Source organism: Gymnodraco acuticeps, unplaced genomic scaffold (assembly GCF_902827175.1).
Source record: "Gymnodraco acuticeps unplaced genomic scaffold, fGymAcu1.1, whole genome shotgun sequence".
NCBI classification, from domain to species: Eukaryota; Metazoa; Chordata; class Actinopteri; order Perciformes; family Bathydraconidae; genus Gymnodraco; species Gymnodraco acuticeps.
Window position 1 is genome coordinate 34465 of NW_022990650.1, and position 72089 is coordinate 106553.

General features: G+C 41.2%; 4 protein-coding genes across 4 annotated transcripts in view; 3 read left to right on the top strand and 1 right to left on the bottom strand.

Annotated features, from left to right (window-relative positions):
• smug1 (single-strand-selective monofunctional uracil-DNA glycosylase 1) overlaps nucleotides 1-1490 on the top strand; it is a 5853-nt gene extending 4363 nt beyond the window's left edge. Inside the window, exon 2 of the mRNA XM_034229449.1 lies at nucleotides 1-1490. This exon is cut by the window's left edge and continues 250 nt beyond it. Coding sequence (XP_034085340.1) covers nucleotides 1-287 — 287 coding nt within the window. The 3' untranslated portion in view covers nucleotides 288-1490.
• A 743-nt stretch (nucleotides 1491-2233) lies between these two features.
• calcoco1b (calcium binding and coiled-coil domain 1b) lies at nucleotides 2234-17093 on the top strand. The gene is made up of 13 exons (XM_034229450.1): nucleotides 2234-2398; nucleotides 2967-3115; nucleotides 3238-3340; nucleotides 4108-4313; nucleotides 4523-4735; nucleotides 4843-4991; nucleotides 5078-5147; nucleotides 6286-6540; nucleotides 9475-9600; nucleotides 9879-9974; nucleotides 14176-14257; nucleotides 14344-14480; nucleotides 15454-17093. The coding sequence occupies exons 2-13, from the start codon at nucleotides 2984-2986 to the stop codon at nucleotides 15505-15507; spliced, it is 1623 nt and encodes a 540-aa protein (XP_034085341.1). The 5' UTR covers nucleotides 2234-2398; nucleotides 2967-2983; the 3' UTR covers nucleotides 15508-17093.
• Nucleotides 17094-17375: 282 nt separating this feature from the next.
• On the bottom strand, nucleotides 17376-54385 carry LOC117554881 (retinoic acid receptor gamma-like). Its single transcript, XM_034229451.1, is given in 11 exon segments — nucleotides 17376-18965; nucleotides 18967-19119; nucleotides 19121-19248; nucleotides 20086-20244; nucleotides 22167-22371; nucleotides 22539-22715; nucleotides 22849-23012; nucleotides 23114-23255; nucleotides 23952-24100; nucleotides 43338-43706; nucleotides 54202-54385. Coding segments are annotated over 10 exon segments (1485 nt in total). The 5' UTR covers nucleotides 43507-43706; nucleotides 54202-54385; the 3' UTR covers nucleotides 17376-18926.
• A 16839-nt stretch (nucleotides 54386-71224) lies between these two features.
• Nucleotides 71225-72089, top strand: part of nr1d4b (nuclear receptor subfamily 1, group D, member 4b) — a 9510-nt gene continuing 8645 nt past the window's right edge. Inside the window, exon 1 of the mRNA XM_034229452.1 lies at nucleotides 71225-71731. Within this exon, the coding sequence (XP_034085343.1) occupies nucleotides 71713-71731 (19 nt within the window). The 5' untranslated portion in view covers nucleotides 71225-71712. The remainder of the gene's footprint in view (nucleotides 71732-72089) is intronic.

Genomic DNA, 72089 nt, shown 5'->3' on the forward strand with positions numbered 1-72089 from the left:
CCCCTGAGCTGCCTGCAGGTGAGCGGGAGGCCCTCCTTGCCCTGTGTGACATTGCTCTGTGCCAGGCAGTGGAGGCTCTGGGTGTCTCCATGGTGATCGGGGTTGGGAGGGTGGCAGAGCAGCGAGCGAGGAAAGCCCTGTCCGCAGCAGGGGTTAGGGTCCGAGTCGAGGGCATTATGCACCCGTCACCCAGGAACCCTCGAGCCAATAAGGGCTGGGAGGAAGTAGCCAGAGCCAAGCTGGAAGAACTCGGTGTGTTGTCACTGCTGAACAAGGACAACCTGTGAGCTAACACACCTTCTCTGACACGGGCCTTATCAACAGCAGCCCACTACCTCTGAAAATCGACCAGGATGTGAGAAGTTTGAGTTAGAGACTTTAGTGTGTGTGATGTGATCAATGGGTTAGTGTTCTTCTTAAAAGGGCAGGATCACAATTCCCCTTACAGATCAGTCTGTATTTGAGCTGCTCCAAGGAGATCTCGTCATACTATCCCACGTCTGGCATCACAACTGTCAGCGTATGCAAACTTTATTTTTCTGTAAACATTGATTTGTCTGTTTATCTGAAGGTAGCATGCTGAGCACAGCACTATGGTATTAGGCATTTATTGTAAGAAAAAAACAACACTACTGTCTGTACTGTATATGCTTGTAAGTCTATAGTCAACGTGTAAGCTCAGTGTTCGGTGAGAATGCTGTGTTTAGGAGTTGTTGTCAGGTAATAGCATTAATTCAACTTCTTAGGAATATATTAATACAGGCATTACAAATTGTCCGGACATGTATCCTGTGTATTGGGACACACACTGACCACTAAACATGTCGAAAGAGAAAAATGTATTTCACAATGCGGTGCTTTCCATGCACATATTAGGTATTTGATTTACCTTTAAAAAGGTATTCAATCATTTACCAAGTTGAACATTTATCATTATTATCATATACATTATATAAACAAGGTCTTTCATGTCCTATGTTTCCGAAGAAAATTAAGCTGTATAGGTGCAGTCCTCAGGAAGAAAAACATACTCGGAGTAGTAGCCTGTTACAGCAGGCTCACCGCTGAGTAGTTTATTTTATATTCCCCTATTTAGCGTGCTTTTATATTATTTATTTTACGTGTGCTTGCCTTTTTACTTATTATGTTGATCTTCGACTCTACTTTTGTCTGCACGGTCCCTTTGCTGTATCACTGTACATTACCTCGCTGTGGGACAAATAAAGGCTTTCTTATTGTGATACTCACTGTAGCATTTACATGGTAACCTTACAAAGTTCAGAAACATATTTTGTAGATGTACAGTTGTAAATATTTGATACTGGACCACCGTACAATACTATTTGTTGTATTCTTTATTTAAATGTCTTATTCATTGTTTTTATTTCAATAATGTATTTTATATGTTCAAACAACGATTGTATCCACAATGTGAACATTCAATGTGAATGTGTCTCCCTCGAAGATTAAAGATAAAGGCTTACTGACAACTAAGGCTGATCGTTTGCATGGGGTTGTGGTGCTATGGGTGTTGACTTTTTAGTTATTGCCACACTCACTGTGAGCTAATGTTAAAGGTGCAGTGTGGGCTGCCCATTTATTCTGCCAGTTTAATACACTAATGTAAATGTTTAGATTTCAAACCATCTGTCACTTAATGTATAAGCGTTCTGTTTTTGACTTGGTTTTGTCTTTGTGATTCCCCTGAATTGCTTTTGAATGTGGGTTTGTGCTGAAACTACACTGCCATCTTGTGTTCGTAAGTGAGATCAAGATTCTTACGCAATCAGCGACAGTTCTGGTTCAAAAGACTGATTTACAGAGTATTATTAGCATAGGCTGTATCCAAATCACTGAAACATGAAAGTGCTGATGAGTTTTAAAACACTGTTAAAAACAATGAAGCTTATTATTGCTTCATTGAGAAGTTTGTAGGAAAACACACTTTAAGAGCATAATATTGTCTGTTGTTAGGCTAAGTATTCTGCTTTGTTTTCATTCCTTGTATGCCTGATTCCAGGACCGTGGGTTCACTGAAGTTGTTGTGAAGAGTGTTTTGCCTTCATCATCTTGCCCCCATTTCCCCACCTCCCCCATTTCCACTTATACGAATTGCAATAACTACAGCTGCAGATCCTATATCCAATAACAATATCTTATAATGGGAGTTGTAGTTCACAGCCCCGTTTCTCCTTATGATGAACTATAGACCCACAAACTGCATCTCCCATGAGACACCCAGCATCACTCATTTTAGTTGGGGGTCCACATGATTCAGGATTCGTTATGAAAGTCCTGCACCGGACCAGATAGCTCATCACTTTCCACAGATTGATCCAAAGCTCTATCCTTCAAGAGGCGACAGCAGGACATCACATTAACTTCTCAGCAGAATACGGTAAGGAAACATTAACAGCACTAATTAAATAGTTAGCAAATCAACACAATTGAAAGCATACATATATAAAATGTTCTTAGAAAGCTCTGTGTACTTAATTTTAGAATATATAACTAATTAAAATAACCTACAACAAAAGCCAGGGTTATCTTGTGAATAAGGGCAGCATTAAATAGATGAAATTGTATTGTATTTAATTTAATTTTTAATTAACCGCACATATTTAAGCAATGTATTACTTGATATACTACTTAATTTCAAATATATCTGACCATTTTTGATTTTGAGAATTAAATATAAGACATGGAAAATAATAAATGAAGTTGAGCTATTAGTTGGCTAATGACTGTCTTTTATGATTAATAACTTTAAGATGATGTGTTGTAACTTCGGTGCTCAGTATATGTAGCTTGTTGTTGTTATTGTGAAATCATTGTATGGTCATGAGTGCCGGGTGTTACGAGCATGCTGCATTCCTGATGTGACTCTGCTATCATGTTCATCAGCTGTCTTCTCCAGAATGAAACTGGATCAGATTTCCCTGCTCTCATGTTTTCTTCCTAAACAGCGCAGCTTCCTATTACCATGGAAAAACAGCCCACGGTGGTGTTTCATAATGTGGGGCAAGTTTACTTCCCCCAATCCAGAGTGGAGTGCCACTACAGTCTGACCTCTGACCACCGCTGGAGCAGCTCTGACTGGATAGGGATTTTTGAGGTGAACGACCCACTTTATCACCCTTCCCCCACTCTGACAGGGAAGATATTTTAGCAAATTAAATGAAATGCCAAGGGATGGTCATAGGAATGCATTCAAATGTTTTTGTCATCATGTCACAGGTGGGCTGTACTTCAAGGAAACAATATCACACATATACGTGGGCTCTTGTCCCTGAAGGCTACACTGAAGGTACCAGCGTAAACTGCTGTGCACTTTTCCACGGTAAGAATTCATCCAAACATTAAAGAGGCCCTATGATGCTTTTTGGGGTTTTCCCTTTCCTGTAGTATGTTATATTGTTTTGGCTAACGTAATGTAAAGGTTAACTTCCCAAAGTCTCCTCCAGAGGGAGTTTCTCTTCCACTGCCCTCTGCCTGAAACGCCTCGATTGGATTACTTTGTTTACTTCCATAAGATAGTGACATCACTACGTAACACTCAGGCTTCTATTGGCTAGAACACATTATACGTGATAGGCTAAGGGGCGGGACATCTCTAAGTGGTTGACCAATGACAACAGAGCCGGCCAGCTAACCAATCAGAGCAGACTGGGCTCTGGTTTCAGATAGAGGGTGAAAAGAGGTGCTGCGGCACAGGCAGTGAACTTTGAAGCATGTGAACGTTTCATGGTAGAGGCACAAAATACAACTATGAACCTGAAAATGAAATGTCCTCTCTTAAAACATATGACTATAGATGTTTAAATATTATTACTTTAAAAAATGTGCCTGAAATGCAGCGTTTCAGTTGCAATCTCCTCTGAGTTTCAAGTCTGTTGCAACTGCAGCTGGTTACACCACATACAAAGATTATATTAAATATTTTCAACTTCTGATACTGCTCTGCCATTTTAGGAACTAAAGTACTAATACCTCAAACAATGTTACTGAATGCTCCACTACTCAAATGTTTTATCTGTAAGACATGGTTAATATTTGGCAAAAAATGTATTTATTTTTTAAATAATAATATGTATCTCCTTGACACAGCTTCCTACCTGCCCCGGCCCAGTGCTGTGGAGTATCAGTTTATATACGTAGAAAAGATGGGAAAGTTGTGTGCCCGAAGTCGTCCCTTCACCTTCAGAGCTCCCAAACCGCTGGAGGAGCTGGAGACTCTGAAAGAGGAGCGAGGTGAGGAGGACGGAGAGGAAGAGGATCTGCTACTGGTCATCACCAAGGCTCAGCTGCTGCAGGTGGGAAAAATACAAAAAAGCTTCTGTGCTGCATTTAAATATTCCTGAAAAGCTACTATAAAAATATGAATAGGAAATACAAGAAGAAGGCCCTTTAGTGCCACTACTGTGTACTGTGATTCAATTGACTGGAACCACTAACATTGCAATTGTCCGTTTCATGTTAAATGTTTGAATATCCCCGTCCTCTCTCCACATGTTGTGAACAGAGTCAGCTGGATGAAAGCTTAAAAAAACAAGCAGATATACATCTGGCCCTGGACTGGGCGAAAGAGGAGGCAGAGAAGCAGAAAGAGGACAGCAGAAAAGCAAGGGTGGCCTGGGAGCTCGAAAGAGAAGCAATGAAGCAGGAGATCTCAGAGCTCAGAGCCAACATGAAACACAACTGTGAGATCTTGAAGAAGATAGAAGGAAATCACAAGGTACATACAGCTTATGCCATCAGATGTCTTGCCCATTTTTACCTTTTCTGAATGTTATCAATAACTGATGACACATCTTGTTTCTCTTCTCTCCACAACATTAAAAGAATGTAAAATATAGTCAGGAAAATCTGACATCAGAGCTGAGTAAACTGATGGTTGAAAAAGACGAAAGTGAGCAGCGGATCCAAGAGCTGGAGGAGGACATCAAGGTCTTGAATGACAGGGAGACAGAGGAGAACAGTGAACTGGAAAGGCAAGTGTTGGAGATACATGCTAGCATGAACATTTGTTTCTGTATTTCTTTTAATCTGGGCCTAAAAACAACTTGTTATCCAACAGGCTGAAGGAGAGAGTGAAGAAAATGTCCAGTCAAATGAAACATGATGAGGAAAAGAGAAAGTGTCTGCAGGTAATGGGTTGAGGCTTCTTCTGGGAACAGATGATAAGAATGTAATGTAATGATTTAAAGGTGACCTATCATGCAAAATGTAAGTAAGTAAAACTTTATTTATAGCACCCTTCTCAACACGGATGTACAAAGTGCTTTACAGTACTGTAGTACACAGGACACAATTCAAAGTACAACTATACAATGTAGAATAAAAGGCATAAAACAGCAGCAGGTAATACATAGGATAAAACATACGATAAAACACCAATAAAAGACAGCTACTAACTCACCTCCTCCGACGACCCAAAGGCCTGTCGGAACAGGTGGGTCTTTAACTGCCCCCTAAAAATCTCTATTGAGGCAGAGGTTTTTATTATCTGGGGGAGTTTGTTCCAAAACCTTGGGGCCACCACCTCAAAGGCACGGTCCCCCTTAGTCTTGCCCGTAATGCACTTTTTGATGTCTTTTATACATAAATATGTGTCCCCGGTGTGTCAGGGAACTCACAAAGTGTCAGAAAACAAAACCCTCTCTCGTTTCCTCCGTACCCAAATCTCTAAAAACGGGGGTACAACGGAACTGATCCAGATTTGCTACGATTTGACGTAATATCGAAATGTAGGCTGGCTTTACGCCCACGGCCCTATCAGAAACGTCGCTATCAGAAACAATGCGCAACGTGTTTTGGAAGTAATATGGTCTTTGTTTACATTAGCAAGCACCGCTAACACTCAGAGCTAACCTGTAGCCTACTGGAGAGTATGTGTAAAACACTTTATATATACAGTCTATGGTAAAAAAGCAGGAAATAAGAAAGGGAACTCACCTTGTGGTAAACCCGCAAAAGAAAAAGCATTTGATTGAGCTCCATACTGTAGTATCTGCTCCTGCATGAGCTCCCACCCCCTCTTTTTTTATTTTTGTTTAAAGCTACGACCCTTCTCTAACAGGGCTGAGTTAGGGATATGAGGCAGGGCTAGAATGGGTGATCTGTTTGGTATTTTGAGCAAAACACATCATAGACATGTTTTTTATATATTTGTATATATCTGAGACCAATAATATATGCTTACAAATAGTATAATAGGAGACCTTTAAATGGTTTGGTGTCATCTTGAGATGTTTTCACTTCCCTGTCCCCTTCTGCTCTCCACAGCGGGAGTACGAGGCGGCTCTGGTGGAGGTTCGAGGCCTGCAGGATCGTCTGGAGGCTAGTGAGCATGTAGCTGAGAGCCTCCGCAGGGAGCTGAGGGAGCTGGGCATCCGTCAGGGCCACACCAACACCGAGCTGCACCAGGCCCGGCTGCAGGTGGCCCAGCTCACCCTGCAGCTGTCCGAGGAGAACCTGGTGCTCAGGGAGGAGAGAGCCAACTGGACTCTAGAGAGAGAGGCGTACAAACATGCAGCAGAGGTGAGGCTACAGCAAAGCACATACAAACATTGATTGATTGATTGAAAAGTTTATTAACAGCTTGTATATTGGGTACAGTACAGCTCAAAACATACAATTGTTAAGGGGATGCAGACCAGAGAAAGACTTTCGTCTTGTTTACATCAGGGTCCCCCATTTCCAATTCATCATGTCATTTAAGACATATAAGACATATTTGACATACAGATGGCTTATTTACAATTTACATACAGGTGGTTTTTTACATACAGATTGCTTATTTACAATTTTCATTTTAGATTTCGTTCTAATACATCCTAACCGGACATTTAAGACATACCATGTCTACAGATATACAGTCTAAAATGCGAGTATATACATAGATGGGGGGGGGGGGGAAGCTGTCCATTGAACGACAGGTTGAGATTTGTACCATTACCGGGGCCAGTTTTGCAATGCTCTCCCCCGAAGGTGCTCTTTAAGAGAGGTTTTGAAGGTAAGTATAGTTTTACTTTCCTTTACAGTTGTGGGAAGAGCGTTCCACCTTGATGTGGCATAATTGCGAAACGTGTATTCCCCCTTTTTTGTGCCAAATCTGGGTTTCACATGATTTGTGGAGCTCCCTCTGGTGTTATGATCATGGTATTCCTTGACCTTTGGGAAGAATTTTGACATGTACATGGGTACCATAGAGGTGTAGTGGATCTTGTAGACCAGGCCCATTGCAAGTAGCTGTACTCTGTCGTGTACTCTAAGCCATCCTAGGTTGTCAAAGTGGGCAGAGGTGAGGTGGGTTCTAGATGAAAGGTCAAGCAGTAGTCTGACCAGTTTATTTTGCGATGTTTGAAGTTTTATTTTTAGCGCCTTGGAGGTGCTATGGTACCATGACGTGCAAGCATAGTCATAGTACCCTTGCATGAGTGCTCCTGCCAGAGTTTTCAGGGTGTTTTTGTTTACCAGAGAGGAGATCCGGTATAGGAATCTAGTTCTTTGATTGACTTTTTTTATTACATTGGATGCCATTTTGTCACAGGAGAGGTTTGCCTCAAGAATAGATCCTAGGTATGTAATTTCCTTCTTACTTGTGACAATAATGTCGCCCACTGCAACTGAGAAGTCGTCGGATTTGCTGAGATTATGTTTCGAACCGAAGAGAATGGACTCTGTTTTACCCAGGTGTAATGATAATTTATTATCGGCGAGCCAGGTGCAGATTCTGCCGAGCTCGGAGCTGAGGGTTTTTTCAACCTGCAACCTGTTCCTGCCAGAGACCAGCAAGGCTGAGTCATCCGCGAACAGGAACAAGTTGCAGTCACATGCTGATGACATGTCATTTACATAAATTAGGAACAGTAACGGACCTAATATGCTTCCTTGTGGAACACCACAGCTCACTGGGAGGGGGGGGGGACAGAGTACCGTTTACCTCCACCATCTGTTCTCTCCCCTCCAGGTAGGATTGCATCCAGCTCACCGATAGTTTATCAAAACCAATTGCTTTTAGCTTGTCAATCAGAATGGGGTGATTGACAGTGTCGAAAGCCTTTTGTAGGTCCAGCATCACCATGCCGCAGTACTTGCCCTCGTCCACCTCTTGTTTGATGTGGTCGCTCAAATAAAGAAGGCATGTGTCAGTGGAGTGGGATGTTCTAAAGCCAGATTGAAATTCATAGATTAGTTTATTTTCCGCGAGGTACTTTTCGACCTGTTCATATACTATTTTTTCCATGACTTTCGAGATGGAGGTAAGTATAGAAACAGGGCGGTAGTTGCCTGGGTCCAATTTGCTGCCCTTTTTGTGCAGGGGGGTTACTCTTGCAATTTTGAAGTCTTTGGGTACTTTTCCCTGTTTTATGGAGAGGTTAATTATGTGAGCTATGACTGGTGAGATGGCGGTTGCTGTGTCTCTGAGGAATTTGGAGGGGATATTGTCGGAGGTGGGAAGTAGTGGAGTACAAATACTTCGTTACTGTACTTAAAGGTAGGGTAGGTAAGAATGGAGAAAGAAACCAGCTCGAGTGCGCTAGAATTTGAAAGTACACAACCGAAAAATCTGCCCCTTCCTTCAGACTTCCTTACAGAGCCCCTCCTCCAACACACACGAACGCGCATATGACCAATGAGGGCACGAGATAAGTTTGTGCACAGATGAAAGGCTGACAGGCAGGTAGGCCATCCAGTTATCTGCCGCGGGTCGGGTCGGGGCAGATCATTGGTCGTGCTTTTTGCAGCGCCACGGCTTCCACAGATGAAATATTTGTATGTATTTATTGTCAAAGCATTTAATATATTCATTGCTATTGGGATGTTAAGAGCATTCCATGGAATATAACAAAAAGTGTTTCTGAAGTGAATTACCTACCCCACGTTTAAATACATTTTTCGGGTATCAGTAGCCTACTTTACTCCACTAGGCTACTTGTTTTTCTGACGACTTTTTACTTGTACTTCTTACATTTTTAATACAAATACATGTACTTTCTACTTATTACATTTTCAAAACAAGTTTGTTACTTTAGTTTTAATCTCTGTTTGGTGACGTGATCATTATTATTTACAGTCATTGCGTGCTATTGATTTTAACACGATCTGTGTATCCATCATTTCCTGGTCTTCTCTAAAGAAGAGCGCCAATGAGGTCTTTGTCATTTTGCATCGAAACATTCATTAGCTAACAATGACATTATTGTTCTATTAATATAAGGGAGGTCAGTTACTCTTTAAAACAGATGGTAGTTATGGGTACTTTTTACTTGAGTACATTTCGAAGTCCATACTTCTTTAGTTTTACTTGAGTAAAGAAGTTAGAACTTCTAGTTTTACCAGAGTATTTGTAAACACGAGTATCTGTACTTCTACTAAAGGATGTGTGTTCTTTTGCCATCTCTGCATACAAATGCCCAAATGTCAACCTGGCTGTATTGTTACGTTTTTTTTCTTTTTTTTTTCATGCAGACAGATGCAAAGAAATTACAAGACCTGAGCTGTGAGGTGCGGAGGAAGGAGGAGTGGCTGCAGGAGGAGAGGATGGAGAGGGAGAAAATAGAAGTGGAGCTTGGACGAGAGAGAGATTGCACTAGAGTGAGTTCATCGCATTATTCAACGCACAAACAAATTCAGCTCTAAATATAACTGATCGTGTGCCATCGTCATCTGCTCGGATTACATTTCTGGAAACTGGAGAACGAAGCCAGAGTTCAGTGTAGTTATTGTATGACTCACTGGCAGGCACAAATAGAAATCTTCCATGAACAGCGAGTAAACATTTCTCTTTACTGCCATGTGATGACAACAGCAGGTGAGAGGATGAGCCTGGTCAGAGTGTGTTGGGATGAGTAAAATACTGCTGCCCCCTGTAGGTGCTGCAGAGCGACTCCAAGAGAGAGCTGCAGGAGCTGAAGGTCGGTCTGAGGGTGGCCCAGAAAGAGAGGGAGGAGCAGCAGGCGGAGAAACAGGCAAGGCATCACACACACACACACACACACACACACACACACACACACACACACACACACACACACACACACACACACACACACACACACCACACACACACACACACACACACACACACACACACACACACACACACACACACACACACACCACACACACACACACACACCCACCCCACAGTTATTTTTGTTTTAATCAAATGTGTATACATATAACAGTTGTCATGCTTTTGTGCTATTGGGTGCCCTCGTCGAATGAATTAGGTTCCCAGTTCTCATTTTGGCAGTAAAACAAGTCACTAAATATACTTTTCCATTACTGTACTTATGTTCAATGTAAAGTATTTTAATTTATTATTACTACTCCCTTAAATGTCAGAGGAAAATATTGTTTTTTTAATTCATATGGTGTCATAAGTTAGTGGTTGCTTTGCAGATTCAAATTAATAACACAAATGTAATCAATAAATAGATTAGAATGTATTTTTTATAGTTAAGATAAGACCTTAAAGCTGCAACATTAAAGTGAAGTACACATTATTACATTACATTACATTACATTACATTGCATTTAGCTGACGCTTTTATCCAAAGCGACTTACAATAAGTACATTCGACCAGGAAGACACAACCTTGAAGAAAACAGAATCATATAAGTATATCAGGTTTCATAGAGCCAAACATTTCAAGTGCTACTCAACTGGCTTTAGGTAATCCAGTTCTTTATTAGTATAAAAGTGCTTCGTTAATCGTTCTAACGCTCGAGGTGGAGTCGAAAGAGATGAGTTTTCAGTTTGCGCCGGAAGATGTGCAAGCTATCTGCCGTCCTGATGTCAATGGGGAGCTCATTCCACCATCTTGGAGCCAGGATAGCAAACCCACGTGTTTTCGCCGATGGGAACTTGGGTCCCCCTCGCAGCGAGGGCGCAACGAGTCGTTTGGCTGATGCAGAGCGTAGTGCACGCGCTGGGGTGTACGGTTTAACCAACCATGTCCTGGATGTAGGAAGGGCCAGATCCATTCGCAGCACGGTAAGCAAGTACCAGTGTCTTGAAGTGGATTCTAGCAGTTACCGGAAGCCAGTGAAGGGAGCGGAGGAGCGGAGTGGTGTGGGAACATTTAGGAAGGTTGAAAACCAGACGAGCCGCTGCATTCTGGATGAGCTGCAGAGGTCGGATGGCACATGCAGGTAGACCAGCCAGGAGGGAGTTGCAGTAGTCTAGGCGTGAGATGACGAGAGCCTGGACCAGAACCTGCGTCGCTTTCTGTGTCAGCTGGGGACGTATCTTCCTGATGTTGTAAAGCGTGTATCTGCAGCAGCGGGTTGTAGCAGCGATGTTTGCAGTGAAGGACAGGTTGTTATCTAGGGTCACACCCAGATTCCTTGCAGTCTGAGTCGGGGGAAACAACTGAGGTGCCGATGTTGATTGTCAGGTCAAGAGTTGGACAATCTTTTCCCGGGAGGAAGAGCAGCTCAGTCTTGTCAAGGTTGAGCTTGAGGTGGTGAGCAGACATCCACTGAGAGATGTCAGCTAGACAAGCAGAGATGCGTGCGACGACCTGGGTCTCTGAGCGGGGGAAAGGACAGAATTAATTGGGTGTCGTCAGCGTAGCAGTGGTAAGAAAAACCATGCGGGCTAATGACTGATCCGAGCGAGTTTGTGTACAAGGAGAAGAGGAGGGGACCAAGAACAGAGCCCTGAAGGGACCCCCCGTAGTTAATTGACAAGGGTCGGACTCAGACCCTCTCCAAGTCACCCTGTAGGTACGGTCTTTCAGGTATGAGGTGAGGAGGGAAAGTGCAGAGCCAGAAACTCCAAGTTTTTGGAGAGTGCGAAGGAGGATCTGATGATTCCACCGTGTCGAATGCAGCAGACAGGTCCAACAGGATGATGACAGAGGAGAGGGATGCAGTTTTTGGCAGTGGTGCAGTTCCTCCGTGACAGCAATGAGAGCAGTTTCTGTGGAGTGACCTGCCTTGAAACCAGACTGGTGCGGATCCAGAAGGTTGTTCTGATTGAGATAACAGGAGAGTTGTTTAAAGACAGCGCGTTCAAGTGATTTAGACATTATAGGGTCAATAATAATAATCCAATTACATAATATTCATTTTTGTATACTGCGTCATTTTTCCATAATGGCTTCTTGATACTAAAAGTATTTTTTTATGAAAATACTTTTTACTTGTCTCTTCCACTGTTTACATTCAACGATTCAAAGATGTCTTTAATTCAGCTGTAAGACTCCCTTACCATTGAAGGAGTGTGTGGGTCAGGCAGCATCGCAGAACTGTGGCGACAACACTATTATGAGTTGTTCAACTGTGTTAAGAGTGATGCATTTGTGGTTGAAAAGGTTGACTCCACTGAAAATGTTACAGTTAGATCAGAGGAAGTCTACAACACTATAATGAATCTAGAAAAGAACAAAGCTTGTGGCCCGGATCTCATCTCAGCTGAACACTTAAAACATGCCAGTCTTAAGCTTGCTCCTCTTTTGCTCTGTGTCTTACTGGTTTCCTTAATCATGGTGTCTTACCAGATTCCATGTTATCTGTGCTACTTGTGCCAGTCATCAAGGATACAGCTGGGAAGATTAATGGCATTGATAATTACAGACCCATTGCTTTAGCTAGCATTCTCTCCAAAGTGCTGGAGAACATTCTGTTGGATAGGCTGGAAAGGTATATTACCACAGCTGACAACCAGTTCGGTTTTAAAAGAAAACATGGCACAGATATGTGTATTTTTGCTTTAAAAGACATTATAGCAAAATATAGAAGCCATAATTCCACCATGTTTCTGTGTTTTATTGATGCTTCCAAGGCATTTGATCGACTGAATCATTACAAATGATTTGACAAAATGTGCCAGAGAGGGATACCCAAGTACATAATAAGGATCTTAGCCTTTTGGTATGCACATCAGACTATGCAGGTGAAGTGGGGCAATACTGTGTCTGAACATTTTTATGTTGGTAATGGGGTCAAGCAAGGTGGGATTTGATCTCCTTTGTTGTTTAATCTGTACGTGGACGATCTGTCGAGGAAACTGAACTTGTGTAAAACTGGCTGTGTCATCGGAGCTACTGTTGTCAACCACCTTATGTACGCAGAGGATTTAATCATCTTCTCCCCATGCAGTGCTGGCTTACAACAGCTTCTGAGGACTTGTTCCCAGTATGGCATTGATTTTAATATTAAGTATAACGCCAAGAAGAGTCGCATCATGATTGTGCGAAGTAAAGAGGATAAAAAGGTTGTATTTCTTCATTTTATTCTCAGTAGCAACATTCTTCTTGTGTGCAGTGAGATGAAGTACCTTGGTCATTATATTTCTGATGATCTCACAGATGACAAAGACATCCATAGACAGCGCTGCAAACTGTATGCCCAGGCAAACATATTAATGCGTAAGTTTCACAAGTGCTCTGTAGATGTCAAGGTATCACTTTTGAAAGCTTTCTGTGCACCATTGTACACGGCTCACCTGTGGAGTAACTACACGGCTCACCTGTGGAGTAACTACACGGCTCACCTGTGGAGTAACTACACGGCTCACCTGTGGAGTAACTACACGGCTCACCTGTGGAGTAACTACACGGCTCACCTGTGGAGTAACTACAAGGCTAGAAGCATGCAAAAACTAAAAGTTGCATACAATGATGCTTTACGGTTGCTGCTGAGGGTACCAAGATGGCACAGTGCCAGCCAGCTGTTTGTTAACTTGGGGGAACCTACTTGTCCCGCCCTTTTAAGAAAGTTAATGTACAAATTCAAGTGTCGCCTAGAAGACTCGGACAATCACGTTATCTCGATTTTAATTAACCCTGTGAAGAGTTCTACCCGGTTCTCTTCCATGATGTGGAGACATTGGAGCAATAGCCTCCACAGACGGTGAGCATGTGTGGCTCGCTGTGATTGGACTGATTTGATGTTTTCATCTGTTTGTTTTTATCTGTTTTGTGTTTAGCTTTTTATCGTATTTATTGATGTGTGTTTTGTCTTTTTGTGTGATATGGACCTTGAGTCTGGAATAAAGATCGGAAATTACAAAACACAATACATAATTCCATACACTCAACAGGAAATAAGAGAAAATAAACATCATAGTTGTTAACATGAAATACTTTCTAAATGCATTTTAAATAATGTTTTTCTTACTCTTTTCCTTTAAATTGGATTGCCATTGGACACTGGTAGGAGCTGCTGATCTACATCCTTCAGTTGGAGCAGAGGTTGGAAGTTGAAACTGAATCAAAGGAGGAAGTCCCCACATCCCTCTGTGAGTAACGACCACACGTTGTACGCTGCTATCTCCCTGCACTGTAACGAGTACTGAAGTGAAGAGTCTAAACTGATTTCAAACAGCTCCTGGCTCTTCCTCCGAGGATGAAGAGAATGTGTCCTCAGCTTCCTCCCTCTCGCCTCTGTTCCTGTCCACTCCCCTGGAGCGGCCTCACAGAGCCGACACCCCCGCTGCTGAGACCCCAGTCTCTGACACCCAGGTGTGCCATCCCATTCACACATGAGCCAAACAAGGGTTAACTCCACCTGCATCAGAGCTATGAGCCCTGCCAGTTTCTGCTCCAGTTCCATTGTTGACCACTGAGGTTTAACGCTGACTGGTTGAAAGGAGTCAATGTATTTATTCTAACCGGGTCGAGTTTAAATCAGGGAAACATGAAAGCAAGACTTGCAAACCACAACATAAAGGTTTGAAATGTACAGGAATCACAGATGGTTTAAAATGTTGCCAAACTAAATGATTCCTTGATTTTTGTACAAGTATGTTTACACATATAAGGAATGTGCTTGGTGTATACTGTACGGCACAAACACAATAAAAAGGAATTAAGTTGTACAAAAAATTAACAAATCTAAAAAAAGAAGCCATTATTATATAATATGATATTTTCATAAAAACTGTTCTTGGACAATTTACTCTGAGAATAAAAGGGTGGAAGTGTACAATAACTTACACCGACTAACGTGCAATAACAGTATGTAATATAGGTAACATTCTGAAGCATCTTATGACAATCCCAATGTCTTATACATGTGTGAATACAAAATGTGATTATTATCTATTATTGACCTAGTTTGTTTCTCAATATCTAAAAACAACAAGGTGACAGATGTGGCTTTCCACCAGCCCAGTACACACCCTGTTTCCCTCCTCCACTGGAGTCACCTCTCATAGAATATTTTGGGATGACTGCATTCGCACTCTCCTCCCTGGTGGACTGGTTTTAGAAAGCTGTCCTTCCACTTACCAGGCACTTTCTTTTCTCGTGGGAAGAGTCATAGAGCACTAGAGAGTACAAATAGAAGTGTAAATAATATGCATCATAAGAAGAGTAAAAATAGCAGCAATAATAAAACATGTCCAGGATTAGCAAGCGGGAGATCAGAAGTCAAGCGAAGATTGTATTTAATAGCATTTTTACTGACAGTATTGTCTATTTTTTTTATCCTCAGCCCCTTCTGCCTCTTTCTCTCTGCAGTGAGGTGGTCGGATCCCCCATGTGGTAACAAAAAGATGGACGGCAACTGACTTGTATACCGATGAAGCAAGTTTGTGCCGGTCATCAAAAAAACGTTTGGATTGTTCTGATGATGTAGCTGTTTGTGTAGAAAATGGCCTTCACAAAGGACCTATTACAGAGTGTCTGTGTTGAAGACGACACCGTTTATAGTCTTAAGGGTGTAGAATGTTTTTTAATAGAATGGCTTATGGTTTCATTTCTACTTAATAATACAAATAATATATTATTATATTGCTATATATTATATTATGAATAATACTTTAGATCTTCCAATTTAGACCCGAATCGTCTCAAATAATGTCTAAGTTCTAGTTTTCCACTTGTTATCCGTAGGTTTTCTAGTTTTTTTTTTAGCTTATTCAAATATGTCTGAGCATGCTGCAACTGTTTGGAGAAAAGTGTATTTGATGCCATGGATTTATAACGTCTGCGTGTGAATCGTGAAACTGTGTCAACAGTGTGTGTGTGTGTGTTACAGACGAGTGAGAAATGTCCTGTTGCAGCTTGTTCAACTCAGCGTCAGTTTGGAAGAATATGAAAGTAAATGTTAGTTAATGATAGTTTTGCTTATTGATCTGAGCTTCTGAGAGAGATGGTGCTCTTAAAATCTGATGATGAATACGTGCTGGTCTGTAATTTGTAATCTTAAGTATTTCATTGCGGTCTGTAAAGGGATTATAAAGAAGACACTGAAGGTCTGAAACAAAAAGTGCCTTTATCAAAATACAAGAAAGACAACAACAAATAACAAATAAGCAAACAAGCAACAAATCAAAATGTAAAAACAAGAACAAATCAGCCCAGTCTTTGTGTGTGTGTGTGTGTGTGTGTGTGTGTGTGTGTGTGTGTGTGTGTGTGTGTGTGTGTGTGTGTGTGTGTGTGTGTGTGTGTGTGTGTGTGTGTGTGTGTGTGTGTGTGGATATCAGAGCTATTTTTGAGTAAATTGAAGTAAAACAGATGAGGTGTCTGAATCCCTGAACATAAGAATAAGGCTGTTATTTTCACACTACAAATATAGTTTATAAAAAAATACAACAGTTAAAAAACAACAAATGTAACAGATAAAATGGTTCCAGCTTCAACACTCATAAGAGATGACATTTTTTTCTATCAAATAAAACAACATGAATACATTTCCCATCATTGACCTTACTGGAATTTGTATGAAGTTGTTTTTGTCCAAACGTAATGAAATATCTTTGGTCTTTAGTTTTCCATTCACATGCTTACATATAGAGCTGAGGCCTTTGTGACCTCATCCATGGCTTATCTATTGCACCCGCTCAAATCCAAAATAACAAAAACAGAAAACATTATCATGAAATACGGCTGTAATGTGATATTTGAAAACCTCTGGTCTTGGCTGAAGATGTGCAAATGATTGAGTGTGAGTTAGAAAGACGGAGAGAAACAGAGTTAAGTCATAGATTGTGATGTTTCCGTTCTATATTATCACAAATCAGTAGACAGTGACACACAGTCTGTAAACGTCATTGTGGCATCAGTGCTGATCATTTAAAACCTCTGTGTATTTGATGATATCACGTCTGGTGCCAAATATCTATCTATCATGGTCTCTGCTGGACTGTTGCCACTAAGCCGATCTGTTTTCCTCCTATGTTCTCTACATGTTCTCTTTCTCCGCTTCATTCATCCTCATTTCTTTAGATATCTTACACTAGCTTCTTCTTTTATCCCTCATATCAACAAATCAAAAATATGTTGCAGCTTTACACCTGACACCGTACTGATGGAGACATGTGTCCCTTAGAAATATGAAGGAGTCCAGTGAGACTGCGTTGTCTTTCATTAGAGATAATGTACATTTATACATCTTGAGTAAAAAAAGCTAGATGAAAAACAAATGATTTATTTTACAAAATCTCATGTATCTCATGAGATACAGCACACATTTGAAACGGCTGCCCGTGCTTCAGCAGATAGGGAACCCAATGTAAAGCTTTTGTTTTCTTAATGTTGTTGGATGGATGCAACCTCGTGTTATTCAATCATGTGATCAAATATCAGCTTACATCGGTATCAATGTCCAACAGAAGTCTTTGGGTGAGAACATTTGAAAGTTCGCTACAAAACGTATTTGATATGCATTTTTAAGATACTTACAACTTCTGCTTAACTGCTGGCTGTGGATTATGGCACTAATGAGAGTAACATCTACAACATCACTCTGTGGGTTGGTAGACACACTAATGCACACACACCTGAGATTTTCTGTGAAGTACTGATTGTAAGTGTTGTGCCCATTTGGAAGATTGTATTCTCACTCTTACAAAATGAAAACAATATGGCTTATGTGTACCTGATGCACTGTACCAAGGGCATGATCAACAACTTCTATTTCTAATCATCTCTACTCTTTATTGTAAGAAGACTTTTTAATTGAACAGGGGTGCGTTCACAGCAGCAGTTTCTCAAAATTCAGGTGAGACTTGGCACTAAAAGAATCAACCTGAGATTTTGTGATGACATTAAATCTACCCTGCAGATTCTTTAGTATCTTCTGAAATTGTGTGTGTTTTTGTCAGAAGGTGGATATAGTGTGCTGCGTTTGTTTTGCATTATTTGTTCGAGTCCTATTTGCATCACAAGAACCAGAGCTGAATGACAGTCTTCCTCTTATTGTCTTTCCGATGTTTCACGAACTACATGCGAGTTTGAGTCCTGCTCACGACCTGCTCTCTCTTTGCTTTTGCTCCCTTTACTATCTACTATTGCTTTTCACTGTGTCCAATGTAGCAGAAATGCATACAAATAACAAGACAAGCTAAATAAACTATGTGTCAAGTCAAATTTGAGCAGGACTGAAAGTGAAGAATATACAAAAAAGCAACAAGAAGTCCCATAGACAGGAAAAAAGACAACAGAAACGTGTACATGCATAGAAAAACCACTATTAAAAAATAAGTCGCATATCTCTGAATAGCGATAATAGGAATTCTGAGAAGACATTTGCGGAAAATGGACACCACGTAGTGTTCAGTTGTTGCAAAGTATGTTTACCATCAATTGTATGCAAAGCATAGCCCTTATAGATAGCGGAGGAGTGCATTTTCTTCTGTCCACCACCTCTAGTTCCTCTTTGGGTGGACAAAACACTTCTGAAATATCTTTTGTACAGTCTCATTTTGGCACAGTGACGTTTTCCCGATGCTCTCCCCAGCCCACTGAAATGTAGTGCTTTTGCTTCTCCCACTCATTGCCTCCTCGACTGAATTCAACACACTTTCCTTTCAGCCACATGTACAGTATTCAGTCTATGTAAATATGTGCTGTATGAAACACTGCTGTTGTATAAGAGCCTAAATCTGTGAGGTTTCTCAGGAGAGATATTGCTGGGTGAGGGCTCAGTGATCCGAGGGAGGAAGCAGCATCATGGCGTCTGTCTCACTGCGTTTTCCCACTCACGCCCTTCTTTGGCCCCCCCCGCCGCCTCCCCCCCCGACGGCTCCCTGTCACTGTCCGCCCCTCTGTCTTTCTCCTCGTCCCAGTAGTCGTCCTCTTCCTCCTCCTCTTCTTCCTCGACTGCAGACTCATCCGTGGTTTTCTCTTCCTGTTTGATGGCTTGAATGGCGGGGGGGGGCGGCTGCAGCGCTGTCCCCCGAGTCGCTGCTGTCCTCGAAGGCCTCGGGGTTCTCCAACATCTCTCTGATCAGAGGAGGCATGGGGCCCGAGATCTCCGTCTTCAGGGTGACGACTCGCTCAGTACCTACAGGCACACACACACACATTTATTTAATGGATAGTGTATAAAAAGGACAGGCCTCTCCTACAATGAGCATATTTCACAGGTGACAGGTTTCTTTGCTTTTTAGAACAAAAATGCCTATGTCTAGTAATTAAGAAAAAATCTCTTAATTTGCTTCCTAGTTTAAAAGCTAAGAAAGATTGGGCATTGTTTTTTTAAAACCTGTGCCGATATGATATCCAGAGGTGGGGAAAGTACTCAGATCTGGTACTTGAGTAACAGTAGAAGTACCAAAGTGTAGGAATACTCTGTAACAAGTAAAAGTCCTGCATTCATGTTACTCAATCAAAATATACTTAAAGTACCAAAAGTAAAAGTACTCATTATTCAGATTGTGTTGTTTATATTTCACATCATTAAATCAAATCAAATCAAATCTGTAAAGCAACTAAATGTATTAAATAGATGTAGTGGAGTAATACACGATTTACCTCTGAATTGTAGTGGAGTAAAAGTACAGAGTAGCATAAAATGGAAATTCTCAAGTAAAGTACAAGATCTCAAAATGGTACTTAAGTACAGTACTTGAGTACATTTACTTATTTACTTCTCACTTCTGAAGATATCTTGTATTATGAGTTTGTGTACTGATAGAAAAACTTTCTGAAATAATAATAACACAAGAACTTTTTCCAAAAATGGAATTAAACATAAACAAAAATGCAAAATCTGCTATTCAATGCCAACAATAAGTACTATACAGTTGTTTATTCTCAGTACTGTTGGCACATTTAGTAGGAAGGTTTGTTACAGCCCTGCTTATTTGATGTGACACTGGTGTGTGAAACCTCAGCTGACCTTTGGTGCTGATTCCTCGGAGGTCTGTGACTTTCATCAGCATGCGGGGAAACATGTGAGGCTTGTTGGGGCGTCTGCGGCGGGTGTAGATCTTCAGAGCCTCCAGCAGTGGCTCCTGCAGCTTGTCGACCTTCTGGGGCTCCTCCAGATCCATGCGGTCTGAAACAATAGACATATTCAAAGAGGTGAAGACATTTTAAAGATCTGCTATCATATATTATGGGTCTCAGATATATACAATTATATAAAAAACATGTCTATGATATGTTTTGCTCAAAATACCAAACAGATCATGCATTTTAGACATCCCTCATATCCCTCTATTTCTGCCCTGTTAGAGAAGTGCTGATTCTGGGTCTAAAGCTTATACTCAGATACAGCTAAATGCTGCCGTGATTAAACGCCATATTATGTTTCAAACCACATCAAGGATTATTTCTGAAACAGTCTGGAGCTCAAATGCTTTTTCTCTTGCAGGTTTACCACAAGGTGAGTTCCTTTTTTTATTTCCTGCTTTTTTACACATACTCTCTCCAGTACAGGTTAGCTCTGAGTGTTAGCAACAGTGGCGGTTCTAGACCAATTTGACTGGGGGGCCAGGCTGGGGCCAGTTATTTTCTGAGGGGGGCACAATAAATGCGGGACGAAAAAGACAAAGACAGTATGAAGTAATTGCGCATAAGAAAACAATGCAATACAGTTATTGGTATTTGTTTCAGTACAAATATTTATTTCAGATACTTATAGGTACAGTTTTTACGCTCTATAGGTCCGACTAGAAAGACAAATAGCGTTAGTTATGCCTATTCCGTCAGCCAAGAAATCGTTTAATCATAAACTTTTTTTCATTTTCAGGGGGGCCACAGGGGGGTCCAAAGTCAGTGTTAGGGGGGCACTGGCACCCCCTTCCCCCCCTAGAACCGCCCTTGGGTACGGAGGAAAAGAGAGAGGGTTTTATTTTCTGACACTTTGTGAGTTCCCTGACACACCGGGGACTAGGGGTGTAACGGTTCACAGAAGTCACGGTTCGGTTCGTACCTCGGTTTGGAGGTCACGGTTCGGTACGGGTTCGGTACAACAAGAAAAAGCAAAAAAAAGTCCCAAATGCATAATTCCAGGTTTGTTGTTATTTATGTTTGAACAGTAGTGCAAGTTTCAGTTTAAAAATAAAGAACTCTGACATTTTGAATAATTAACTGTATTAAACAGTTAAAAACAAACCATACACAGTACACTCAGATGGCCAGATTATCTATAATGGCTGATGTCAAACAAAAAGGTTTCATCAAGCTGTAAAACTAAAAAGAATGTCTTGAAAATATTACATCATAAATAATAAGAAAGTGTTTCAAGAGCACATAGTCGTTGAAAAACATATGCCAAAAGCTTCCGTTATTTATTTTGGTCTCTCGGCTCTCATGTTTATTGGCTTCTTAAAAACAGCGGGGATCAGCTGTTGAACTGCTGTTGTCTTTTGCCGGCTCCGGTGATTGGCAACTCTGGCTGATGCCTTCTGATATGATTTAGCATGTTTGGCGTGTGTTACCATTAGCATACCGCACCACTGTAGAACAACGCCGACACACCGTCCTCGTCCGATCCACCACTCGCACACTCCATCGTTATTGTAGTCCACAGGGAACCCAAATGTTCCCACACAGCTGATTTAAAAGAAGCAGGTGGGTTCTAGCTCCTGTGTGTTATCTGAACTCGCCATACTAACTTTTCTTCTTCTTGTATTTTGTTCGTTTTGTTGTTGTGTTTCTTCTTGTTCTTCGTTTGTTGTTTAAGGGCGGCTGGCAAACAGCTTTTAGGCGCAATACCGCCCCCTGGATTATACATAGTGTAGTGGATACTGCCCTGAATGACAGACTTTTTTCCCCACTCGTAAAAAAAAGGCGTATTCGTCGTGTGACTGCATGTGCCGAACCGTGACGGTACGGGACGAATACGGATACCGTTACACCCCTACCGGGGACACATATTTATGTATAAAAGACATCGAAAAGTGCATTTTGCATGACAGGAGACCTTTAAGAGTCTGTAAGCTAAGGATATCACGCCGGTAAGAAAAGACCTACCTCCGCAGATGAGGCAGATGGCGCTGAGCAGGCCTGTTTCTGTGTCGTCCATCTCCAAAGGCAGCAGCTGACCGGCAAAGGCAAACACCAGCTCTGTGAGCGGGCCGAAGCCGGCGTTATGCATCTGGGTCCTGTTGAGGGTGAGGCCATCAGAGAAGGTCATTGTGTCCTGTTCTGGGGTGTAGCGAGTGCATATCCTCAGCATCTAAGGGAAGGAATTAAATAAAAAAACAGAGAGGAAAGAACGATGTGGGCAGTTAGTAAAAGGAGGATGAAATGGCAGCTATTCAGATGAATCATTTTAAAGTTAAGCAGCGGGACAAAATGAGAAAGCGTGAGGGAGGTGGAAGGGTAGGAGGAGGTGTTTGGTACCAGGATATCCAGGCATGCAGATTTGAGGAGGGTGATCTGGTCAGCGATGGTGAGTGTGGTGAAGCCTGGTAGCCGCTTGGCAAACTCCACAATCTTTATAATGCACTTAGTGGACAGCTCACTGAACTTATCCCACAGGCCCAAGTCCAGCTGCACTCTGTGGTCCGCACTCGAATTCTGGGAGAGAGAAAGAGGGACACTTTGGTCTGTGTGCTTGAGCAGAGTCCATACAGCGTTCTGGCAAAGCCGTGAGCTATTGCCTCAGTGGAGGGTTTAGGGGGTGGAGGTGATAAAGCATTACAAAACTTACTGTAGTGTATTTTCCCAGTTGGCCCAGAGATGGGAAGGTTTCCTGGTGAGCTTTGCTCACTTTTTTAACCAGCTCTTCCAGTTCCCCGCTCAGCTCGTAGTTCTCTGGCAGCACCACCTCCTCCTTCACGTCCTTCTTCTTTTTGTTCCTGTCATTACGCACCGCTAAAAGGAAATACAGGCACAAGGAGCCGTGGTTTGAAAGGCAATTCTTCCCACAGTATTCCTTTGTAACAATAATATTGATGACCATATTTTCTTCTCACCTTCTTTGGACATGCCAACCTCAAAGCACTTCTGCAGTCGACAGTACTGGCAGCGGTTGCGCGTCACTTTGTTGATCTGGCAGTTCTTGTCTCGGTGGCAGGTGTACACCATGTTCTTCTGGATACTGCGCCTAAAGAAACCCTGAAACCGAAATAAGACGATGTATTTTACACTGATCATGCCAGTAAAATGCTCTTAATAACATCTCTGAAAATAGAACCAACAACCTTAGGTGTGATGTTTTTTTTTAAACTGATATTTGTGATGCTTACATGCTTTACCAAGATCGGGAATATTGTCATCATTAAATCAGAATGTTAGCATTTTCATTGTGAGTGTGTGTTATCATGAAGCTTGAAGCACTTCTCTGCCTGTGTTCAGCCTAACAGAGTTGTTAAGATGGTTATAGACTTTTAGTTGATTGATTTCTAATGTAATGCTTATCAAATAAATTGTAATATGCTTGTGTTGCCTGACTTAGAACGGAAGTCTTTCACTGCTTCTTTCTAAATATATTGTTCTTTGTTTATAGACTTCAAGCAAACAAAAACTCCAAATGTGTTTTTTCATTTCATTTCCAGCTCTAACCCCCTACTTTAGCAAAGCTTTCATTGCATGTAGATTCAGTTGACATTTGCTGGTCACATGCAGCACAATGTTTGGCTGTTACATTAATAATGTGCATTGATAGTAAGGATACACTAGGGGGCAGGGCAGCTCAACAGAAGCCAACAGTACAGCTCTGCAGTGCTGACATCTGTCCGGCTGTGGCTGAAACATCAGCTGTCCCCTTCATACATGTCATGTGACTCCTCAGGTGTCTCTGGCTTCATTTACCTTGCAGCCCTCACAGGAGCTCACTCCATAGTGATAACCAGATGACTTGTCCTGGCACACGAAGCACGGTTTGTAGACGCGAGGAGGGGGAGGAGGGGAAGGAGAGCTGGGCACCATCTCCTCTGAGCTGGTGCTCTGGGTCTCCACCGCTGCAGGAAGAAGAAACAAAAAGCAACTCTTATTATATCAGAACATCTTGTTTACATAAGTGCTTAAAGTCTTTGAAACTATGATGAAAGCTAATACAGCAACTGATTAAGAGAGAATGGTCAACAAACAACCCTCAACCCCATGCAGGCCACCCCTCGGAGCCAGAAGGCAAGCTCAAAGGCAGACATTTTTAAGAGAAAGGGGAGGAGGGTGAGGGGGCACTGCTGATTGACAGGGACTTAAAAGAGACACAATTAGCTGATGGCCAGATGGCCCTGCTGATAAAATGCTGATTGGCAGCTGAGATTTGATTGGCTTCTCCATTTACTGGTGAGTGGGGGAGCAGCATACCTCTGTTGACTTTTTGACTGACATCTGAATCTTTGCGTGTGTGTGTGTGTGTGTGTGTGTGTGTGTGTGTGTGTGTGTGTGTGTGTGTGTGTGTGTGTGTGTGTGTGTGTGTGTGTGTGTGTGTGTGTGCACACGCTCACATTTTTATTTGAAAGGCTGTCCAACCAGACCTGCCTATATACCTCCTGCCCCATGTGAACAAACAGAGGCGGGATGTTTATGAGACTCTGCTGTCTCCCTCCCGCTGTCTCGCTAAAGAAAATGGCACACTGTATAACACCATTTGCTGGCCATAGGCACAAGTCCTTCAACTGCTGCTAATGAAAACGCTCAAAACAAACAATGTAAAGTAGACGCAGGTAAGCGTATCCAGGCGTTTAAAAAAAGACGTGGTTCCCTGAACTTACAGAGAGTGAAACGCGCCTGGTACACATTTGAAGGTGATAAACAAGAACAACCAGATTCCTTCGAACATGCCATTCAACTTTCACCTTCACTCACCCCAACTTCACCTCCCTCTGCCCATTCCCACCCCCACTCCCTTGTTTCCTGGCCCTAAATTCCTCACTGCAGGCTGGACAGGGTTTAATAGTTGCCCAGGCTCATAAGCGGCCCTATAAAGGTTGTGTCTGGGATGGGGAGGAGGCCCCCGGCCAGGCTGACGGCCTCTTTATTGGGATCCAGTCACCTTGGGCAGCTATTCACATCAACAGCTCCATCCTTGGATCCCTTCCTAGTAAAAATAAAGAATCTGGGGTCAAAAACCCCAAAGTCACAGCCCCTCCTGTCGCCTTCAATGGATAGCACAGGACTGTACCAAATGTGGCCCCCTCCCCACCGCAGCAACCCCAACCTGAACCTTCAGCCTGCCATTAACAAGAGTGGTAAGGTTTCAAAAAACCGAAAGCAAAGGCACAAAGGAATAATCTAATAAAAACAGAGAGGGGAAAATGAAAAGAAAAAGAAAGAGAAAGAAGGAGGTGAGTCCGAGGACAGAAACTTCCCAGTGGCCGAGAGGTTAAAAGAAATCCTGACCATTTAACTTTGACCTTGACTGAAGAAGGCCATTGCTAACTACATGACCATCAGCTTGCTTTAAGCTTTCAATTGAGACTTCTGAACTTTGTCATTTCACACAACATTCAGTGAATCATGACTTGGAGGAAAGCTGTTGCTACTTCTAGCCGTTGCAGAAATTCATCCTATAATTAATTATTATTATCCAAAGTAAAAATGTTTTGAGAAAAAAACAACCCTAGTTTTCCATTCAATAATTCATTGGTTACTTTGATCTGGTTTTGACACAGTGCTTTGTAAGTGTGTAATTCAATTAATTATGTAATTAATTAATTGATAAAAGTGTGCAAAATAATAACTGAGGATACTGTTTTTTTAAGTGAAAAGAGTCGGAAATGGAAATAAAAAACACACCAAACCATCGACCATTAACTTCCCGTGTAATGTGCTTACATTTGAATAATTCTGTTGTTTGAAGTCCCAAACTGTGAATAGCCAAATGTTATTGTAATAAGATATATATTAAATAGTTCCTATAACATTTACATTTTAGACAAAGAAATCCGTCTACCTGCACTGACCTTCTGTATGCTTCATCATACAATATAAACCAGATGTGTAGCTAAAGTGCTGATACTTTGAAAATGTGATTCATGTGGTATATGTTATTTGAAACATTTACCAAACCTTTTTTTTAAATCCGTTTTTTTTTTACAAAGATTATATATTACGTCTTTAGGTCAATTATATTTTCCAACAGAAACAAAACAACCCTGATAAACAACAACTTGCCTAAAAGCACATACACTCATTAATAATGCATTAGGAATAAAAAAACACCATTTATTTGATCTGCTATCTGAAATGCGCTTTTAGTTGTTTTGTTGCAATCGAGTGAATATGCTGATTTTCTTTGTCTTCTCTGTTATGGTTACTTTAATATACTTCAGTTTTTGGATTAAATTAACAATTTGAAGACAGCTTTTTGGACTTCAGGAATGTGTTAACAATCACTTTTCATTCCATACAAATATAATAATAGTATAATATTATAATAAAGAAAATGTATTAATTGAGAAAGTAACAGGCTTAATAAAAGATCAAGAAACGATTGCTAGTTGTGGCCCTGATGGTAATGTTCATAGCGTACCTCATGGTTTATCTTGTCAGAAAACCAGATTATAGAGATTATAGAGATTGTCTGCCTAATTCATACTTGCTCTAAATAATAGCACTGTTCTCCAACATTGAGTGAAATTATTCAGAGTTTGCAGGAGAGCGTATCACGTTTCACGTGAGTTTACGGGTAAACAAAGAGCAGCTTGTTGCAGGAGGTAAATACTATAATGTATTCAGTTTGGGGGGCATCGGAGCCCAGGTGTGGGGGGTGGGTCTGAATGAGTAGCGCTGTAACATGATCACTGTTTTCTGTTTATACAGTAACACTGACAATGTAAAAGTGGCCCTGAGAGAACAAGTGGAAAAATAGCTCCCATTGAAACGGAGAAGCTGCATCTGGCGCCAGGAGAGAGGTAGTGAGTGACACCGTCTGAGGGTAGTGAGAGTGGGTGAGGAGCGACGTGACTCCCACAAGCATGACGCAGGGAGACAGGGCGAGAGACACTGGGCTGAAGGCGGCGAGAGAGGGGGGGGGAGGGGGATTTTACCTGCCGTGGAGAAAAGAAGGAGAGGAGCCAAAAACTGTCAAGCGCTGTCATCACCCTGAACTGAGCTCAGCCTCAGAGCCGCGGATGGAAAAAATGCCTCTCTCCCTCTCACCTACAACTCACCCCTCAGCGTGTCACAACATCAATCAGCACACCTCTATTGGATGCAGATCAGAAAGAATGACTCTTGTGAATCAGACTCATCAGCGAGCCGGATTTGCACCCTCTGCAAAGTTTCACATGCAATCAGAACTATACATATCACCTGTCAGTGGATGGTTATTGTGAAAAGCGGTGTTTTGTGAGGGGTTTTTCACCTAACAATAGCATTTGTTAACAATACTTCAGTTGATCTACTCTTGTTTCTGGGTCTGTTCCACCTTACTCCTCTCTGTTGTCAGATCAACACATCCCTGTTTAGACAACAAAAGCCTTTCTGAAAGCGGACACCTTCCTTTTCAGCTCTGATGAGTCTTGGTGGAGTGACAACTTCAAACCTGAGCAGTAGTGGACACAGTAAAAGCCACATACTGCAAGCCCCCCCCCCCCCCCCCATTTCAACTTTGAATTGTATACAGTACACATTTTACATCATAACATTTGTTTGCAGTTAGTACACTAGACTTTTACATAGATAACCGCTTTTATACTGAAAGGAAGACAAGGCTGGTGTCATCAGACGGTTTTCAGAACTAATCTGTCATTTATTAATAAGAGCATAAAACGCAGATTGATGCAATGTGTCATGGTGCTGCAGTCGTTTAAATTCTGCAGCACATACACATGGACAGAGTGAGCATGTGGTTTGTTTGACAAAGATATTGAAGGTGTGTTTCCTTGCCTTGGAGTGGCTTTGCAGTGGACACAGTGTGACATCTGGCCTGCAGCCTGCAGCCTGCCAACACCGTGCATCTCATTGAACTAGACTGTGGCCTGGGGGCTCCAGAGTGTCGTGGACCACTGTGGCATCATAACAACGCAATAACAAATGGTCAATTGTTTAGTTTGAGATAAGATATCATTTTTAACCTCAGATCTTTGTTAAAACAAAGTTAACTGAGCGAAGGAGCAGTTTTGACTGAAACCTCTTTCACTTTGAATCCTCCAAAGATTGATTTTGATAGGAAATTCAGTTTGTACATAACCTCTTGCCTCACAAAATGTTCAGCAGCACACTGTGGAATGTGCGTGCACGTGTGAATGTGTGTGCTGCTGCACGGGGCCACAGGTCAGCTGTGTGTGTGTGTGTGTGTGTGTGCGTGTGCGTGTGTGTGTGTGTGTGTGTGAGGGTTTTCAGCGTGAGTTTGAGTGCAAAAACATTCACAGAAACAGTGTGAGGAAACTAAACATCATTCATCATGAAATAGCCATAAGACATAAAACTGCTTTGTGTCATTTTCAAAGAAATGCATCTTGTAAATTAAATTCTGGTTACATGACAGGGTCTTTCATTATAAAAATGCATGTTTGTTGCTTGCAATGACTGTACTCTGTTGTAATTCATGAGAGCAGATTAACAGTGGGGGAGAGCCACAACCTCAAATATGCTGAGCGAGTAATTACCATGACAGCAGGGAGGAGATAGGGGAGATCTGAGTGACAATCCCTTTCATCAGCTGTTCTAAGTTCAATACCAGCGTCCCCTCCCCTGCGCTCCCCCCTCAGCACAACCCTCACTAATAACCCTCTTCCCCCCTCTGCCTTCCTGCCCTGGCAGGAGGAGGAGTCCTTCCTGTCATTGGCAGCGCCTTTTTAAAGGAAAGGCTGTGAAAACCAGGCTACTGTCCAGGAGATGGCTCAATAAAAACAGCAGCACCAAACACTTAAAAAGGAAGCAGACACAAACACACACACACACCAACACATAGACAAGGGTGTACAAAGGGACACACACACACATTTGCACAAGCTCACTTACAAAAACAGAAATCCTGGACACATACTCAAACCTTAAACACTTTCAGAGGAATAACTGTGAGCCAAAAGAGTATAAAATACATATTTCCTAACTCATGTTCTCTTGATCTTTAGAATGAGGAGAACATCTGGAAAACAACATTAATGTCATATGTTGTTTTTTTTCATGGTCACAAAGTTAGGCTTTGTCTGCAGAGCGGGGTGGGGGGTGCTTTTACGGGATAGGTTGTTAAACCTGGGTTAGTCCTTCCCATTCATGATCACGTATACAATACAGCCCTTCTTTTTTATAGCACCCAATAAACCCAGATCTCTATTTTTGCCTTTTTTAATATTATTAAGATTACCTCCACCCTGAAGAAACACCAACATGGCTCTCCAACACATCTTCTACAGAAACAAATCAGGCAAAGTCGATTATAAATAGCGATTGAACTCCCAGGTTCAATTCCAGCCTTTGGGCCTTTGTTGGATGCAGTCCCTCTCTCTCTCCCCCCTTTTCTAGTCGGCCTTTGCTTTTATACCTCACTTTATGCTTTTATGTTCAAAGTTACTCTTTTGAAAATGTCTTGTCAGCTATTTAAACCACATTCCTGCAACTAAAGCAGACGGTTAGCACACTGTGGGATATTTGACAAATAGTTTTGTAGACATAAAAGATTGTCTCATTATTCAGAGTCATCCCAGGACACAGTGAATGTGGTGGAGACATGGCTGGAAGCTGTGACGCCACAAACAGAGACAAGCTGGAACAGGACTCACTAAACCTCACAAGATGTTGGTTTCAAGCTGGCCTATCAGCAGCCTGGGATTCTCTCTGTTCCTGTAGCTTTAATAAGAGTAACGTATAATTAATAATGTTATTCTGCACTGAGTTAAATTGTTTCAATGGGTTTAAATCAGAGCTTTTCCTCAACCATTTTCCTAAGATACAGTATTTGTCATTCCCAACAGATGAGTGTGTAGGCGTTCAGAATCAAAGGTAAATAACGTCTGTTGCTAACTGTAACCTCATTACAGTGAATAACAAGATTAGAGTAATAATTTGATTACAGTCTTTGCACAATTCACAGTAACTAAATAATCTGACAAGACCTGAAGAAAAATCTTGTTTATGGTCAAAGAGGGATGTGTGGCTGTCGATAGGAAAGAAAGAAAGAAAGAGACTGTGGGTTTTTTCCTGTGTTAATTACCTGAATTTAGTACAAGGCATTTGAAGTGTAGGTTGTAACCTGAAACCTTCCTTTGTGAACACCTAGCCACTGCACTGTTTGTGTATTGAAAATGTGCTTTCATTTACTCATTGTTCACTCTGTGACTTCTCTAGCACACTCTCAGTGTCTAAACTCACACGCATGTGGAAACAGACACTTGCAGTTCCAAATGTATCATTTAAAATGTTGACAATTGACCAGCATCTGATCATTTGGTTATTTTAAGTGAGCTAAACAGTTTGTTCAGTTGCTACGGCAGCACTGAACTTGAATGTCTGGGTACACAGAGGTTGCTTAGGCTTCAGTGTGCTTTCCTTCTCACCATTGTAGAGAAAGTGACAGTGTTAAAAAAAGACAGGACAGAGGCATTAAGAGTACAGGCCTGTATTTCACGACCCACTGACACAGATAACCTTATTTTATCAGGGTGACACTCATACAGGCGGAGGCCAAAGTAATCATCTAAGCCCCTTTTATTCTAAAAACAATCATCTGTAAAATCTACTGTCTTATCTCATACATAGATCATGCTCATACAGTATATTCTGGCTCCATCACTGGCCGTAACAGCATACCATTGTATCACATTTAGCCCCTCTCCTCCTGTGGGATGATATGAGGGTCGAGGAGCATTGTTGAACTAACTTTGAAGAACCCATTTAAGAGAAGAGGGTGCCAGAGAAAAGGGAGATTATCACCGAGGAGTGGAGAGTGTTTTCCCTCAAGGCCTCAAAGCCCCAAGATACAAAGCATCGGGGGGGTATTTTGATCCCAAATCCAACGTCAACCCTCTACTCTTCTTTCAGCCCGCATCTCCTTTAACTGCCCATGCCCCTACACACCACCTAATCTCTTAAGTGACCCTTTGTAATTGTAATTGAATCATTAAAGGCTCTTGGTTACACAACACTAAGCGTGTAAACTGAGCCAAGTTTGAGCAAAGAACACACACATTGGTGCACATTGGAAGAGAAAGATCAAGTTTAGAAAGGGGGGGTAGGGGGGGTCTTCAAAAAGGAAAAAACATGTCACATAGACGACCCCCCCCCCACACACACACACACACAAGAGAGTGACACGGAGAGCGAACAGACTTTGGCATGTCCCGCTCCTTTAATGCCTCCTGACGTTGAAACAAAGGAAGGCAGAGAGGTGCTGAACTGCCTCACATAAAAAAAAAAAACACAGGAAAAGATGACCCCCCCCCTTAAAACCCACACACTCACACAGGGGAGAAAGCTGGTGTCAAAAAGACACAGAGGCCAAAATGCTCACAGGAATTTAGACTCGCAGTGTCCAACAGCGCATGTTCACGGAGAGCAACACTGAGAAGACTCACTTGTATTCACTTTCCAATAAAGGCGGCTGATATAATGTCGACCATTTTTAATAATGAATTGTCTACATGTCGACATTTGCAAATGTATTAACCACAAAGGGTTAGTGAACATCAAACGAAAGGTGGAGGAAGTTTAATTTTACTTTGAATGTTCACAGACCCAAATGGACTCGAAAGGTTAAAGAATATCTTTACAATGAATAAGTCTGAATGAAATCATTGAAATTGTTAAATCTTGGAAGACATGAGTTGCTCTTGCTCAAAGTGTTTGAGCCAAGTGTTTGGTGACTTGGACTTAATCCTAACATGAAGAATTATGCACACATGTAATTAGCATTATTGATAAAAAGGAAATTATTTGATTTAGTTATTCGTCAATTGATCTGTGTAAAATAAATAATGAGCTAACTATGTTGTCTTCAATCATCTGGTTTTGTTCGACCAACACTTTAAATAATATAAACTTTAAATGATTTAAAACAGAGAAGGGCTTTCATGTATCTATTATTGAAAGAGTTGCTATTTATTATTCTGTCAATTGACCAATCAATCAATTGAATTGTCTCAGCTCCAGTTATAAGCGGTGTGTTTTTAAGATCACCAGCCCAGCTTCCTGTTTGAGAGAGATCGGTGGAGGTCAAATCTATTCTGTTTAGTTAAATAAAGATATGAAGTTATGTCAGAGTTGAGTTGTGTTGCCATCCATTAATGTTACTCAGAAACAGAAATGGGCTAAATTCCCCCGAACCCCTGTGGTCGTTTTTTTAGTTCAAGCTGAGAACAGAAACGGCAACCCTTCAGAGCTCAGGAAAGTAAAGCCAACTGGAGCGATCTCATATGTAGAGGAGAAGATTAATGAACATTTGGGGACATTTGTCTGCAGGGCTGACATCTGGCGCAGCTCCTTAGCGAGTTGAAACAGGCCCTGCTGTGGTGTTTGTCATCCTGACTGCTCATCCGTCATCATTAGTGAGCACTGAGGACCTGACAGGGCCTGATGCACCGGTATCTAAATAATTACTGAAGATAAATAGACTCAAGGTGCGCAATGAGGACATCCCGCAGCGGAGAAGATGTTTTGAACATAAAACATGTTGTGTTCAGCTCAGTGACACACGTGAATAGACTTCAGCAAACCAGTTTCTAAAGATAGATTGAGTCAATGTTGGAGCCACAAAGCAAAGTGTAATCAAAGAGTCTGGACAGAGACAATAGCAAAAAGTGTGTTTATTCTTTTCGCTGGAGTGTATCTAATGTATCTTTGCATTGGCTGTGTGACTGAGTGTGTTTGTTTTTATCACACGTGTTAATACCTGATGCAATCTGTGCCTTCAGCTCTTTTGAGAATACGTCCAAATAATGTCTAGCCTTGTGTCAAGTGGTTCACATTTCATCTTTTAACAACCTCCGTTCTTACAGCCATCCCTTCTTCTGATATTGCTTCAAATAACTGTTGCATAGCGTAATAGATTGATCATATGTTGATCCGTCCTTCTTTATATTCATTAGTCTTGTATAATTGGTTTGTAACTAAATGTGATTCCATGAGTTAACGACCAAATCACATCCGTGTGATTTTAAGGCCCATTTGCTTTCAATCTGTCAGAGCTGTTCCTGGTTGGACGTTGCTGTTTTCTGCACACGTCGCAGGGTCAGCTCTCGAATTGTTTGAAAGAGCTGTCAATCATGCAGAGTCATTCATAATGAAAACAAACACGATGATGTATAAATATGCACTCCCCGACTCACTCACTCACTCTCACAAAGCACCCTGAGCGCATAAACAAACAAAAAGCAGGGTGAGAATGGGTACACAGAATCGAAAGGAATCTGACTCTTCCTGTGGAGAGAGCTCTATGATAACAAAACCAGGACCCTGATAAGAACACACACACACACACACACACACACACACACACACACACACACACACACACACACACACACACACACACACACACACACACACACACACACACACACACACACACACACACACACACACACACACACACACACACACACACACACACACACACACACAGCTGCTCTGTACCAGTGTGATGGCCAGCAGGATGGAGTACTCACACTGAATGCTGCCGGTCCCGGCCCAGGCGTAGGGGTCCAGGCCTGAGAAGTACGAGCTGGCCTTGCTGAGCATGCAGGACCCTTGTCCGGACACATCAAAGAGGGGCCGAGCGGCCAGCCCCAGAGCCTCCATGCAGTCAAACATGCTCCTCTCAAATCACAGCACACACAACTATAGCCTTCAGCAGCCGAGCTGAGACAAAGTGAGTGTAGAATCTGAGGCTTCCTGTGAGTGTAACTCTGCCTGCTCCAGGTGTTCCCTCTCTTTCTGTGAGTTGGTCTCTTGTTGCCCCCAGGCAGGACTGCGTGTCCTGTCCCAACCAAGTCCTCTGGAAGCACAGAATCCTCTCTTTCTCACCTCTTTTCTGCTCTACAACCCAAACTGATTCCACCCCCTCTCTTCCAGGATCACTTGCTTGCCTTCCTGCTTTCTCTTGACTGCTTTTAACTGATCTGAGCTCCCCTCTTGCCGGCTCTCTGGGCCTCTCTCACTCCACCACAGACTCAGCCAACTATCCACATGCTCTCTCAGCACAGAGAAAGGAGGTGGGGTCGGGGGAGAAGAAGGGGGAGGGACACAGTGCCTGGTGTGTGTGTACCTGCTTTCTGATTGGTCAGACACCAAGGTTTCTCTCCTTCCCCCTTTCCTCCTTCAAGTTTTCCAACTTGCTCCTCCATATTTCATATTCTGCAAATGAAAACAAACACTCCTCACTTCCCCTCCCTTGACTCGTTCTTCTTTATTTGTCTGCATTAATTCCTCTTTTTGTTTTACCACAGCCGGGAGAATTGCCTCTCTTATAAACAGTACAGCTCTACCACATTTCTGCAAAAACTCCCGCCACACAGGTTTGTTTTGAGCAAGTAGAGAAGGTGCTGAGAGAGAGGCAATTTAGTGAGTGTCATTTTCTAATTTCCTCGTAAATGGATTCTCTGGTGTGGTTTCTGTGCGTACAGAAGGATTACAGCGGTGACAGGGAAACACCTGTTGACACATACTCATTTTGGAAAGTTCCCCCAAATTAAAAGCATGGTATTGTGTTGCACTGCTCAGAGGTGGACAGAGTACTAGGGTAACACTATTTCATTGTTATACACTACTAAAACAAAAGTGGTGAAACACTCGGATACAAGTAAAAGCCCAGCCTTCCTAAATGTACTCAAGCTAAATTACAAAGTAAAAGCATCAGAATTTACTTGAAGTAATAAAAGCGAAAGTACTCATTCTGCACATTGGCCAATTTCCGAATAATATATGTTTACTGTTGGATAACAATCATTATAAATGTGTATATGAATTTAAAGTACCTGCTGCAAAGAAGGAGCTGATTATTTTTACTTTGTTTTTACAAAATCTTTCTTAACCTATAAAATAATAAATTAAACAATTATTGATGATTATATCTTTTACTTATCTGATTTTCTTTAAACTAACTTTAGAATAAAGTAACAGGAAATAGAAATCCTTGCAGTACTTGAGTAAATGTATACTGGACTTCTATTTATCATTCATTTAATGTAAATATAATAAAACAGGACAAAAAAAACCTTGAAAAGCAAACATGAAATCAAACAAAAGAAGAATAATAGAGAATAACTCCTTATTTAGATGTTGTTATTTCCTGTATCTGGTATCACTTTATCAGAATCAGACAATATTTACACAAAATATAAATGTGTATAGAAAACAGAGACAATGTTCAGAGTCAGTTATTCGATTTATGTTTCGTTGAATTTACATGCAGCTGTTTATTCACAAAAACGCCCACTTTAAACTCAAATGAATATTGATTCATATTTACATATATTAATTTTACCTTATGCTTCATATATATGTTGAATTGCATGCTTGTTTGTTGGCACATGTTTGGCAACTCCTGGCACCTACTTGGAATTTGTTCATGTTGTAAAGTCGAATTGATTTTCTGCAATATTAAAAACTTTTTTCCATGAAACATCCTCAAAACAATAATGGGAGGATTTACAGACCCTTAAAATACATTGTAGTTGAACATGGTGTTGAACATGGCTTTGTATTTCTTACAGGGAAAGGACTTTACTCTTACTTTTTAAAAATGTAGTATTTCTGCCAGTTGGGTCTGAGCTTTTAAAGTTTAATTTTAAACCTGAAGTCTGATCTGTTTCAGTCCCCACATCATTTCTACTTTTCCTTCTCAATGGTCATCCTTTACCGTCACTACTGCAATTTCATTTGCCTCGTAAAGCTTCTCTTTCTCTTTCCATTTGTTTTTGGCATATGGGAGTATCTAACTCAATTCCTTCAATTCAGTTCAAAATGGATTCAGTTATCTTCCCTCCCGGAGCTTATTGGATAGTTCAGTCACACAGAAGTGGGACTCTGCTGCAGGCGAACCACACTGACCCGGAGTCTGGATAGTTTGTATACGAGACAGCCTCACCCTCCTCCCTTTCCTTCCCTCGTTCAAGAGGGATGAACTCTAGAAGAAACCCCCACTGGGGCTCTAACACCCTCCTTCAGACACAGACACACACACACACACACACACACACACACACACACACACACACACACACACACACACACACACACACACACACACACACACACACACACACACACACACACACACACACACACACACACACACACACACACTTCCCATATTGTCCTGCCTGTGGCTTCGTGAGCTTCATACCCTTGTGTGTTACAATTCTCTATTCCTTTGTTTTTCTCCTCTTGTTTGTTTGCCTATATTTCTCCGAACCCCCTGAATCCATTTCTTTGTATTGTAATAACAGCCTGCACCCGTTCTGCTGTTTTCTTCCTTCACATTTTGTACTCATCTTGCAAGTTCTTTCTTTTCTTTAGTGGTCAGTAAGTTTGTACCTGTCTTTCAACATGATAACACACACAAACAGACGCTCACACACACTACAATGACACACTGCAGGGAGCAGAGCACAGTATCAGCCTGCAGAGCTCTCTCCACACCTTGAGACAATTACCCTCCCCGCCTCACAGCACCCTGCCCCCTGTTGCTGCTTTGAGGAAAAGTAACACACAAATGCAGTGCAAATGTGAAGAACAAAGAACAAGTTGCCTCACTTTCTTCCACTTAAACTTTCACCATTTCAGTTGGGTAGACTGCAGACTCCTGCGTTCTTCCACACACACTTTATAAGACGAGCGAGTCACATTACAACTATTTACAATCCGGTCTCTCGGCTATTCATCCTGTCGTCATGTCTGACACAAACACACAGAGCTGAACAATGCTCTCTCTCTCTCTCTCTCTCTCTCTCTCTCTCTCTCTCTCTCTCTCTCTCTCTCTCTCTCTATCTCTCTCTCTCTCTCTCTCTCTCTCTCTCTCTCTCTCTCTCTCTCTCTCTCTCTCTCTCTCTCTCTCTCTCCACCAGCTTCTCCGGCTGCAGATATTTGGATAAAGTCTCACTGCGGTCATCAGCAAGCGCACAAATATAGTCACAAATGTGAGGGAAGGAGTGCAAGACTGCTGGTTTGTGATATTCATGAGTGTTGGAATGTGCAGCCTACAGAGTGGCAGTGGAAATGTGTGTGTGTGCGTGCGTGCGTGCGTGTGAGTGTGTGAGTTCGGACGCACGGACAATTATGTGTGTATGTGCTTAAACAGAGTGCCTGTGATGAAAGACACAAAGAAAAACACACAAGCCTAGCTCTGTGCCTTTAGGTTCAAGTTACTAATATCGCACGCACACACACACACACACACACACACACACACACACACACACACACACACACACACACACACACACACACACACACACACACACACACACACACACGCGCGCGCACACACACACACACACACACACACACACACACACACACACACACCATTACAAAGAACAAGATGTGACTAGTACAGAAATTATGAAAGGACATTGTGTTCGTTGTGGAAAAATACACTTATTTTCCTCGTGTTCACTACAGTGAACTTTCTTCCTTTTCATGACCAAACAACTATTCCAATGTAAACTGCATTTTTATCCTAATGTCATGAAAAAAGGAATATATTGTTCAAAAAAACTGGTGGGGAAATATTTACTTGCACTTACATGTATTTATAGTATTACCAGGAAGCACTGTGCATAAGAGCTTTGACCATGAAGAGTTCGCTCTTATTCTAAAGTCCATCCTGACAAACCATTTCGGGCTGTTAGTTGGGATATGACGCATTGTTTTTGGGCTATAGTTGGACGCTGTCGGCTGCTTTTCAGTCTATAGGGTGGTGCAAGAATAAGTCATAAAACCCAGAAATGACTTATAATGTTACCACATCCGGTTGCCTTGTCTCAAAGTCAACGGTGATTTCCCTGTGCAGTTAGATGGTCTGTGGTTAACACAAGCTGTAGAGACTTAAATCAGAGCCCGTGAGTTTGTTGATAGCCTAACATTAGCTTTCTATTTCTGCTGCTTGTATTTATGCTACACAGTGGTGTTATTGTTTGGAGATTATCCTGCCGAACAAAATGAGGTAATTGTCATCAATGTGTGTTTGCCACAGAACTACTTATTTCTGCAATAGACGGAAATCCAATGGAAAAATCCCATTGGCTTTTAGTCAATTAACTCCCTTGTGATGCAAACTTCTGTTTCGACCTACATCACTCTGATTGGCTGTTCAGCTCAACTACATTTTCATGTTCCTGCATCATTCCATTACTCAGATACATTGACAGTGAGAGGACCGTCCTGAATGAATGATGCTAAATGGTGAGTGAGAGCAGTGTCAAAAATGATCAAGGGCTTGTTGATCTACAGCGCTACTTTTTTTCTGGTTTCCGTCTGTGTATGACAAAAACAAAGTCCAGCTGCCAGCTGGAGTTATTTACTCATTTCCATGCACCCAACGTGCGTAGTTGTTGGCTGTTGGCTATAATCTTTGCTTTGTGTCCAAGTCCAACTTTTTGGCCGGCATCGTGAGGCACAGCAACAGTCGGCCTACGTCATCACTAGTTCTTTGATGTCGGTTTTGTGCGTCTGGGCCTTAATTCCCAGTTCCCACTGCTATTAGGAAAAGAGGGCAGGACTTACTGTATGATTGAATACACAGCAGGGAGCTTTTGATGTGGATATCCACTCATTTCAAGTCCAGGGATGTGTGGAGTTTCATCTCATTAGAGAACAAAGTCCAGTCTTCCACTCACACTGATTAGGACCTGGTTTGTATTAATTGGAAAATCCCCTCTTAAACTTCTATAGTAATTTGGTATCATTTTGTTCACTTTGCACTAATGAGAGATACGTAATTTACTGCAGCTTCACTTGATAGTAAATAATGGATTCATTATTTTCATGGTTAGTCTTCCTCCTGTAAAAATAATCAGGACTGGAAACCATTGTTGGCTAAACACCACAACATACAGAGATGTCTACGGAGTTAATAAAGCTATTTCTTGAAATGTAGCTGATAGATAAATGTGTCAGCTCCTTACCCTCATTATGATCAAGGCTCAAGAGTGTTAGTCAATTCAGAGCAGAAACCACAAAGGATCTGAGAATTAGTTTGGTCTCATGCAGTTCCTGAATGCTAGGGTCGTCCTGTTTCCAGATGGTCTCCTTGGATATGTGCAGGTTTTAGTACATGTATCACTTGGCAGGCTGGACTGAAGCTCAGGTGAGGAACTAAAGGTTGGTGTTGTCAAAAGGAGCTTACACAGGGCTTTACTATATTTCCCTTTTTAATACTCAATGGTGAAGGTGAACTCATACAGCGGATCAGATTAGACAAGCATTGCGTTTATTAGTTTTGAAAAACCAGAGGAGACGGTTGTGTGACAACAGTGAAGGTCCTGCCCACCAGGTAGTAATACTACTGCCAAACATTGCTCTTCTTTGGTTGAATAATTCCTGCAATGCCGTGCTCACCTCCCTAACATGTTTGTTGGGCACCCAGGCTAAAATCGCTGGCATCTGCAACATATAGAGTCCATGAATGGTAAGTGAAATCCAGGTTGCCAAGTTTAGATGACTTGTGTCAGTGACTTAGTGTTCACTGTCAGTTAGCAAGCTTGTTTTCCCTCTTCAACAAATCCTATGAAAATGTACAATCCTAGAAACCATCAGGGCATTTGTTATTATTCAAATTATTTCAAGAATTATTATTTGACTTGCATTAACATTTTAGAGCAGGGGTGGGGAACCTTTTTCCTCTCAAGGGCCATTTCAATGTTTTCAACATCCTCCGAGGGCCGTACAAATGATTGACCTCTGCTTAAAAATACTAAAATCACAGCCCATTCATTTGTACGGAAGAGGATTAGGGCCACATAAAACATTTTTTTGTGAGGATTTGAAAAAAATATTATTATTTTTTGTTCTGAGAAAAAAGTCAGAATTCTGACTTTAATCTCAGAATTCTGACTTTTTTCTCAGAAATACCGGTAACTGTAGAACCAGCTTCACTGCGATTTACACATTGCAGTAGGCAACAATGGAGGACGTGAGTGAATTTCTGCGCGCCAGAGGGGTCCAAGAGGAAACCATAATAAGTCATTTTACAACCATCTGCAATGTGTAAATCGCAGTGAAGCTGGTTCTACAGTTACCGGTATTTCTGACTTTTTTCTCCCAAATAAAATGGGTTTTTTTTGTTCTGAGAAAAAAGTCAGAATTCTGAGATTAAAGTCAGAATTCTGACTTTTTTCTCAGAACAAAAAAAAAATGTTTTTTTTCAAATCTTCACAAAAAAATGTTTTATGTGGCCCTAATCCTCTTCCGTACATTTGGCCTTTCTTTCATGCTGTGCAAAGAAAAAGCAACCTCTGAATCCAGATATCTTACCATGACTCGCACATGCATTCACGTGCACGGTTGTGGCATGACCACCAAAACAGAAAGATATGGACACAAGATGTGTGCACATTTTTCCTATTCATGTGGACATGAAGATGTTTGCACTTTGAGAGCAACATTAAGAGATCTATGGAAACATCTCTCAACACCCAGATGAAACAGAACTGTAAGCAGATTTATTTTTCTTTATGGATATTTTACAAATCACTCCCCTTTCAAACTGTATTCTTGTTTATTAATAACAACTTTTTGTTACCGTCATATAGTATTTTATACCTGTTTACTTTATTCTCTTATTTTTGTATAACTATAATGATCATATAAAGATGTGCCTTTACCTCACTGGTTGTAGAAAAAGCTTCTTATATTCGTTAGCATAGTTAGCTAACCAGATGCTAATAACAACAAAGTTATTGACTGTATGACAGATGAGCAGATCGCCACTGGGCTTTCAACTAACGACACAGCCACGCAAAAACTGCGGCATGTGTACAGCTCCTTATCGGTACTGCATTTTTTGGAAGTGCAGGAGCCACGTTCTGGTGCTCTCCGTCAGAACTGCACCCCTGTCAGACGAGACATATACCACGTGATGACTCGTTAGGCTTGTGTTGTGTTCAAGGACCCTGACCTTGGCCAGGAAAAACAGGCACTCACTTGTTTAATTATTTTGCTGTCTAGATTTTTTTAAATGTTTTCTTTTTTGCGTGTGTTTATAAATTACCTTGAGGGTCGTACCAAATTGTCCCGCAGGTTCTCCACACATGTTTTAGACTAGAGGATCAGAGATAAATGTGCTAAACAGAGACATCTCGATATGTAGAAAAGTAGTTGATCAGTAAATGAATACACAGTTTATAAATGTGCACTGTAGATTAAAGTGTTCACTGGTGGTATTTCACTGCAGGGCCTTGTTCACAAGCCTCATTTAAGGACTTTTCTCTTTTCAGAATTACACTTTCAACTGAAGTTTTGATTACTCAACCAATGCTGGTGGTCTAATTACTCAAATGTTTTTATCACAATTCACTATTCCATGGCCAATGAAATAAAGACAACCTGAGAAATAACTGTGACTGAGATATCTACCCGAACGTTTTTAAGGCCTCTTGTTTTTTCACGCGTGCCCATCTGTATTGCCGTCGATCCTGACTGACATAATCGGCCCTTCATATCTTTCTGTCTCTGTCTGTAAATGTGTGAAATACTCCCAGAGGCAACATGCCAAAGATGTATGACATGGTGCGTGCTACACACCTAGTCGTTGGCCCGAGTCTCTAAATAAACAGATATCAGCCGCTCAATGAACACATTATGTGCACACAATGAGACACGCTCACACTGATTGACAGCCGTGTTCAGCAACAGGTGTCAGTGTACAGGAGGAGAGATACTGTGTAAGTGTTTGACGGACACTTCGCAGCCTATATCGATCGGAATAGAGATTAATAAGGATACAAGCTATTCTGCCTAACTTTTGAAATGACTTCAAATACAGCAGTCAAATGTAGAGACTAGATAACTTGGGAATAGTTTAACACAATGATGAGTTTAAGCTTCAGGTACCTGCATGCATTTACTTTGAATGAACAAAAGCTGATCTCTTTGTTATCCTTAGATTGTTTTCTATATTAATGTTGAATATTCCCAGAAAGAGAGTGGAGTGCAAACAAACCAAACACTGCCAACAATGATTGTATGATCAGGTCTAAGAATACACCTTTGTCAATATGTGTCTCTTATACTAATTAATAGTAACTGTATTAACTCTTATGGTTGATTTCAATGAAGTTTTATGACTTCTGTCTGTTGTTTCTTGCATGATCTATTACTAATTGAGGCAAGGTTTTCTTATTTATACTAACTTCGCATTGCTACAACACAAGCATTACAGGGAAGTAAACATGAGTAGTGAAAGGGTTATAATTATCTGAATGCAGATTCATAAAACATTGCACTTCAATCCTGCAATGTTAGAGTAATATAATTATACTGAAGATAAGAGAAAATAATAAAAATAAGGAGATGAGTTGAAGCTTTTTCAGGAAACAAATTAGGGTAATTAAAGGAGAATGTGTCCTCCTCTCTTCAAATCAACTTCATTTTCTAAACACTGACAATGTTGTTGTCTCTCTGGGTCTGTGTGTGTCACTGTGAAGTGCAACAGCGCCCCCTGTGACTCAATGTGCCCTCTATTCAAACACACTGCGTTTGCAAGTTGAAATAAATGCCTGTGTCTCTGTTCAAATGATGATTTTAAAGATTTAGATTCTATGGAAAGAAGCACATTACACCCGGGACCATGTTATACTGCTCTCCTCTCTTCTCCTCTCTTCTCTTCTCCTCGCTGCATGATGTTTGGCCTGATGATAACCTCAATTGACCCTGAAGACTAAACTGTCTCCACTGTTTTCCACAGGGCAGGGCTGTCATGACGCGGACATCCGGCACACTATCTCGTCATGTGCAACAGAGTGGGATCAGGATTTCTTGCTTCCTGATTGAACCATGGAACCATTTGAGCCTCATGATAATATTAAATTATTTTACCACATTTTCTATTCAATCTGAATAAAGCTGAATGGGACACTTTAGTTTTGGGCTGTAGGTCTGAATATGATGGTATTTTTTGAGTTAGAAGCATCTTTGTCCATCTTCTTTTGTGTTGATGGGATTTTGAAAGAATAAATACACCAAATCTTGTTGTGAATGTGTCAGAGCTATACACAACAAGTGTATAAATAATATACAGTAAGTGATGTATAGCCCCCGGTTGTTTGTGTAAGTTGTGTAAAAAATACTGAGTTATTGTTTATTACTCACACAATGCAGCCATCTCTTTGGGAAGGTCTGCCCCAAAGCGTCCGAAGAGGTGGCTGCTGGCCAACAGGTCGTAGGGGGAGTGGCTCCGCATGGAGTTAAAGGTGAACGGGTACATAGTGCGAGGGAAGCCGGTCATGTGACGCATTTGGTGCTCCCTGTTGGTTGCCATCGTGAAAAGTGCTTCTGGTGGTTGTGGTGACTTTTCTCTGACTCTCTTCTCTCTTCTGAGTGGTCTTCGTCAGAGGCCTGCAATGAGTTTCAAATGGGCTGCTGCCATCCAGCCCCTCTCAGCTGTTGTCAGGCTGCAGAGAGGTGAGAGGGATGCTGACCAGGGAGGAGTCACGTGACCAAAACTCAAACAGGAGCCGACTGTAGAAAGGAAGGGAAGAGAAGGAGGAGGGTTAGATACTAGAATTAAAGTCTGGCCTATAGAGAGCACAGCAACTCACCTAAAGTCTAATCAATAACAACAATTCATTAAAAAACACCAGCAGCCAAACCTGAAATCCCTCAAAAGTACATTTCAAACCGGGAATAAAAACCAAGACAACAAAGAGCAAGAAGCGAGAAACACTTCTCTCATGCTTTCTTTCTGTCTTCATAGTCGTGCAATGATTTCAATCAGTAGAACTGAATTATAAAGGGTCTCTCTGTTCCCTCTGCCAGCCTGACTGTAGCCAGCCTGCTCGAGAACAGTCAGCCACAACATGGGTACAATTAACCCTTTCCATCAACAGACACACATGACCTGCTCAGTCTCACTGTAGCCCGCACCATATGTGAGGAGCACAAACCGCTCAGGAGTTTCTGAAGATCACCACGTCTCACCTTCTCCGTCTCTCCGGAGGACTCGTGGTGTCTCTGTGACCCCGTCAGGGAGTTATATGAGGGCAGCTCTCTCCTCTTGTTTCTCTGTGACTCTCTCATCACTGATTTCATGAGAGGGTGGAGCTTCACTCTCTGTGGTGGAGCTGTGGTAAATACAGCCCGGCCAAAGAATGTCTTGTTGTTTTGGGCCTGCTTTGGCATGGGAATTAAACACCCAGGGTGGGTGAGGGAGAACGGAGAGAGTTATGAATTGTGCCCCAGTTTACTGTTAAACTCAGATTGAGTGGAAATACAGAGAGTAACAAATATAAATTCCACATGATCTTATAAACCATCAATTGATATATCTGTGTTCCTCATTTATGACAGACTAACTCAGGTGCACTGATACAGGTACATTACACATAGAGTCAGTTACACACTGTCAAGCGCATTACAGAGCGGCTACAAAGAGTCGCCAGTGCCTGATTATAAATAAACTGTTCCACATGTGGAGGTAAACTTCTGGCAAGAGCAGAGACTCTTTACAGGACACACACAAAGTCAGACACACACACACACACACACACACACACACACACACACACACACACACACACACACATCACATGGTAGATAGTGACTGAGAATTGTAACTCTGGTACGATAATTAAGTACAATTTTGAGGTTATGTTACTTGACTTGAATATTTCCATGTCCTGCTACCTTGTGCTTTTACACAAAAGATTCAGAGGAAGTTATTGTATGTTTTGCTACAGTATATTTATTTGATAACTTGAGTTAGTTTGAAGATTCAGCTTTAGATTATTAAAGCTAAATGTAATCAACAAACTATGTACTGTATATTATTACAGGTTAAGAAAAATGTTGTATACATGAACAAGCCACCCAGCAGTATGTAGCAAAACAAATACTCTCCTACTTTACCAGTTGCAACAAAGAGTGATGAACACATTGATGCATTCATGATTATAATCCAATGATATAAATAAGGCCTTTATGATACTAAAATCAACCGTTATGCTAAATTAGTACTTTTGAGATTCCTCCATACAATTGAGATAAATAAATGCTAGTAAGTAGTACTCACATCATCACACAATTGAAATAGTTGTTATCCTAGTTTGACTCTGTAATCCACAAACTTCTCTGTTGGCAGATATCTTCAATAGAAATTACCTCCAATCAAAAGTGTTTACAACAATCCACCACAATTGTATTCGGTGGGCCTTTAAATACCCTGGACACACATACCCTAAACGGTTTTGGAGGGCTCAGTACCACCAGGCCTAAATGAAAAAAATAGGGTTGCTCAAAACATGCTTTATTTGGAAACGTTATTTGCGGCACCTCATTAAAAAGCTCAAACCATAAGAGTGTGCTCCAGAGTTCATCACTCCACATGCAAAGTGTTTGTTTTTAAAGTTTGGGAAACTGAGCTTTTCATACAAAGGATTCTTTTTTTTTTTCTCGTATATTTGTATTGAACTTTTCTATTATGCATTCACTTGTCACAACCCGTCCCCAATCTACAACATTTAAAAGCACTATACCAATGCAAACATGTATATAAAGAAAGCAACAACAACCAAACAAAATACCACAAAAACCCTCTTAGCCTCATAGGGGTCAGGGAACCTATACTTAAGGTTTGGATACATCGCTTTATTCAAAGTAGAAGCTTCAAGATGTTCAAAATGTCTTCACTGAGCCCAATAAGGAGAGTTTAAGGTATTACAGCTTGGGATGTGCTATTTAGGTTTCCATCTAATTACAGTTCAATGGCAGATTTCCAGGGACAAGCCGTCGTTCATACATGGGTGCTGAGTGGCTCACTTTTCAGGACATTTTGCTCATCATTAATGCCATGTCATGCACATGACATATTTTCTTATTATATCAGGGAATTTAAAATATACAAAACATATATTTTAAATTACACTTATCAGTTGCCACTTTATAGGTACCTATGCTGAAATGAATGCAGTCCTACGGCACTGAAATCAATTCTACCATTATGAAGATGCAAATGTTGAGCTTTTTAAGAAATGTTTATAGAGGTGTTGATTTAACTTGAAGGCTGCAGTTTGTGGTGCAGTTGAATTGTTTTGCGCCACACTTAGGTGTGTTTCCGATATTTAGTCTACCCTGACTGATATAAATGGCTCAGAGAAGACATAAACCAATCATCTTTATCTGTGCTACTATTATTAGAATTAAATTCTTGAACATCCTTAAGTTGTACACATTCAGAACATACTACAAATTCAGACAAAGCAACAGTCAGCGCAGTGAGTGCTGCTTTGAAAGTCATATTTCCCATATTGACATATTTTCTGTAACTGCTTGGCTCTGCTGCGGTTTTTCTTCACTGCGAAGGCCAGAGTCCTTGCGACTATTTTAACAAAGATCTTTTCTTTTGAGGATCAGAAAATGTCAAACAAAGGTTGGACAAAAATGTGTGTAGTAAAAAGGTTATTACACACATGGAGTGGAATGGTAACATTTTGCAAAACATATGCATGCACATGCCTGTCTAAAAGCAGAACACAGAAACATACAAGCACGGACGTGCAGGCTGCAGAAGTGAACATACACAGATGTTCAGTGACTTTAATCATGCTCATGGGCAAGTAATCAGTGGAAAACACACGGCGTTCACACATGCTTAAGCACCATTGAAAGCTGCAATTGACCTTGAAGAATGAAGGAGTAAATATAGGACGGATGGTCCTTCCACAGATGCAGCGTTTGAGTCATTCCACTATAAGTTGCCTCTTTAACCACTCAAATTGAAAGACCAAAATCACCAGTATGAAAGCCAGATGTAGAAAAAGATCAGGAAGAAGGAAAAATACAGTTTATAAAGTTGAAAAAAGATGGATGGAAACAGAGCAAAAGAGAGGGAGTGGAAGCATTTCAAACATCTGGCAGCCCATGTGTAAGAAGTGAGCAGAGTCCTATTAATTAGAGCCATACTGGAATCTGGATTAATAAGAGAAAAAGCGCGCTGTGGTAAAGAGGACGAAGACAAAAAAAGCTTTTCTGGTTTCATAAAACATACATACAAATAAAGCAGTGGTTTTACTTCTACTAATAAACTATGAAATAATGTGTGCCCAAGCCAAGGAATGGTTTCTTTCTCTCTAATGAGTAACACCCCCGCCCTCTCACTCTCCCTCAGGGGGAATACACCTTGGGTAGGGCAACAAAAGCAGGGCTGTGTCTCCGGGCCTCCAGGCCTCCAGGCCTCAATGCTGCTTTTATGAGACCTGGCTGGGTCAGGTCAGACTGGGTCACCTGGTCCTGGTGCTGCTGGCACACAAACACACCAACACAGGCACTCCCACACACAACCGACGCTCCCCTCTCACAGACTATGGGGATTAAAAACAGCTTTAGTGCAAAAACGTTGGGGATTTCCACATCGCTGTTTTCTTCCAACAAGCCACTTTATTCTTTGATCAAACTATGGAGCCTCCTCATTGTGGCCGGCGTATTGTGCAGCAGAAGTAAATATCTTTCAATTGTGAACTGTTGAAATTACAAAAACTTTTTTTTTTAAATAACATTTTTAAAGTTCTTATTAGTAGCATCATCTGGACTTAGTTACCCTGGGTGTAAATGTGACTCAACTTTATAGTTTTTCTAACCCAGATCCGCTTGAGTTTATAGTTATGAAACTACACACACACACACATATACACACACACAAACACACCACACACACACACACACACACCACACACACACACAACACACACACACACACACACCACACACACACCACACACACACACACACACACACACGCGCTAAGCTGGTTGTCATTACATGTGAATACGACCAGACTAGTTTTTTATGCAACTTCTTTTCTTCTTTTCGCACACTTTGACTTTGTATGTAACAGCACTTGAAAAATAATAAAATTGGCGGTAGTAAAAATCTAGCTTAAAGAAATCTTATCATTATAGAGGTTAACAGCTTTGTTTAAATCATATATTCAACAATCTTTGGTGTATTGAGAATTTGGATTACATTTTTCGGTTGCTTCTTTTTTCCGCACATTACAGAAAGATGTCCTGTTGGAGATAATGTGGTGCAGCATTTTTCTTAGAAATAAATGAGTGTTGATTGTAAATGTCTACTGAAATTAAACGTCATTTTCAGTTGTATGGTGTAATGAGTCCACTTTTAGGGCTAAGAAATGTGTGGTAACGTCTATCTGTCTTTCAGCATCAGTTAGTGAATGAACAGAAAACGGATCAGGGTGTGTACAAGTACAACACAACATGTGTTATACTTTACAACTGGCACTCTTAACTTTTTTCTGTAAAAAATATACTTGGGAGAATCTTATAATATTAGTTATTAGGCTTTTTAGTTGAAATATAAAAGCAGTCAATCTGAGAAGTGCAGAGTAAAGTTCTAAAACCAACAATTTAGCTTAGTCCATTTCACTGGATATTAACCTATTATTTTAAAGACCAAGTAACAGTATCCATATAAAAGTACTAATAGCTCCTAGTTTCCTGCTTTCGTTCTTACTGCTTGGCTTCACAGTGGGAGCAAAAAACATCTGTATTGATCTTGCATGGTGGCCATCAGTACTTACGCACATGTCAACGTGCATGAGCCTGTTTTGACGATTCTTTTGCTCTTTAAATGCACTAAAACCCACTTTTTCTTCTACTGGCATCCCCTGATTCAGCCTGTTTCTCTGAACAGTCTCAGTCTCTACTTTCTTTTGGTCTCACTCCTGCATCAAAGCCACAAATATGGGTTTCTTGCTCTCATTTTTACTGAAATATCAAAGTAACCTCTCTGCTTCGCAACAGAATCATTTTGGTTGTATTGTTTGTCAGTGATTGGCTGGTTCCTGTTCCTGTGATTGGCTGTTATGAACTGTGTGATCAACTGAATCTGAGAGTAGAGTCAATTAACAGTTCTTGATTTAAGGTAATCATGTTAAGCCATATTTAAGTCAACAATTTGTATTTCTGTGGTGTAATTTTTTTTGTCAACTTTGTATGCTCTCAAGAATAAAGGCAAAATGACCAAAACGTATTATTGTTTGCATTTCTTCATCAATAAAATCGTAACGCTATATTAAACGTAAAGGACCACAATGGGACAGTTTTCAACGTGTCACAACTACTAAGGGGTACAACAACATTGTAAGCTAGAAATTCAGCCAGAAGCTTTTAGGTACATAGGAAAATCAAATAAATTAAAGGGTATATAGTAATGTGTTCATATTTTTCATTACATTTAAACGGTATTAAGAGACTCCAAATGTACAAGAAATCAGGAACTGGGCTCCACATCACATATTGATGTTCTCATTTTGTATAATCATGCATTACCCTCACTGTTAGCATATCCAATGGATTACATGATGAGGTTTTTTTTCTCTATCCCTAAAAGTTCACCTTAGTGAGAGCGCTAAGAAAAAACAACTGTCTGATAATAGACCCACTTTGATTTTTGGAATGAGAACAGGCCCCAGGATCCGAAAATGTTTCCATAAGTAAATAAAAAACACAAAACATGTTTTCTTTTTCCAACTCATCTTTCTTTTTTCAAACTGGTGTGTGGGTTCAACCCAGAGCCATGTGAGTCAGCTGGAAAATAGGCGGGTATTTAACGGTAAAGTACAGACTGTGTTTTTTAATATGTTGGTTTTGTTTTTCTTGTGTTGTTTTTGAGTGTGGACGTGAGCTCTGCTAATCTGCTGTTCTTTATCCTTTTTTCGGACATCTATTTGCTTTTGTAATTTTGAACACAATAATTAGCCACGTTTGACTTGACCCAAAAACACAAAAGTGTTACTTACTTAGATAAAATATTGGTGTTTGAAATCACATATTATTCACTTAAGACACACAGCCACAGAGTAAACTAAAAGGCAGAGTCTAATGGCGCATTTCCACTGCAGCGGGGTAGCCCCGTTTAAGCGTCCCTAAGCGTCCTCGCTCTGGCCTCGGGCTGCCTCGCTGGCCGGCCCAGGCCGTGGCGCATTTCCATTACAGTTTAGGACCTGGGGTAGCAACGCAGTGTAGGCGGGGCGATCGGCTTTGTTTTTGTTCACATTTCGAGTTGTTCCGTCGAGCTCCCGCTGGATTTTATCATCCCCAATGAGATGAAGGAACGTCGTCACCTCCTTGGTCAACCACGGTGTGCTTTTCTTATTAGACGTAGCCATTTTTGTAGCTCATCCGTTTACAAAATGCTGTTTATAAAAATGCTGCAAGCTTGCTTCTAAATATATATGCGACGCTAGGGATGAACTCGCGCGCGATCTTGTGACGATTCTCTCTGACCAATCAGCAGTCGAGAGTGTTGACGTCACTAGTTCAGCCCTGGCCCTGGTCTGAGGGAACCACGATTTTATGAGGCCGGAAAAAGAGGGAAAAAGTACCCGCTGGCCGGTACTAGGCTATATGGAAACGCCACCAAAAACCGGCCTGGCCGCTTGAGGACGGTTAAGGACGCTTAAACGGGGCTACCCGCTGCAGTGGAAACGCGCCATAAGTGGATATGAAGGTTAGAAACTCCCCAAAAAGCAGCCAAGCGCAAGGAAAATATGACTTAAGCTGGGACAATTAGCTGCAAAGCATAAAACCAAAATCAAATCCGGCATAATCTGAGAAAATGCAGCCAGGGATCATCAGAAGTGAACACACTGAGTAGAAAATGCACATACTGACACATAGAAACCATTACAGAGGGGGACACAGGCACCATCACCCACAAACAACTTCATTAGATTTTCCAACAAATGACCAGACTATATTTTATGTCAAACTGACATGTAAAAATGTATTTTGAGGAATACAAATATTGCTGGGATATAAACCATCCGAGCCTGACAGCAATCCTAACCACAAAATGTTTCTGGCTGTGGCAAATGCATATTTTCATTTTATGCAAGCTATTATGTAGTTAACTTAGTCACGATCGTCTGCACAGATGTATACATTAGCCCTGAAAACAACATTTGATATGTATTATTGTCTCGGAGACATCTTTCAGGATGATGGCCAGACATTCATTTCATGAAAACTATTTCCAGTAAATGGAATCTGATCTCCCTTCAATAATGTATAGAGACATGTTTAAAGTTCGTTGGGGACAAAGTTTATAATCCATTTGGTCCCTGTCTGACGTCTCAACATCACAATAGTTCCACATTTTCCATATTTGTATGATTTCTTACTCATTGTTACTGAGACGCTGTTCACAATTATCTACTTTTCTTCCTTGGGTCCATCATTTTAAAGATAAGGTAAGGTATAATAACAGATAATAGCTTTACCACTGCACAGGTTTAAACTGTCCAACATACTTGGAATAACACAGTGTGGATTCTGTGTTAGCAATGCTAATGAGGATGATGTTGATGATAGCAATGCTTCATAAAACACACAATGTTGTCATTATGTGGAGCCAACCCTGTGGGCTGCCGGGGGTCCGCAGGTCGGAGCCGGGGTCAGCTCCTGTCGCTCGGGGCTCAGAGCCAGGCCATGGGTCAGGCCTAATTGAGGCATTTGGTAGGCAGCTTTTCATTTGGTATTAAAGTGAAAAGTGTGTCCATTAAGACGGCCTGAACCCCCCACCGCGTGTGTCACACACAGACACACACACATTCAAAACCTGTGCCTTCTGTTCCTGAAGACAGAGGATTACAAGTGTGTTTTAGAGGACTTTGTAGCCTGTACTGAAGAGCTGCCCCGGGCCACGATTAAACATACTCTTCAGACACACTGAGACACATTCAGCTTTACATTCTGAAAAAGTGCTGAGAGAGCAATAATGAGTGTTACTAGCGACTACCAAATAATCTCTGAAGCCAATTGGGCACGTCAAACCAAACCACAGCCAGGGCATGGCTCTCAAAAATAACTCTGTGAATGATATGTAATTCTGCAGAACAAGAAAACATTTGTGTCTTCTGCTCTCAAAAAAACATGTAGCAAATGCTTGCTTCTTTGTTTTGGAAGTTCCAAGTTTCCATTTATGTGCATGAGAACAACCCTGTACAAAATCAAACTCAGCTGACACGGACTAGCAAGGAAGGAGGGTTTTTTTAATATTGAGGAAATAGAGAAGAAAGAAGTCAGTGAGACGAAGAGAAAGAGAAATAAAGAGGGAGTGGAGCCAGACAGCCTCCTCAGGCCTGATGGGTAGTCATTTTTCGTTCGAACACAGTGTCAGAGAATCAAAGATGTCGATTTTGCAATGGCAGTTAAAGGAGTACTCCAACACGCCAAACCCATGCACACACTTGCCACACGTTTCTTCTCCAAATGATGAAACCCCAAAGGGGAAAAAATGTCGACCTAACCAAGAGCAGATGCATCCACCATGGAACCTGTAACATTTTATATGGTAAAATCACAAGGAGGAGAAGAAGAAAAGAAGAAGAACGACGAAGAAGGAAGAAGAGAAGAAGAAGAAGACAGACCCAAGAAGAACGCAAGAAGGAAGAAGAAGAGGAAGAAGAAGACAGAAGAAGATAGACGAAGAAGACAGAAGAGAAGCAAGAAGAAAAGAAGACAATACTCAGCTTAGGCCCCAGTCCCTTCACTGCTCTCCAGAATGTTATCTCTATGTTTTGTTTACACCCAGCTGTTTATAGCTCGTGTACCTATTCCTGTCGACGTGTTGATGAGCATTCCTCCAGACATCAAGGAAAATTAATCGGAAATAGATTTGTCAAGAGTTTGCAGCGGGCCTCGCATTGGAGCGCATGGGGAAGAGCGGCATGCTCAGCAATATGGTGTGAGCGGACAGAGGAGGGCAGCTCGGATCAGCTGGGGGGAAGCACTCGGCTCATAAACAGCATCTTAATCACAATCATAAATCAATCAAGTATTTTTACAGCAAATGTCGCACAAAGGATGGTATTTGAAATGATTCACCGACAGTAACAACAACAACAAAATAGGGATCAGCAAGTTCATTACAGACACACACACACACACACACACACACACACACACACACACACACACACACACACACACACACACACACACACACACACACACACACACACACACACACACACACACACACACACACACACACAACACACACACACACACACACACACACACACACACACACACACACACACACACACACCTAAGTAACAGCAGCAGTGATCAGACACACAGCAGACTGTCTTGTGATATCCGGACTAGCCTATTTCAGTGTTTCCATCTCGCTTATGTCATTGTGTGGATGGAAACCTGTTTACATAACCTCCAATGGGGGGGGGGGGACAAGTGACTGAGTGTGTTCATACTCAGGTAGAGCAGACGGACACGGCCATTTGTGATGTTGATGGAGTGATCCATCAAGTCTGACAGCCAGTCTGTTGGCTGAGAGCCTGCGGGCTAAAGCAGCCGTCTGCTGCGGGAAGAATGGCCTCAGATGGTTACCGAGCTCACCTGTAGCACCCAGACTGAACTAAGACTGATGTTTGCAACAGCAGAAAACTGTTCGTAATAACTCCTTCTTGTCATTCTTTAGGGGATCTCTACCATTTTTCTGTGGTGATCAGTAACAATCAGCAATTGTGAATTAAACTGTATGAAGGCAGGAGTTACCAAACAGACAAATAAAGACACACACAAGCATTCATCTCCTCACATGGGGCGGCCCGGGAGCACATGCAAGTGCTGATCAGCTTTCATTCCCCTCCTTAGCTATTTCTGTTGTTCTTTCTCCCTCGCTCCAAATCTCTGTTCTCAATTAAAGCTGTCCTCAGGAAACTCAACCTCTCCACTCGTGCTGTCCCAGAAAGACACACACACACACACACACACACACACACACACACACACACACACACACACACACACACACACACACACACACACACACACACACACACACACACACACACACACACACACACACACACACACACACATGCTCTGACATGTCTTCTTTTCTCACCCACACTGCCAGCAGAAGTTATAAGGAAAAGGAGATCTTGAAAAATGGGGTTGGAAACCGAGCTTACCGGACGAGGGATGTGAATGTGGCGTTCAGGGTGGAGGTCAGCGAGGGTTGGTCAGAGGAGAAGTGAGCCGTGCAGCGTAGTAGTTGTGTTTGTCAGTCAGGAGTCCCTCTCACGGCGACGATAGAGCTCAGCCTGTTGCATTCCGCCTCCCTCTCCTTTTCCCCGTCTCTCTCTCACTAACACACACCCTCTCCCTCTCTCTCTCCTCCTGAAATCATTGTGTACTTTGATTCACAAACCCTGCCTTTGTCACGTGATCCAACACTTCAAATATACAGCACATTTTTTACCAGCCACAGAATGCCCGAAGGAAGGGAAAACAGGGTCCAGAAAGCTTAGGTTTCAACGTGTTGCCCACCCCCTCTCTTCCCCTCTCTCTCTCTCTTTCTTTGTCTCACAGTCTCTTTCTGTCTCTCTATCTCTTTACCTCCACTCCTTCTACAATGTACTGTCAGTCATCGCTCTTTTGTTGGATTTTAACTGCAAGTGTTTGTTTTGCATTTCTAAATGTGTTCCTCCTCTGCTCCACGTCCAAAGATAGGCCCAAGCTAACACACACAGCAGAGCAGTGCATGCACGTACACACTAGGGCGCACGATTTGGGGAAATAATCTAATTGCGATTTTTCTGACAGATATTGCGATTGCGATTCGATTTGCGATATTTGTTTTTAAGCGATCCAACGGAAGATTATTGCAGGGATGCCAACATTTGAGTTCAGCTTGGAGTGAGATTTTTGTTTTGGTGAACCGAAAAAAGAAACGTTCATGTGTACATGTACAAACTAGGGTTTCCCATTAATGTACCGGGCGCTACATACACAGTGTACCCGCGACTCTTACAATCAAGTGCTATTTATAAGTTATCACCTCCTCACCTCCTCTAGGGGGATCCGGGGGATGCTCCCCCTGGAAGATTTTTTTTTTAATATTGAAGTTAAATTCATCAACCTGGTGCACTTTGAGAGCAAAGTGAATTTATGGATACATCTCTCAACACCCATATGAAACAGAACTGTAAACAGATTTTCTTTTTCTTTATGGATATTTTACAAATCACTAATCATTTAAACTGTATTCTTGTTTTACTGTCTTATAGTATTTCATATCTGTTTTTCATTTATTCTCATAAATGGTGACCAAAACGTTTGAGACCCACTGAGATAACTAGACTAAAGTATCTAAACAGAGAGTCCCTGACCTCACTGAGCTGTAGTTATCTCAGTCTGACAGGAGAGAGCTCTCCCTTTCCTTGTTTTAGAAACAGCTTATAATATCGTAAGCGCAGCTAGCTAACCAGATGCTAACAACAACAACAATGCAAATAGTGAGTTTGGTAGAAATATACTATATAAAGTTATAGTAAAGTTATTTAAGATGATGCTATATTTATTGAAGATTTTACATTATAAATATTCCCCAAAATTATTCAAAAGCATATTCTTCCAGACTCCTTACTGTTGACTATTGATGTGTGTAGTGAGTTTGGTAGTAATAAGCTGTATAATAGTGATTGAATAATATTATATTCTCTTTTTTCGGAGTTGCACTTTGTAGACGGTCCCTGAGCACTCGTTTCTTCTCCGGCTGCGGATAGAGAGACCAATGTAATGTGTCCAGCTCCGAGGACGGCGCGTATTGGCTTTTTTTGATCAAAATGTGATTGTAGTTCGTTGTCAACCTTACCACGGTACAACGTTTTGTTCATGAGTTATTGATCCGTGAAATCAGAATCTCCCAATATCGTTCCAACTTTACTGAACTAAGCCAGAAGACCGTCTCATTTCGTAGACCACTCAGTTTGCTGTTCCTTCACTTTATTTTTTATATTTATATTAGGGCCGGGACTCGATTACAAATATTAATCTAATTAATTAGAGGCTTTGTAATTAATTAATCGAAATTAATCGCATTTTTAATCACATATAGCCTAAATATTTGACCTGAGAACAGTGAGAAGCAATTTTTTTCACATGGATTTTAGTATACCATTAGGCGCATTCCCAACGCAGTACTTTTCCCACAAAGGTTCATGAGAATTTAGTTCATGAGAACTCTTTGAACCTGGGGGAGGATTAGGCAAATGAAGCCGCAGACGTCACTTCTTCTTCTTCTGCTTTGGGTTTACTGGCAGGCCGCAAACCACTTCACGGCGTATACTGCCGCCCAAAGTCCCCGGCCGGAAGTCCCCGGAGTTGGGGACTGGCTTCAGTAGAAGCTGCTGGGAGTCCCAGCAGCCTTCCGAGTAATTCGCTAGAACGCCGACACCTCCTCATCTCCACCGCTCCCATGTTTTATTTTGTGTTGCCATAAATTAGTCTCTCTGCGTTTCTGCGCTGGGCTAATGCTAATAATGCTAATGCATGGGGAAAAAAATGGCGGCTTCACAAAACTTTTTGGGAGTTTTATGGGGCGTGGTTTGCAATCCGCCCAGCCAATCAGAAATATAGCTCTTTTCTCACAAGAGAGCCGCATGAAAGTCCCTGCTCTCTAGCAGCTCTCTGCTCTCTAGCAGGGACTTTCGTGGGGGTAAAAAGGTTCTCATGAACTAATTTTAGTACCGGCTCTTTTTGGTGTGAACGCGATATAAGAGGCTAACGTCCACGCTAGCTGCTATATGTTTTTGCATTGAGGTGATACTTGAGGCTTGATGTGCTGCGGTGATATGCGAATTCCTTTTTGCATAATTTGCACACAACCGTGCTCTTATCGACGCTGCCATCCGTCCGTTTTTTAAAACAACATTTCCCACTGTTATTCACTGTGGTTTGTTGTTGTCTGAAGTCATGAACGTTAGTTGGTGCTCCAGTATAATCGGTACGCCTGAAACTCATCCAGTGAGAAACGTTCCGCGGTGCAAAAATAAGTGCGATTAAAATGCGTTAATTTTTGTGTAATTAATTAATCTTAATTAACGCGTTAAAGTCCCGGCCCTAATTTATATACATTTATTTTTGGACGAAAACTTAGCGTGAGGAAAGGCATGTGTGGCGTGAGTGCGTGAGATATGGGTTAATTGCGTGACTCTCACGCTCAATGCGTGAGTGTTGGCAGCCCTGTTATTGTAAAATGCGGCCATATCTCCGGCTAGGAAGGTCGCTTCAACATGCTCCAGTCTCTAGCACCCCCGCAGCCCGAGCTACGAGTGAAAGAACTACACTTACATGAAACTTCCGTTGGGTTGCTAGAGTTGGGTTAAACTGAAGTCAAGCTTCAGTTTAAGAGTAACCCTGTAATAGATGTAAAACATGTGATGGAGCATTACTAACCTGACTCAGAAACCATCTAGGAAAGCTCCATTGGAAGCCATTTGGAAAAGGGCAGGCACTTTCAAAAATACTTGGCAGGTGATTGGATCAATCTGTCTATCACCTTCTATCATGGGCTACTTCTGATTGGTTAACAATGGCTGGTACATGTGGAGCACAGCACTTCTGATTGGTGTGGATGACTGACACACAATAATTAAAATCGCGATTTCGATTTCAAATTGATTAATCGTTCAGCCCTAGTGTACACACACACACACACACACACACACACACACACACACACACACACACACACACACACACACACACACACACACACACTAATGAAACAGTCATTAACTCACAGACATACACAAACACACATGCTGCGGAGGGCTGCACACCTTAGGGGATATCAGTGTCAGCCCTTGGCTTTCGCTCCGTGTTTACAATGCCTTGACTTTGGGACCCTGGCCAGCAAATGTGGGGACCAGGGGCCTGGGGCCAATCAAGGGCCACTCAGTGCTTTACTGTTCCCGATGGGAAAGAAATACACCCAGCATCAGTGTCTTTATGACTCGGGACGATTAAAACAATGATTTAAAGCTGGAAAAGCGACGTTCAGTGCCAAATGTAACTAAATGAATAATTTATACGCCTACAAACAGACTAATCACATGTACAACTTCACTATTAAACGTGTTTACAGTTACATAAGTTGCAACAAACAAGAGAAATAAAGTGCAACAAAGAAGAAGAGTGTGACAAATATTATGAACACAACACATCTCCAGTTTAGATATCATCTATGAAAACCATGCAGAGCCTGGTATATATGTTAGATGACTTCATTAAATCTCCAACATGCAAACGACCATGAGCTGTTTTCCATCTCTCCCAGCCTCAGAATTACAAAGGACCATTCTCTATGCACTTTCCGCACCTTTAAATCAGTTCAAGTGGACTATTTTTCCTCCTACAGGATTTTCCTAAGCAAATCAACCCAGTGGTTTTCTGGTAAGGAAGCATTTAACGGCGATACATCTGATCCGGGATGAGATCAAACCTGGCCGGCCCCTGAGGGGAAGAGTTACCTGCCTCTTCATGTCAGAGATAAAACTGTCTGCTTCTGTCTGACTGACCGGGCTCCGTGTCAGCTCAGCGCAGTCAGCGCAGGTCACCTTCCAAAACAAAAGCTTTTTCTCTGTTTAATGAGGTTTAAAAACAGATACCTGTATTTATACATTTGAACCAAACCAGACTATACATGGCCTTTTATTATCTGTTACCAGTCAAAATAGTTTTATGGGGAAAAGTAGATACACTTAAAGCTTAAAACTTGAAGATGTCCCCAAAATGTCTGCCTTTATTAACTACACCAAAATATACGCAGTTATATATTTTTTCTTCGCGCCACACTACTGCTCACATGATTTACATAAAGTCTGGACTAAAGCATTGCACCATCAAACTGTACAAAGTATCACCATCATTGAACCCAGTTTTTATGATAAAAATATACAAAACATCGGCAGCATGTAAGCCACATGGTGAGGGGGGAATGGATCAATCATAATGAATAGCTCTCTGCAGTGATACAATGGGTGTGTTTGCTAAAGTAGAACAACATAAATATCTGTAATGGATTGTGTTAGTGTGGGACTTAAAGTGGACCTATCATGCTATATTTGAAACATATATTGTTGGACCATACCTATATAAAGTATATAAATATATATATTTCTTCAAAATACCAAACAGATCCTGCATTTTAGCCATGCCTCATTTTGCTCTATTTGCTCTTTCCAGCCCTGTTTTTGCAGGGGGCTGATTCTGTGAGCTGCAGCTGACCACGCCCCCCTGCAGGAGAGGGGAGTTGGCAGTTACTTTGGCATTAGGGCAGGGATATCTAGATACTTTCCAAGGTTTGACATAATGAATTGTGCTACTTTTAAAGCAAGCAACGATGTTTTCAAATCTGTAATCAAAAAGCTCCTAAAAAACGCTGTCGAAGCAGTTCCTGCCGTTGCTACGTTAGTTCAAACAGTAACAACGGACTAATTTTCTTAGAGGATGCATGTCAATTTAAATCAATGCATACAACTATTTTTTAAATCAATAAAATCATTTTCTAAATCCATAAAAGCATTTCAATTCATATTGGGAGTCATGTCGTTACTTTGTCGATAATGTGGCCATGTAATAAGCGGGATAATGTGCACATTGCATAATGTGCCTTCATGCCGATCTAGATCCCTCCGCTTCGCGTCGGGCTCCTGATCAGCCTGTCGGTGTTCTTTTCCCCATAATGACCGCGTCGCTGCACATTATCTCTTACATATGATTATATAGAGTCATTATTCATTTGTTTTAAAGCAGGAGGCGCAAACGCTTGCCTCGGGGAGGGAGAAAAAGAGCCACAGCGGAGAATAAACAGAAGGGCAACCATGGCAACCGTGCAAGGGAAGTCTTCTTCGCTGCTTTTGTGGCAGACTACAGCGCCACTTACAGGCCTGGCATATGTACTACAGCGTCTCCAGCGCTTTCGAACGGCAATCTCCCCTGATAGGTGGAGAATTGACCAATAGCCGTAGCGCCACTTTCCTGACGTCAGGACAGTGTTCAAATCTGGATCAGGTATCAGATCCGTTGCAGCCCCTTTTTTTAGAGATTTGGGTATGGAGGAAAATAGAGAGGGTTGTGTTTTCTGACACTTGGTGGGTTCCCTGACACACCGGGGACACATATTCATGTATAAAAGACGTACAAAAGTGCATTTTGCATGATAGGTCCCCTTTAATGTAAATATGAAACAAACACATTTGTTTAGATGGCACACATACAGACCTGGGGACCGTCCAATCACAGGGCCACGGCTTTAACCATCTGTGTGACTGCCACACTTCTCAGCAACAGTGTCGGCACAGGAGGTGAAAGGTTAGTCACGTTTGTGTTTCTGTGTCAGTGAAATGTGCAAAGAGGAGGGGGGAAGATGTAACATCTGGCGAGTGTGAAAGAAGCATTTGTATATTTCTGAGTGACTGTAAATCTGTGGGGCAGTAATAAGCACAACATGTGGATGCACGCTGATGCATGCACACACTCATTCACACACATTTCCATTCTCCCCCACTTTTTGTTCTTGCTTAGTATCAACGAGTGTCAAAGCAGGTTGACTGAGAAAGGAGATTAGGAACATGAGAAGGGTCTCAATGAGGCCTGCAGGTAGGATATCGGAGGCCTCTGATAAAGACGGCCGAAAGATGTACAGCAAAGAACAAAGAACAAAGAAACGAGGAGCAGGAAAAACTAAAGAGGAAAAAAGAGGGGAGCTTTATAACTTTCTGCAGAGCTTGAAATGGGGCCCTTTTTGGCAGCGAGCAGCGGATAAACCGCAGAATGGTGCGACTGGATTTGAGGGGTGGAGGAGGGGGCTGAGGAAAGGACAAGGAAGAAGGAGAGAGCGGAGAGGAGGGAGAAGAAAAGAAAGGGTGCAGACGGCAGGTTTTAATCAGCAACAGGCTGCTGGTAATGAGATCACTATCCCACTGCTCTCAGATTGATGTCATGTGAAGCTCTGTGGTGCACAGAGAGGCATGCCGAGGATGACAGGCATGCATGGCTCTCCTGCCCGGGCACACACAAACATACAAGCAAACACAAAGGAACACAAACACAGAGCTCATGTTAAGGCTGCTACATGCCCACAAACCAAGAAACACTAAAGAATTCCACATGCACACAAAGACCCTTTAATGCGCCTCAACTCCCTGCTGTTAATTTTCTTCAAGCTAAAAGAAAAAAGAGCTGACACAAATATAATCACACCCACACATACACCATGAACACGTTTCAGGTCCCAATGCAGCTTTATGTCTTTTCTGCCTCTCAAACGGCTAAGCAGGAACACAAAGAACATACTGTACCAAGTGAGGGTTGGCTAGACCTGTAGGCAAAAAGAGTTGAAGCAAAAGAGACAGGAAAAGCAGAACTGGGGGGGAGGGGGGGTAGAGTAAGAGAGAAAGGGAAAGCAGGGACACTCAGGGTAGCAGTTGTCGGTTTGGGGTTTTAAAGTTTGGCACACGACTTGAGAAATGAGGCAAAGTCTGGGAAAACATATGTGTAAACAAATTAACAGAAAAACTGCAACAAAAACTATTTATTTGAAAGGTGCCAAGGCAAATGTGCATATTGGGTGCTGCGTGGATTAGTGTGTGTGGTTAAGTGTAGAAGGAAAGCAGGCTGGAAACAAAGAGGCGTACATGTGCATCCAATGAATAGTTTTCCTATATAAATGTTCCCCAAAATTCAACCATGATGTCACTATGAACCTGTTGTGAACCCAACTCTGTCAACTACCATTACCGTCTCATGGTCCTCCCCCCCCCACGCATGCCTCTCCATCTCCTTCCACTCTATCCCCATCTTGTTTTTGGGCTTCCACTCTTTATCTTTCACCGTATAATGTTGTCTGGCTGCATTTTCCTTTTTCAATACAAACTGCATGTGCTCCCCCCCCGTCTCCCCCTCCTCCCCCGTCTCCTCATCCGCCAACCCAACCTCCCCCCAAACACACACAAACTGCTCACAGCCATTTGGAAAGTCTCCGGTATAACAAGGACAGTTTTAATCAGAACAGGCTGGCATATTCTGGCCAAGACCTGCACTTATGGTAATTCAATCAGAAAGCGAGGGGAACGAGGGGGGAGAGAAAAAGGGAAAAAGGGGCACACGGAGGGTAGTAGAGTGTGAGACGTGAAATAAGAAAAACAGAGGGAGGAAAACGGAGACAGTGGGCGGATGGGAGGGTGAGGTAGGGGTTGAGTGGTTGAAGGAGTTTGATCCACATGTGGAAATGATTGTCTAATTACAGAAGATATGTATAAGTGTTACAGCCTGCAGGACAGATGGTGATTGGAGGGCGCAACGCAGATTGAATGATTGAATGGGGTAGAAAATCAAGACGGGTAATTGGACCAGGAGGAGGAGATCCACAGGGGTGTCATGGTGACTCCTGCAACATCTCCTTTTTCTTATTCAGCCTCACACACAAGGCCTTTCCCAACTCAAGGGCCGCCCCTAAAACAGCTCTTTAAGCGGGTCTGCCTGCACCTCGTCTACAACATGAAACAGTCCATGGACATGTTTCTCATCGACTCACACAGACACAAACTTCTGTATCACTTGACCCCTTTAATGGCTAATAGAGTGTAAATGCCAGTTTTAAAGAAATAGTTCAACATTTTGGGAAACACGCTTTTTGTGTTTGAGCCAAGAGCTTCAGCTCCATTTTACTGAGGGGTTATGTGCCGGACTATTTCTTGGCCTGCAACAGTAAGGTTCATGGAGTTGCATGGCAACTGGGTAAGACACCAGCCAAGCTCTAGAAATAGTCTGGCATGTAACCCCACCATAAAACAGAAACTTTTGTACACATTAAACAAACTAAATATAAGATGTCAATTAGTGAGATTTAGAGTAGGGGGTTTTGTTACATTTGGACAGAGCCAGGCTTTAGGTTTTCTGCCGGTTCTCCTCTAAATGCTAAACGCAGCAACTCCAGCTACAGTTTTTCGGTTACAGACATGAGGTATGTTGTACATTTATGTAAATTACACCAAAGATTGCACAATGACAGAAAATGTGTTCAATTCCCCCAAACAACTCATCACCAAGCACTCTTTGACCTCCCTCTGTCTTTGTTTGTCTCAGTGTAAAAAAAGGACAGAAAAGGGCCAGGATGCAGTGCGGAGGATTGTCCCCATCAGGATAACCTGGCACCTCTTCACAGGACGCTGCCTGTCAACAGATGTGAGCGAGTTTGACAGCGTGCTGCAGCGCATGTCTGCGTTTCAGAAAATGTAAATTCCCTCTGAATGGTAAACAGGGATCAGACATAAGCTGCTGCTAATATCACAGCACCGACCTGGCGTTGGTTTTGTTTATGAAGAGACTTTTATTGTTTCAGATTGTTTCTTAATAGTGACCATTTGACCTATAAGACTTAATACAATATCTCATAGTTATTCATGAATGTGTTCTTTTTATTGGGACCAGCTGTTCTTTGTATTTCCATCACATTTCCCCTGCATGCGCCAGTGAGGTATAATACTTTCATCTATAGTCTGCACAAATCACTTTATTGAAAGGAAAATGTGTTACTAGCTGTTAACACTGCACCAGTGGTAGATTAAATACATAATAAAAATGTTGTTGTATTAAGTTCCCCCTAATTAATTTATGGATCGCAAATCGTTGACAGATAGCTTGGTAATTATTTCTATAGGATGGGCATTTTGTGTTTTTTTGCAATTACAAATTAAATAGACATACATGTTTAGGATATTTTACTGCCCATTTATTAACCAAATGTTATATGATATGTTGATGTTTCTAGATGAGCAGTATAATGTATGCATGCAACTCCAGTGACCTCCATCTCTGTTCAAATAAATCCTTTCCCTCCAAACTGGTCATGCCTACTTTAAAGCTAAATAATGAATTTATGTTTAAGGATCAGAAACCCCTTTGAGCATGTTAAAAACATATATGTGACCATTTCCATTTGTTCTAGGGAGGCTGTGGCGCAGTGGACTAGTGTGTTGGTGTTCGGATCAGTGGAGCACAGGTTCAAACCCCACTGCAGTCAGCATGTCGTTGTGTCGCTGGGCAAGACACTTCACCCCAAATTGCTCCTGTGGGGATTGTCCACAGTATTGAGTATGTAAGTCGCTTTGGATAAAAGCGTCTAACAAGTAACATGTCATATAACATGACTGTCGCAGCTCAAACCATAGTGACGGTGAAGAGAGACAGAGAACGAGAAAAAAAAGGCAACCCCCCAGATTTGGGGTCCTTCAGACATCACCGTACTTTCTTCAGTGAAAAGCATGCACCTGCACCTGGACTTAAATACCTGACATCTAATTATTGTAGTCCATAGCAACAAGGGAAACACTCTGCTACACATATGAACTGACTGGTATTAAAAGGTTAATTTGCCATTTGCAACTTCACCCATAGTCTCAGTTTTTCCTACGCTACACACCCAGCTGCTGCCTCTACCAACCACTCTCTGCCCTGCTTAGAAATGGCTTTACTCTCATGACACCAGCTGTGTTTCTACCTAGAGGTTGATGTTGGCCCTTATTAACGCCTAGTACTTAAAAGAAACTTGAAATGTCAAATGAAAATCCGTTACTTTATCATAATCGCTGTTCTCTTGTCAGTTTTTGGGCCAAATGCCTTCATATTAAATGTCCATCACACTGTGTTTAGTAATTGTTTGAACTCACCCCTCGTAACTCTGGAAATATATGATCATCCAGTGGAGCTGTTTCTGCATTTGAGCTGTAATGGAAAGAAAGGAGAACGCTGAGCATCACTTCTCAAAGTAAGTGGAGTCACTATGTATATCCATGTTTAAAGTGCCCAATGTAAGTCGGCCAGGGTGCAGTATCCTTTAATCTGTCTGATCAGGCATTTATACTGAAGGGGCTGGGCAACACACCTCTGTTATAAAGCATTTAACCCTGGCTTTGTATCCAACCAGGGCTTCATGAGAAGCCATCCCCACAATACGATACTGAAGAATTTAAACGTCAAAAAGGACAAATATAATTCTTTAAAACTTTTTTAGATAAGTAAAATTAAAGTTAAAATCCTGCTGATATCACGTCAACGCAATATAATGTCATGTAACTATTAATATTGAGTGCACCATGGAGGAGCTGTAAGCTAACGGATGATCGCCCCGAGCGTTCTCCAAGGTGTCACTTTGAGCAGTTACAAAACAGAAGTTACAAAACAGCAATAAGACTAAAAGAAATCTTGTAAATTCCACGAGCCACAGTATGTTTTGACAAACCTAAAGATACAGGACCGCAGCCCAGTGTGTGCGTAAACTCCAAACAAAGTAACTGAAGCTTTGGTGCTCATATTTCTATAGCCTTATTACTCTAATTAGAGCATCGGTGATAATGTGTCGTACTTCTAATTTAGTCCTCCCTGTATCTGTGTTGATGTAAACACATACATCCACTACGAAGCAAAAGTGCTGTGCCAGCAAAGTGGTTTCAAAGCCCTTACACATTGTGAGGCCTCTGATTAACTTGAAATAGCCATCACACCAGACTGAAAACAGGGTCGATCCTTCACATAGACAAGCTCTGCCACCTGGTGGAGAATAAATAGTCCTGCGATTTACAATTATACAATGACAGGGGCATTTCCTGACATTACTGTTGTTTAGACTTAGAGGCAGAGTGAGATTCTCCCTAGACCAGTGGTTCCCAACATGTGATCCTCCTTAGCAACGGTCATTACAGTCCTTGACAGCGGTCTGTACCACTAATTAATTAACATGTCACATATTCTGAATTGACCAATCAGAACTTTATTTAGCTTCCGTATTGTTTATTGTTGAATGTGGGCCGCGAACATTTTCTAGATTCTTATGTGGGCCCTGAGTTGTATTAGGTTGGGAACCGCTGCAGTACATACTCAGACGAACTATGTTTCTAAAAGACAAATAGTAACTAAGTGTTACTATTATAAAAATAGTAAGTGTTACTATTTCTCAAGAACAAACAGCTTCCTCTTTTTTCATTATGCTAAGAGGCAATGCTGGGAAAAGTCAACAGCACTGATTTAATGCCACAGATAACTCTTATGTCCAGATTACCTGATTCTGTGTTAAATGAAATGACAACAATGACATACAGTATGTTCAGTGCACCAGAAGTGAAGCTGCACTGTTCATTTAAACCACAGTGAGGTGATGTTGAATTACTTTTTACATCTTCTGTAGGCTGCACCCTGTTTTCCTTCCTGCAGCAAAATGTGATTAATTGATGTATCCAACATTTTATTAGTTCATTCCACTTAAAAACATTTGGGTATTACATGCATGGCACAAAAGGGATTATAGAATATTAGAAGAAGTTATATGCTTAACTAACAGTGTTGCCTTTAAATACAAACTCCCATCAATATCATTAACGTTTGTCTATGAGCTCTGGAAAAGCCAGGAGGAAGCTAAACAAGAAGCTGAGCTAATGACACCAATGGTATATCTCATTAAGATAATAAAGGTGTATTGTTATTACTTCTTTATTGTGCCTAAAAGTGATGTGAAAGTGAACATGTTTGTTGATAAATTGTCCAGTTTTATTACGTAGTAAAAAGTACGGCACTTTTTTCAAAAAAAATAACTTTTAAAAGAAATGAACGTTACTTATATTTTATTTTATTTAGTTAAAAAAAGATGAATAAAGATAAACAGTATCCCTTAATTTGAACTGTTTTTCTAATCATGTGCAGAAGTTAATTATGTATGCTTTATCCTTTGGATACAAAGACTTTCCCAAAGGACAGGTGGATGATGAATACATTATGATTTTTGCAGCCTATTTTTGTTGTATTCATGTTGTAGTTGGTCGAGTTGGAACTTTAACAATGTCATACATTGCTGGGTAGCTTTATCTCAAACAATACATACAATTTATAAACTGATCATGTGTTTTTTTTATGTAAAAATCTGAAATCAACTAATAGGGTACCTATAGCACGTGTTAACTACATGGAGGAAACATACTATATATTTGTCTAAAAAGTAGTGGATGGAATTATAAAGTAGCAATAAATGCAAAGTAGAGTAGAAGTACCCTAGACTTGAGTAAATGTCACCTCACTTTTCTATAACTAAACTTGAGCTCAGTGCTGACAAACACTTTCCTCATCATAGTCATTTGTTATCTTTACTAATTAAGGAATATGTTTGGGCATATCGAGGAAAGTTTGGATGCAAATGTAAAAAGCATTTCCAAGAAAATGATCTATCATTAGATTCCCGTAATTGAAACCGAGAGCTAGCAGCAGCTGACAGTGAAATCCAGAGCAGGTGCAGACTTCATGTCAAACACTGTGACCCCATAGCCTAATTCCCTACAAACTGAAGGCTGCGGTGAGCACATTCAGTTCACCTTTCAATAATCATGTGTTGAATAAAACACATCCCACTTCAACACTACCGAGAGGCCGTGACCTAATTAATAACCTGTGCAGGCGCTCAGGTACATTTAGTATATTCTACGACACTTACAAGAAGCTTCTGACCTACATTCACTGTGTCCCGGCCAATCTGCGGCGATAGTTTAGCTTTGAGCTAACACAATCTGTGGAGAGAAAGGAAACGTGATGGGGAGAGGAGGGGCGGTGGGAGTCACGGTGAGGACCGCCCTTGCCACACGTGCCAGCTTTTTCAGTCAAAGATCGTCTATCTTTTGAAAAACGGTCACTCGCGACGAAAAGCATATGCCAGTTTTCGAGTTGTGAGCGTGGGCGTTAAGTCGCTTTGCGCATGTGCTCTGCTCGTACAGTTTCCTCTCATATAAGAAGGCATGTGGATAGGCATTGACACATTTGACCTCACATTGCAGAATATGTTTTCAATTGTCTGTGTGTCTCGTAATTTAGTTGGAAGACTTTGTAATTGTTGTAACATGAGATTGTAACATGAAGTGTGGAGTGTTCTGCTGAACTAAATACAACAATTGTTCAGTGTTTAATCGATTCATTAAAAAAACGATTTTACATTAAACTAAATCTTACATTTTCCTTAAGAAATAACTTGATGATATTTAACAATATATATATATATATATATATATATATATATATATATATATATATATATATATATATATGTGGCCTATGGTTGATTTGAATACATTATTGTACAATTATTTGTTGTAATGTAAAAATAAAATAATATGTATTTATATCCGTATTGATATTTTATAAATTGTTCTTCGTTCACACTATAATTATATTATCACTATAATAAATATATTTACTAAAATGCAATTATGATATGGTATTTTCTCTACATACTTGCTTACATGCTTAATGTTTCTTTGTGCTAAAATGCCTATCTATCTGCTGTGGACTATTGAAACTGATACTTTCTAATATTGTCCTATTTCCATTATTAATAAATTATAGACTTGAATTATTTTTTATTTATTTGTTACTCTACTTTCTTATTCACATTAGAAAATAATTTCCTTAGGGTGATTAATAATGGTATATCTTATATTATCATTATTAATATCCTGAATATTATTTTACATAAAAGGTTTGTTTAGCTGAAAAACATATGCTAAACGTTATACTGTATTTTACAATCATTTCAATTAATATGGGATTAGTTTTGTATCATAAAGATAAAGCAACACTTTCTCAGAATAAAGCAAAACTATGAGTTTAAAAGGAAAAAAAACTGAGTCAAGCAAAATAAAATAAATTTCAAAAATAAAACTATAAATTGCAAACAAATCATTTGTGTAATCATGTAAACTATAAGTCTTTTTTCTTTGTTTTAACATAGGTTTTTGTTTGCAGTTCTTGTTTCTTCTTTCTCAATGATCAGACTTTTGCTCTAGCTGCAGCTTTCTCTTTTGCGCTCCCTCATTTTTTGTTTGAGATTTTGACACAAACGTCCCAGGTGGGCGGGACTTTCAGGGGTGCGTCCCCATTGGCTACTCAGTTTTTGAGTGACAGCCCAGTCCTCCAGCGATTGTACAGTGCAGGCATCTGCGGCGCGGTAGCTGCCTGCGCGTGGACAGAAGACCCCAGAAGAACCAGCATTTCAATTATTATAATACTACAAGTGAAAATATAGGTAAGTATTGATCATTTGTGCTATACGGTCTGTTTCTTTATTGTGATAAGTGAGAAGTAAAGCTGTGCTATGAAAGTTAGCTTGTGCTACCTTTAGATCATAACAATGCAAGCTAAGTAGCCTAACAGTTAGCTACATAGCTAGCAGTGAGTGAGCGTTCAGACACCGGCGCACACACTCAAACGGACTCGTGTGCCTGACTCTACCAACAGGTTTTCATGATTCTGTTTAGATATGCAAGTATAAGCCATGATAGCTTATTTTATTAACACGCTAATTTGATATGAAAATCAATGGAGGCTGAGTTAACTTTGTAGGAAAACCTACCGTCCATGAGCTGTGTTTTATTTGTTAACTTCATATTTTTCATTTCCTAAAACATTTATTTTCCTCTCATATTAACAGTGTGGATCATTGAGACAGCGTGGCGTCCAGAGTCTTATCCCGTTTTCCCACTTCCTCTGAGGGGACAGCACGGAGGGGGGGCATGAAGAAAGACCTGCACCAGCTTCATCCACGCTGGCGTTGCTGTTATCACTGGCTCAGTGTCATTTCATTTGACCAAATGGCTTTACATATACATTTAATAGATTTTATTATTATCCACCTTTTTGTTGTATGTCCTTTTATTTAAAACATTCTTTGAGACATCATCTTCTGGTTCAAATTTCAATAAATGTAATTTGTATAATCACTCTTTTGTCTTTATTCTACATGAAAATGTTAGAGATTACATTCAAATCTGTTGATTATTCATATCTTCCTCAGGCTAGGAATAGTAGTTTTTAATGGTAAATGTATATAATTTTCTCACAGGATATAGAATGAGACAACACAGTTTGTATCCATTGTGTATGAATGCTTCAGCTCTTCAGACCAACATAGTAAGATGTGAGCATGTTCCTAATTGTGTTGGTATGCAGCCTAGGTCTGGTCTGTTTAATAAAGCAAATCTGCCACTTTTATATTGCAGAATTTGTTCAATTAAAGCAGTCTTTAATTGTTGGTCCTAAACATAGCAATATATGCTTTTGAAATGTAACATGTCTTGAAAAATAATAGTATACAGTTTATATTGTGCATCACCTTTAGCTTAAAAATACATAGATGTGTTTTTTTAATCTATAAAATAAATAGACAAACACTTTATCAATCCCAGATTGGGAAGTTAATTAACAGCAGCAGTGTGTTCAGGTATTCAAATATTTAAAGTTGGAATAAAGTATGAACTACACATCACAAGTATAATGCACAGCAATCCATAAGAGAAGTCCGATATGTTCATGAAAACCCCCCAGGAGACACCGACACTAACGTGGCCGAGTGGACTCCGGAGTTTGCTGCATGAGTTGCACTGTATGATCTGTGGTGTAGTGGGCTGTCACTCAAAAACTGAGTAGCCAATGAGGACGCACCCCTGAAAGTCCCGCCCACCTGGGATGTTTGTGTCAAAATCTCAAACAAAAAATGAGGGAGCGCAAATGAGAAAAGCTGCAGCGAGAGCAAAAGTCTGATCATTGAGAAAGAAGAAACAAGAACTGCAAACAAAAACCTATGTTAAAACAAAGAAAAAATACTTATAGTTGACATGATTACACAAATGATTTGTTTGCAACTTATAGTTTTATTTTTGAAATTTATTTTATTTTGCTTGACTTAGGTTTTTTTCCTTTTAAACTCATAGTTTTGCTTTATTCTGAGAAAGTGTTGCTTTATCTTTATGATACAAAACTAATCCCATACTCTTACACCAATAAACGTGTTAGAAAACTCGGGAGACATGGTAGGAGTGAGACCTCTCGGCTCCTCAGCCTATCTCTGCCTCGTTTCCTCGTTGTGTTATAGCAGAGCCCAAGCACCATTAGCATAAAATGTGTGTCAGTAGGGCAGCGTAAGCTCACATGCCTTGCGCACATGCTGTAGAGCTTTAACCAGCATTCCAATGTCGAACGAGCCCAATGTGCCGTGTCCACGCGGGGCTCTCGGCCAATGAAAAAGTGAGAAAGAGTAAAAAGGAGTGGGGGCACGAGGAGAGGAAGGGCGGGGGTGAGATGTTTTTAGAGAGCGTGACACACAGAGGGAGAGGGAGGGGAGAGACATCCCTGATACACACCGACTTACAGGCGGTTAGCGGGACACACAAAAAGAGAACAGGGAAAAAAGCTGGTCACATTTCTCAGGCACCTGAAAACGTGCGGGTTATTTTAGGACTCGTGTTGTTTATTGATGAGTGGGGAGTGTTTAAACTACTTCCACTCTCTGTTCATGTTTTGGTGGTGACTGTACATGGCAAGCAGCTGAACGCTTTGGATCTCTCATTTAGAAAAACACTTTACAGTAATATCTTAGCACAGCATCAAGGGGTGCACACAGAAAGCCAATCCGAGTGCTGTCTTTTGACCTCGGAAATCATTTGTAACAATTAGAGATTTGCTCTAATTTCGCTGAGCATTTGGATACATTCTTTATGAATTGGGCTCTTTTGACTCTTTATCAACGAAAATTCCTCGGTAGCAACCAGAGGCATTAGACGACCACATTTAGCAGCACGGAATTGAACAACACCGACATAGGAAACATGGAACACAGTCCTGGTGGTAAGTAGCCTTGGCTCTTCTTTTTTTTTAATATAATGTATCGTCTCTATGTCTCCTGCATTAAATGGAGAGATTATTCTAGACAAGCAGGCAATGGTGCATAATGGGAGCAGGTGCCTGTGCTCTTGTCTACATCCCATATTGGCTATTCCTAGATATCACATGTATTGGTTGATTCTAAAGATAATTTATAAACATGTTCAATGTTATATCATTATAAAACTACTTTGCTTTTTATCCTGTTCCACTGCATTTCATTTTTAAAACACTGTCTAATTAAGTTACTACAATTCATTAGTATATGATTTTATTTTGCAATTTATTTTTTTAACACAGTTGAAGCAGATTCGTTTTTTGT

Excerpts from the sequence above, each read along its gene's own strand:
- calcoco1b (XM_034229450.1), top strand. The coding sequence starts at position 2,984 with ATGGAAAAACAGCCCACGGTGGTGTTTCATAATGTGGGGCAAGTTTAC. Across the intron at positions 3,116-3,237 it reads ACTGGATAGGGATTTTTGAG|GTGGGCTGTACTTCAAGGAA; the intron begins GTGAACGACCCA and ends ATCATGTCACAG. Across the intron at positions 5,148-6,285 it reads AAAAGAGAAAGTGTCTGCAG|CGGGAGTACGAGGCGGCTCT; the intron begins GTAATGGGTTGA and ends TGCTCTCCACAG.